A 71,040-nucleotide genomic window follows, 5' to 3' on the forward strand; every position below is an offset into this window, starting at 1 on the left:
GGAGCTGTAAGGAAGGTCTCACTCATTCTAACTTCTTAAATAAAAAGAATGGTTGAACAGAGTAGGGGCACTTGATGAATCCACATCAAGGTGCTCTAGGATAATAGGAGCATGGGTGTGTCTACCCCGTGTCCAATAGTGATAAAATTCTATTTGATTAAAAGATAGGATTCAATAACTAAGCTTTTATGCAAATAGCTTGAACCCCACTTTACCACATTATGCATATATTTGGTAGGCTCTGGTATAACTCCTAGTGAATCTTGCCAATACAATCAATGTATTGACCCTAGTGGCTGCATCGTTTGATGATGCAGGAAGCTCCGACGACGAGTAAGACGTACGTTCTGCATGTTTTGGTTACGGGCTTACATTTCAACACGCTCTCACCGTGGTGTTGATGTGCCCTTGTATCTTCCTTTTCCGCTGCTAAACAATTGTTTTATTTCTAGCTAACCCGTAAGGTTATGCGAGTTGTAAGTACCCTTTTATATTCTGGATGATACGTTGTAATATTGAGACCTTTGTTCTATGATATTACATCTTGAAACTGTGTTTGCTAGTGAGTCGATCCAGGGACTAGCACTAAAGCACAGAGATCGAACCCTTTTACGGGGGCGGTCGCTTCAGCCATCAAGAGGGGAATTTCGGTTTCCACGCAGACACTTATCCTCCCGGATCTTGTGGGATTCTCGGCAGCACGCCGCGCAGTGACCAAGCGTGTGCTTTGATGGGAATAACTGCCCCAAATCATGCGCAATCTTCCCGTTAGCCACTGAGGTAGTGGGCACGGGGATCATGGGTGCGGAGGATCCGCACCCCCTTACTGCGCCACAGGTATAAATAACAGGGGAGGGCAAGGGTAAAAAACCCTTCGCACTCCTCGCACTCTTCTTCCTCCTCTACTCTCTTGCTTCTCGCGCACTCCGCCGCCATCGGCTAGCTCCGAGCTCCCCGCCGCCGCAGTTTCTCGCCTCCGAGCTCGCTACCGTTGGTTCGCTCGCACCCATCTGGGCCTCCGCTGCATTAGCTCGCTAGCCCGAGCCTCACGCAAGCACCATCTTCACCAAAACCTCCAAACCCTAGATCTGTTCTCCTCTAATGGCGTCTTCTTCCCGCAACCCCGCCGTTGACCCTGCCGCTCAGCAAGCTGAGGACAGGGCCGGCTCTGAGCGAGCCGGCTGGGAGGGCTCGGACGTCTTTCCGGTGGACATCCAGTGGCTCTGCCGCTCCCGGCGGATCTCGGAAGATGTTGAGTGTCGGGTTCCCGGCGACGAGATCGTGCCAACTCCAGAGCTCGGTGAGCACGTTGTTTTCCTTGCGCATTTTGAATGCGGTTTCGCCCTTCCAGCTAGCGATTTTCTTAGGAATTTACTAGATTTCTTTGGCCTCCAGCCGCACCACCTTCCGGTGAATGCCATCCTCACTCTCTCAGCATTCGTCACTTGCTGCGAGGGCTATCTCGGCCTCTGGCCCTCCATTGACCTGTGGTCCCGGTACTTCATGTTCCGGCCACAGGTTCTTCCCGACAAGGAGAATCCCGGCGCCGCAAAGCCGATAACCCAATGCGGCGCCGCCACCGTCATTCCTCGCCGGGGTTCTGCCTTCCCCCGGATTCAGGGTCTTGAGTCTTGTAAAAAATGACTCAAGACCTTTTTCTATGTCAAAAACACCTCCGATACCGACAGAATCAACCTGCCGGGATTCGAAGTCGGCACTCCAGAGGAGAAAAGGAACTGGACCTACGACCCAATGGAAACCCTCCCGGAGGTCAACGAGATCCACGCCGGCATCCTTGAACTCAAGGATAGCGGGATGACGGCTGACGACTTGTTGGTCACCTTCGCGTATCGGTGTCTCTGTCTGCTCCAGCGCCGAGTACACAAGATGTGTTTTTACAGTGGCCAATTCGACCCGGACCGAGTGTCGACCTTCAAGTTCACTCATGCTGAAGTCCGGCGCCGGGTCAAAGCGATTGCCAAGACAACATGTCGGAGCAATGGACATGGGGCATGTCGGCATTTAGCCGGGATCGCCGCGCTCCTCCGGTAAATTCTTGTTCTCATTTTTCTCCTGTTCATATCCGACACATGTTTATGCCGGCATTTATCTGACATGAGCTTATCTCGGCTCAACTTCAATTCTTTATGCAGAGGTTTTCTCTTCAGCGTAGCGAGGACGGGAGTTCCCCGGACAAACATTTCGCGGCCTCTCGCAGGTCTGTTGACGCCGAGGACCCGGACTCGGAGGACTTCATGCCGATCGCCCATGCCGGCCCTCGCCATACCGAATGTAAGGATCTCCGACATCTTCTCGTAATCCTTATTACATTCGTAACCAAAATGCTTATTCCTGCTTTATCCCTGAAATAGCCGACTCGGGCGATCCTGCCGCTGAGGCGTCAGAACCAGCTGCTACTGCGGCGCCTGTTCGGGAGAAACGCGCAGTTATAAAGCGCCCCACCAAGAAAGATCTTCCGCAGAACGTGAAGCGGAAGAAAACTATGGCGCATGGACCTAAGCCGAAGCCCCTGATCACTGGGTAAGTCCAAAGTGACCTCAATCGCTAATATCGGTTTTCTTCTTTATTATCATTCCGGCGACTAACTTATATTTCTGTAGGGCGGCTTTGACGGCCACGCAATCTCGGACGTGTATTGCGTCTGAGATTCCGGCGGCTCCGTCTCCCCGCGCCGAGGCTACGACCCAAGCCATGGGTGAGACTGAGACCGCCGCTGATCCGACATCTTCCGTCCAGGGTGTCGGCCCGAACGTCGACGCGCCGAACGCCGCCTCAGCCGGGACCTCGGCTGCCGGTACTGCTGCCTCAGCCGGGACCTTGGCAACCGAGACGCCGATGGAGCCGCAGGCCACAGAGACTACGCAGCAGCCGGCAACAGGGCCCCAAGAACCCCGAGGGCCCTAAGAACCCCAACGCAACCGCAGCCGCAAGCCACTCAGCTTGCTACGGCAAAGGCCAAGAAGGCCAAGAGCTCTGCAACCCTGGCGGATCGGCGCCTCCGGGTTCGTCTGGCCCGCAGCCTTTCGGGAGGCACCAGGGAGTTTCCCTCCAAACGACGAGCGGGCACAGCTAGGGGTCGCTGGGCCAGTTCGTAACGGACTGGAACAGCACCGATAATTACGAGGTGACTTCCAGCACCCTTCAGTCGGCTCGGCAAAGCCCACTGGTGGGACCTCAAACTGCAGCGACTCCTGAGTCAGTGGCTACTCGGATGTACCAAGCAAGGGTGACCTTGTTTGAGGCCAGCCGATCTGCCGAGGTACGAAGAATTCCTTGAAAGATTTTACTTCTAACTCCAGTATAGCATTCATACTCCTAGTCCCCGAGGTTTAGGGCGAGTAAGAATTAGTCGGCCTGAAGCTTATCCCCTTAAAATTTCAAACACCCTGCAACACTTAGAAACATCAAACACTTATTTCTCCGAGATTCAGGCCGGATTTAGAATAGTCGGCCCGAAATTTTAGAAACTTCAAACAGTTATTCCCCGAGATTCAGGCCGGGTTTAGAATAGTCAGCCTGAAGCTTTAGAAACTTCAAACACTTATTCCCCGAGATTCAGGCCAGGTTTAGAATAGTCAGCCAGAAGCTTTAGAATCTTCAAACACTTATTTCTCGAAATTCAGGCCAGGTTTAGAATAGTCGGCCTGAAGCTTGTGATTGCCGACTTCTTTACTGTACCAAACTCACCTGCGAATTCCTCTGCCAGCTTCCGTCAGAGATTCTCTTTCGGTGCTTCCTCTCTGCAGTCGCCTGACACCGATACGCAGGCGCTGATTGCTTTTCTGAGATGATGATGGTTCTGCTTTACTTTGCACCGCGTGGTCAGGATAAGACCGTTGAGAGATCTCGGCAACTGTCGATATCAAGGTGCTCATCCTTATCCTGCAAACTCATAAGAGAAAATAGTCATGCCGGCATACGCCCGGAATGCCGGTTTAGTGTAAGTTTTGACTTTACGATGCCGGCATATATAACTATGCCGGCTTTGTTTCCGTCATCTCGGCGCGTCGCCATAAACCTACCCGGGGTCATCCCCCCGACAGCGATTTTGCAATTCGGCCCTTCTAGTGTGCGGGCCCGACAAACCCCCCTGCCTTACAAAATTCCCCACCCCTGTCAAATCCCTAATCTTGCCATTCCTCTCCTGATTCTGCACTCCGACCACATCCGCCAGCCCTAATCAGTTTAATCACCGTCTGGCTGCTAGCCGTTGGTGCGCTTCTTGCTCACGTGACATGTCCATCATCTCCTGCATCTTGGAGTTAGGTATGCCCGAGTGGAGTTGCTTGAGGACTGCAGCTCCACCGTCGAGGGCCAAGGCGCGCTGCTGCGAGTGCGAGGCTGCAAGCTCATGCCCCAAGCGCTGCCCGCGCGATGTCTTCTGTTGCCGCAAGGCGGACGCGCTCCCGCTCTTCATCCATGCACGGAGACGGCATGTCGGCCAGCTCAAATAGCCTCTTGATCGTTGCGCCCGGTGCAGAGGCGTGGCCAAGAAGCGCCTCTCCTCGTCCTTGTAGAGTTCGCCGACGTCGATTGAGCCGGCACATCGGTCGGCGTGCACGTTGTTGCGGTAGCCGAAGCCCGCCGGACTTTATCTCCTGTAGGCGCACGCCCCGGTGCGGGCACCTTACGGCTACGCGCGCTTCCTGCACGACGATGGAGAGGAGACCGCCGATGCATTGCGCCAACTAGTCCTGGATCGCTGCTTGGTTGTCGACGAAGGAGAAGGTGCCGCCCGTGGCCTCCGCGACTGCATGCATCACGGCCGCATCGTGGACTCGTTGTCGCTGCCGAAACCAAACGTATGGATCGATGCAGGCCGAGCACCGGCGTGAGCGAATGAGTACGGCATAAGGTTCCTCGCGTGATTAACCGCCGCGGCATTGTTCCCTACTAGCGTGTCATCCTTGCCGTCAGAGAGCAGGATGAGGCTGGCGACAACGTTCTTGTGACGGTGGGCCGTGGGCCCCGAGCACGTCTGCGGCCAGGCGGAGGCCCTCGCCAATCCTCGTACTGCCGCCCGCTATCAGGGACTCGACGGCGGCCTTGTCCTTGGCCTTCCCTGTGTCCGACATGCGCACGAGTTTGGCCAGGCGGCTCGCACGGGACGAGGAGGTCGCCACGGAGAGCCGGTCGGCTGGGCCAAGTTGGTCGATGACGAAGCACGTCAGAAGGGCCAAGTCGGTCTGCTTCAGCAATGCGAGATTGGTCATGCCCGCGCGTCAGAAGGGCTGAATTACAAAATAACCACGCTGAGCTGTCACACGTATGAATACATAGAAATACCGTACCGGTGACCGTATGTGAGATATTTTGTCAAGTTCAGTGACCGAAATTTTCGATTTTCAAAATGCAGTGACTAAATTGAGAATACGAATCAAGTACAGTGACTGCGGGTGCATTTTACTCTTGAGTGAATTAAGGAAAAATTCCTCCAAGAAGGACTTTGAAGTCTCTATAAGTTTTACACTCAAGTAAATTTCTCATTAGGCCAAAATAGGGCCAAAATAGGGACAAGTGATGGCACCTCGAGGATCAATTTGGGATTTCTGATATTAGGTTTTGTCATTGTATCTATACCAATATATTAAATTGGAGTTGGTGGTGATGGTACGGTCGCAGCCGTACGTCACTTCACCAAAATTACGAATTTGCCACCGTTGTCACCACTTTTAATCCCGAAGCGTTTTTTTATACGATTAGTTCTAACCACCCACGTAGGTCCTCGATACTTTCCGCACGACCCTCTCACGCGGGCACGCGGCCCGACCCCTGTCCCCTCTCCCTCTCGCACCTATCCCCTTGATTCATCCTCCCCGAACTCTTCTTCCTCGCACCTCCTCCACGAAGTCCGACTCCTCCCTTCATCCCATCCTCGCTCATTCTCCATGCCGCCGTCGCCACTGCTCTCCCCCGTCGTGCCGCCCTCTCTCCAGTCCTTCTCCGGTCCCTCTACTACCGATCTGGCCCGCGCGACCACTCCCGTCTCCTCATCCCCTGCCCTGTCTCCTCCTCCCGAGTCCCGAGGAGACTCGATCTGGGCATCTGGTGGCCCAGCGCCCCCTGCCCTCTTCGCTCCTCCGGTGCTCCCGATCTAGACTAAGGACGCCAAGCCCCTGCCCCCTTCCCTCTTCATCTATCTAGACGGCTGGCTGTAATCTATGGAGGAGATCGACGGTGTGTTCTGGCAGAGGCGGGACAAGCCGCGAGCGAGGTAGGTGGAGCTCGGCGGCGGCGCTGCGGTCTGAAGACGGAGGCGTGACAGTAGTGCTGCTGAAGATCGGGAGAGGCCGGGTGGCGTTCGATGACTAGGTGGAGGCTTAGGACGGCACGCTGCCAGTTGCGGAGCGCCCGGATCCCGTGGACGGCCAGATCCCTGTGACAAGGATCCGTGTGGGGAAGACAACAGTGCCGCTCCTTCGTCCGGCCTCCGTCCGGCTTGCGTCGTCAAGATCCTCCGCGGCGCCCGCTCCTCGGCGGGTCGGTCGGGCACCTCCTTAGCTGGTCGTCGGCGCGCCACGGCTGCGGATCCAATGCGTAGTGGCGGAGATGGGCATGGCGGTAGCGCAGGTGCCTTCCTCCAGCGACACCGCAGCAGCAGCAGCTCCCCAGCGGGCGTTCCGGCGATGCTACTACCGACGATTTTCTCTATTTTTTCTTTATTTTTGCTGAAATCTTGGCCTAATTGATGCTATATGCAGACCATGCTTTCTAAGTTTAATTAGGACATGGATCTGCTCTGAAAATTCCATTGATTTAATTCCCCTCCATATATGATTTTAGTTTTACCATTTTCCTGGATCTTTTTTTTGACCCGATTGGACTTGATCATATGACTAATCGATGATGTGTTGGATCTTTGATTTTCCTTAAAGATCATGGTTGAAACAGGCCCAATATATGTGGCATGGCATCGCAGAGATGCGTGATGGAGCGAAGGGAGAGCAGCATCTCGTCGGGGCTAACATAATTTTCATATGGGCTAAAAATTATAAATATGAAATTATATCGGAAAATGCGTTTTTGGTAGACTGAATTAACGTATTTTCGATCAGAAATTTCGGTAACCGCTAGAGTTGCTCTCAATACGTAGCTACGTGCAAAAGACACCACTTTTGAAAACTTAAGCTAGCATTATTTTCAATTTCTTTTATTCCGTAGCAACGCACGGGGCTTTTTGCTAGTTTTTCTTAATGAATAGGAATATGCATTATAGAATTTTTATGTAATTATTTCAAAAAATACAAAATACTCAAAACAAGATAGAAATGACTATTTGGAACAAATTTGAAACCTATGTGTAACATTCCAAAATTTCAAATTCTTACATATCCATTGCATCCATGAGCATCATGCCACAATTGCATATTTTAATTCAAATTTGAATCTCAAAAGGCTTTGAAAAGGTTTTATTCCAATTTTAAACCCTAGGGTTTCACCCATTTGGTCGTTAGATCTTTAAACCAATGGGTTTTAACTACAAAAGGGGTTTATTGCATAATTAGGCAATCCCATAATTTTTGGATAATTATTTGGAGTTGAAAAACTATTGCATTTAAATAGTTATATAGCCCTAAAGGCACTTATAGGGTAAATGTATTTTTATATATTTTATTTTGAGGGGAAATTACTCCCAAAAGTTGAATCATGATAAAACACAATTTTACAAATTTTCTGGAATTTATTTGGACCAATTTGGAGTTCAAAATCAAAAGTTATAAAAGAAAAACAGAAAAGGAAAAAGGAAAAAGAAAAGTAGGGAAAAAAAAGGGAAACGGACCGGCCCGACCGAATTGAGACCCCCCTCCCCATTCCTCACGCACCCGCGCGCAGCTCAGCGCATCAGCGCCCCGCGCCCGCGCCCGTCGATGACAGGTGGGGTCCACCTGTCAGGCCTTCGTCCAGGATGGAAAGCGCCCGCGTCACGCCGTCGAGTCCGCGCCGGACACCGCGCCGCCGAGTCCGTGCCGATTCCGTGCTTCCCGAAGCTGCCCGAGCGCGCCCCCCTATAAAGCCGAGCCTCCCCTCTTCTCTTTCCCTCTGTTTGCCCTCACTCACATGCGCCCACGCCGCCGAATTTCCTCGCCGGAGCAAGGAGCCCGCCGCCGCCGTTTTCGCTTCGGGTCGACCTCGCTGGTGAGTCTCCTCGCCCGAGCCTTGAAATTTTTGGACCCTCTCGATAGTGCGCACGTGTTGACGTGCACGGTTTCGTCTTTGGTGCACCCTAGCAGCCGGAGAAGCGCCGCCCGACCTCGCCGGAGCCCGCGCCCTCGCTGGAGAGACCCTCCGTCATCCTAGGCGTTGCCTCGGACCTCGTCTCGCCGCGCTGACCGCGTCACGGCCTTCGTCTCGTCGCGCCGCTCACGCCCGTCTCCTTCCCCGAGCCCAGCGACCCTTGGAACCCCGTCCGCCGCCCCGCCCGCACCGTGCCGCCGCCGGACGACCTCGCCGGAACCCTATGTTTTCCCGGAGGTGAGCCCGAGCCCTCACAGCCGGTACGCGCCAATTGGAAGGCGCCATGTGTCCCCGATTAAAATGAAAACTTAATCCCCGGCTTAAAATAAATGGCACTTTTGCAGAAAAGTTCCTGTAACTTCAAATACTTATACCTTTTAAACCCTTTGGCCAAATTTGACAAACTTTACCTTTTTGGAAAGCTCTCAACCTGTAGAATCTTTTGGCACTTTTTAAATTTAAATTTGAATATTTGAATCACAGTGAATTTACAGAAAGGCCTTTAATGCCATTTAATTCATAACTAATTATTTACAAATCCTTTTTAATTGAAACCAGTGCCCAATTTTTTTTATTGTCCTCTGTCCATTGGGACAGAGAAATAAATATTTTGAATTAAATTATTTGGCTGATGCCAATAAAACCTTGTTTTAGGGTTTAAACCCTAGCTTTTGCTTTTTTTGTTTTTAAACCTAATGCATTAATTTTAAATTCCAATGCTTAGGACCAGTTGATCATCCAAATAAAATAAACCAAATAATGTCACATGTTTGGCATTGCATCATGGCATATTTTTTCTTTTGATTGTATTGTGTGTTTATGTATGCATTGTTTGTATTTGATTAGTTTTCTCGGAGAGCGAACTGTGTGATTGTGAAAAGTGCTTGAATACCAACTGCTATCAAGGCAAGTTCACTTTGACTATCATCCTATTATTTTATTATGCACTAGATTTTATTAGTTGCATTGTTAGGATTATTATTATATCTATGCTAGCTATGATCTCACCTAATAGTATAGGATACCGTTGCCATGTCCTCACCACCAATTGCCATCGTGGTAGTAAAATGCTATGCTATGATAATATACGAGGGTGGTATTATTACAATGTGATGTTATTGAATTATAGTATGGTTTCCTAGTGTACGGCAAAACAAGTAATTCAATGAACCGTCCTGGGTGGGCTGCTTTGAGTATTTGAGATGTATGCGACATCAGGTCCATTTCTATGGGTCCATTTCTATGAGTCGTCTCGCCATTTCTATGGGAGCGCCTGCGTCGCAAATGTGGGATGCCACCCGGGGTAACCAGAGACTGGACTAGTTTCCTGTTTAGTAACTTCTAGTACAACCACATGGTATTATGAGCTCTGCTAGGATGGATGTAAGAAATATGAACCCGGATCCGAGGTGACATCGGTATGTAGCAGTGTAGGTGGGGGCGCGTCCCTCAGGTGGTCTGGGGGATTATGTTCTGAAAATTCCTGTAGTCGATGCCGTTGGTACTCTACCCTGAGGACAGCAAGGGATTAACACGTCGATTTCTTGTGGGGAATGTGTACAACCTCTCGAGAGTGTCAAACTAAGTACTTAGCCATGTCCCCGGTTACGGACAATTATGAGCAACTAGATATTGGGGCTGTAAGGAAGACCTCACTCATTCCAATTTCCTAATAAAATGAATGGATTGAACTGGGTAGGAGCATTGATGTGTCTACTCAATGTGCCTAGGTTAATAGGAGCATGGGTGTTTCTACCCCGTGTCTAATAGAAATAAAACTATTTGTTTAAAAATGATAGGATTGAACAATGATACTTTTGTGCAAATAGCCAAACCCCTCCTAGCCAAATTATGCATGTATTTGGTAGGTCCTTTATAACTCTGGTGAGCTTGCAAATACAATCAAATGTATTAACCACGTAGTGGCTGCAATTAGCAATCCAGGTGGATCCGACGATGAGTGAGGTTCGTCGTTATGTTGTGGGTCATGTGCTTACATTCCAACATGCTCTCACCTTGGAGTAGTTGTGGCCCTTATATTCTACCCTTTTTCGAAGCAGTATTTTGGAACAAAGTTTTTATGATGTTGAAACAGTATTTGTTTATGCTGGCCCAAGAGGTCATGCGAGCTTGTAAGTACTATTTAAATCCTGGATGATGCGATGTAATAAAGTACTTTTGACCTTTGTTTCTGTATATTTCATCATGAAACTGTGTGTGCTAGTGAGTCGATCCAGGGACTAGCACAGTAAGCACAGAGATCGAACCCTGTAAGGGGCGGGGGGTCGCTTCACTATGGTGGAACCTACAACAAAAAAAAATTGGGCTCCTATTTCCCACTGTTAACTTGAAATATGAAATCTCTACAATTCAGTTTAGTTTACTACTGCAACCCAAAAGTTTAGAAAGACTGAACCCGAATCTTATGTCCTCCGGTTTGCCGCCCGCGTCTCGAGCTGCCTCGGGAGGATAGGACAACACCATCACTACTCGTCTGTAGAAAATAGAACCAAACGGAAAATCTTTCTGTCATATTTTTTGCATAAAAGTATAACTCACATGTGTAATTTTCACATTACTGTATGTAAGTTCACAACAAATTGTACTTCGAGCACAAAAGCAACGTGTATTTCTTGGAAGCTCCTGGTCAACAAGATTTGTTTATATAAGTACCATACCACAAAGTAATGGACAAATTGATATGGACATGATGACCAGGGATACGACCTTCGGCACCCTCAATTCTATAGTATTCGATAACATTTATAATCAGGTGAAGTCAAGTACTATTTGTTTTCAATGTCATATGCATGAAGAGGCAGAGCTACTATCTTGTATCATTTTATTACGTAGGTATTTGGTCGAGCTTTTCAAGTCCAAGTTCAAGATGAGATACAATGGAGGCCAACGGAAGGAGCAACAAGAATCAAACATCCATGCAGCTGAGAGAGAAGGATTTCAAGTCTACTTTCCAATAAATCAAACGGCACATGATTCGGAGCTTGCTAGAGAAAGATATCACAAATTAAAGTTGAATCCGATTCGGGTCCGAGCTGTCAGGAGAACCGAATTTGTTTTATACACCCAGGCCGCATCCGGAGTCCAAATCAAGCAAACAAGTACTTGTTGGAAAGGTAATTACAAGACCTTTCCAGCGGGGCCCCATAAGGAAATTCGACGGCTGCTGACCATGGCGGACAAAACAAGCTGACGGATCTGTTTTTCTGTTTCCTAAAGAGCTGTAGTTTGTTAGGAAAGTTAGAGATAGAGTTGAATTTCGGCCTCCTTACTCAAGGTGGACAAAAATATCTCTCCCTCCTCCTTTATATACCCCATGAGCCTCCCTATGGAGACTTTGATTTTGATTAGATAAAGTTTAGCCATCTTCGCTACTTCCGTGTAATCTCGTGTGTCGGTTAGACCACCTGTTTTACCGTCGTGAAGACTCCAACTTATCGTCTCGTTGAGACATTGGTTTGATATAGTATACTCGCAATTTTTGATTGCATCTACTACTTATCTTGTTCTTGCTTGTTCTTCGATTGCTTGCAGGAACAAAAACCTTCGTGGTCAGGTTGATCGTGCCCTGCGTGATCAATAACCCTCTGGAGTTGGTGTATCGATTGCTAAGGCGCTGCCTCTTAGGCCGTAGTCAGATCGTCAACGTCACCTCCTACCCAAATCGAGAGTTATCAATCTCATCGAAAGATCGGGCCATCCACACCCACATCACAGATACAATGAATGATGGAGGGAACCACAGACCATAAGAAATGGTAAAAAAATATAGAATAATTAAAACCAACATTTTCTCATACTGCATTCTCATACTGACAACCACATTGCCTTACTTATGGATTAGAATTCACAAACCCATCCAAAAAGCATGTGGCATTGGGTTGCATCTGCAGTAGACATTCTGCTAAAAAGGAAGGTTGTTTCACTACAACAGTCGAGTGATTGATTGTTTGGAAGAGTGTGGGGTTGTTTGAAACTGGATCACATCCTTCCCAGAAAGTAAAAGTAACGCCTTGCCTCTGTTGATCGTCATTTCATACTACTTTTGGATGACATCTTCAATCTGCCCCATCATGTCTGAAGCACAGTTGCCGCACCAAGGAAGTTCTTGCACAGAGGTCCCCAACTTTCCCGTAGGAAATAGTATGACCATTTTGAATTTGTACGATCATCTTTGAGAAGGACCGAAAGGTTTCATGTATTTCCTTACCACATTTAGATAGCATGCATAATTTGGAACAAATAAATAAACAAGAGCACAGGGACAGGTCCACAATCGACACTGGTACCCGTAATTAAAAGTTATAGTGATATGGTAAAAAAAATGGAATTTATGTTCACGCTTTTATGGTTACCATTTAATCCATTCATCACAAATGCTGAGTGACAAACATGTGTTCTATGCATTGATGAAGAGACAAATAGTCAATCTGGTAGGGTATGAGAGATAAGCATGAATGTACAAACCTGAAAGGCTGTGATATGATGCTTTCAAGGCACACTATATCTCCTAAAAAATGGTAAGGCAATTGCCACCCAAAAAAATTACGAAAATAATTCTGTTTTAACTCCAAACACTAAAATCAATGTTCTTACCATCTTGAACTATCGGTTTCAACCAGACCTCAATATATTTTTATTATGATCCATGAACAGAAGACATAACACATATGCAAGTTTACTTGTGCAGATTCAGTGATGTGAAATGTTGTGCCATCTCAAGCAATGGCACATAACCTTGATGGTATCTTTCTTGGGTAAACAAGCCATGTCTGGAAGCCCTTTTCAACTTAGCTTTCTCTCTACTTAAGGATAGCATTATCATTCAAGTTTACACCCCAGGTTATTCTATAAGTTACCAGATTGCTGGGAATTCAAAAGTTCTCATCGTAAAAGAGTAATAGTGTAAAAATGGTATGCTCATCCTATAGTTTTAGCCTGAAATGAACAGATTGGTACAAATGGAGAATCCATAATCAGCAGATTAAAACATACTAGAATGGGAAAATATTCATTATATATAGGCTGCGTTTTTTTTGACTTCTAGGACCGGCTTCTCCTAGAAAATGCACTCACCTAACTTCCTGGAGAAGCCGCATCTCAGATTTAACTAGGTTTCCAAAGTAGTTTAGGCCAAACTAGTTTGGTAGCCTAATCAAATTTAGGTGGCGGCTTCTCCAGGAAGCTGGAGGAGGGCAGCTTCTCCGAGAAGCCGGTCCAGGAGCCGAAAAGAACTAGCCCTATGGCAATAAGTACATTTAACAACCACTTCTTCAAAAGATCATTGAAAAATAAAGGACAAGATAAGCTTTTTTGAAGCGATTGTGTATCAACTAGAGTGACTTTCAAGACTTAAGTTGCTTTTTCAAACATCTCCACTAAGTCAATACCTAGTGATCCCTAAAACCTGAACGACATATAGCAATGGTTCATATGAAGCGGCTACAATCAACTGATAAGTTTAAACTACTCATAGTTCACCCAGAACAAACAAAACTAAATTGTGCGACGCTTTATTACTTTTTCCATCATATCAACTACCATAGCAGGACATGATCTCTTGAGATGCGCATACTCTTGGCTTGCCATCACATCCTCCATTCTATTGGAAGCACTGATAAATTCAATGCAAGCACCTTCAAGATTTTTGCAGTGGTACTGATCAGCTACATGGTAGTCACGGTCTCGACATCAAGACTCTTGCAAAGAATGCTTTCACACATCATCTTCATCCTTTTCATCCCATACCTATGTGCAGCCACGAGTAAGTGCTTAACCATTTCCCTTTTCTCACCATCATCGAGATCCTTCATGGGAGGCACTGAATCCGTGTAGACGAAATGAAGCAATGCCTTGAAAACAACAGGCTGCATATCTTCAATGGTTATGTCCTGCCTCCCTTTGTCCCCCATCGGGCCATAGAACATCTGAACATGGCGTCGAAGACAGGCGATCGCATGGCAAGCACAACCTTATGTGCAGGAAAAGCCTCCCCTTGAACCGTGAATGTCATGTCTGCTCCTCTTTTCTCCTCCAGCAATTTTGCAAGATTATCCAACATGTCAGACGGCGGAACACGGACCACAAGGATGGCATGCTCAACCATAGTTTCCTTACTAACCTCTATCACACACTCGATCACAAGGTGATTATTCCGCACGTATGCAGACTCTTCTTCACCACCGATCTTCATGAACGTGCTATAGCCCTGAATTATTTTTGCGCCATCGAATACTGTTCCAGCCTTGATGGTTGTGCCCACAACCGATTGCCCGGTAACCTGATGCATAAGCTTAAATTCGCAGCGAGCGCTCACCTCGGCATGCTTGTTCAAGAGCCCGAGGTAGAGGGAGACGTAGCCTTCGCTCTTCTCATTGATGTCTCCATTGGGGAAATAGAGGATGCGCCATTGGTATGCGCCGGCGGAAAAGACGGGGGAAATGATGCATTTGCCTTTGCCAACTTCCTTCTTGAGCAGACTGTAGCCAGTGATCTTGAATGCGAACGTGGCCGGTGGCGTCTCAAGGGTGCACCCCGACGGCAACCAGGCTATTGTATTCGATGCTTCCATTGTCGGGGTTGGGACTTGGGACGAGGACGGTTGTGGCCTTGTAGGGGTGGGTCGGAGGTTTAGATTGAGGCCCCCGCGGCGATAGCCGAGATCGGACACCTGCGATGGTGTAATGGGGAGGGCCGGAGGGGAACGGCGGCAGCAGCCGACGGCACGCCGCAAGGGGGGCTAGGGTTCGAGACGATAGGGGGAGAGGGGGGTTTGACACAGACCTAGCGTGGCTATGGCCTTGTGTTTCGTTTTGCAGAGAGCCTAGTGGGCTACGGCCTACGGGCCTACTTCGCCCCCTCCCCTCTACCCGATCGATCTGATCCGATCAAAATCAAGCAAGCCCGCACGAGCGCAAGCCCCTCCTCCCGATCCGAATCAAGCAATCCGCCGACCTCCCCTGCGCACGCCGCCATGGAGCATAAACGGCTCGCCGCCAGGTTGCCGCCGCCGTCTCCTTCGCGCTTGCGCTCTCCTCCTCGGTGGGAGCGCTCTCCTCTGAATCCAAATACGAGACGAACATCTCCGGCGGCTCCCCGTCCCGGCTGCTTTCTCTTCTCCCATCCTTCCCGATCCAGCGCCTCGCAGCCCTCCAGTTTGGGGCGCCGCCCAACCCTTGTTTTGGAGCGCCGCCCGACTCCCTCTTCGGCACCTCCCCACTCCCCCTGCTTTCTTTCCCCTCCTTCCTGATCCTATTATTACAGAAAGATGTTTCTTCGGGCCCCAGGGACTGTTTTGTATTTGCGAGCACCGGACAAGGCTAATTTGGTGTGATATTGTTTGTTTGCAGAGGTACATGTAGCTGCACGAAGAGGTGGAGCTCTTGGCCTGGCATGGGTAAACTTCCCGGCTTGAAACTTATCTCTCTATTAATTTATGCATCTGTCCGGCTAATTTAATCCCCAAGCAGCAATGCTAAGATTGAGCTGCCGAATGCAGTGGTATGGTTGTTAAAGGACTGTTTTTGTGGTAAAACTAGGTGAGCTTTCCATCAATAAAGATGCACCACATGCTAGCAATATTACTGTTAGTCTCTTATGGTATATGGTATAGGCTAACCAGCTGTCCTGTTGAGAAAAAAAAACTTCATTTATGTCACACAGCTCTTCTTTGATTATAATTGACATCTCCCATTGTCTAAGGATGTTGGAAATCCCATCTGGGTCTGTTGGTGTATGAAGATTACTCTTGCATGTTCTGTTCATAGTTGTTGCACAAAAATCAAATGGTTTTCCAGAAATTTAGAAAAGATCATGTATAGAAAGTAAAAAACCATGGAAAGAACTGATTTTGATACAAAAAAGAAAGAAACGTTGCAAGTAGTACAGTGGAACAATTTGGCATCTGAAATTTTTAGTCTTTGTACGTACAAGTTTAGATATCAACTTCATATGATACATGCAAAATGTTAAAAGTCCATTGCTTTGTGACGAACATTTGAATCAGCCCACCCTTTGCTGGAACATGTGGCTCCTCTTACCTCATTACTGATCTTGCCAGTGTCGTGATCTTGTCTTTCATTGTTTTTGTTCTTGTAGAGTAACTGGAGACCAGAGATTCTGTAAAGCGGAGGCAAATCGCCAATGTGGTCATCTGCAGGGTGTGGATGATCCACAAGGTGTCAGAGGCGCTGGCTTGTGAGTATGAATCCGCAGCAGAAGGCGCATATCGACCAGGCCACCATGGATCAGACTTGGACAAGGCACACCACATGGTACAAGACCTAAACCCTGATCCATTTCTCCTCTATATTCTCTTTTGTTAGTATGCTCCTACATTGCTGAGATGAATTTGATTATACACAAATTGTATCAATTGCATCATGAGATGGCCATGTGTGTTGCAGATATTCTGGCATGTTACCAGGCTGGAAACAGAGGTTCATGTTAATTCAGTGCTCAAATACTTTTTACATTGCATTGCTAATTGGAAATCATTCTAACATGTTAAAAGGGAAAGAGAGGTTTGTGTTAAATCAGGGAGGAAGGTAAAGAAGTACCACAGTTTGTCATCCAGAGCATTATTTTTATTAACTAGACCCGATATATTACTAGTAATTTGTTCTGGCATTCGATGCAGCAGCTTTCACATTGGTTCTTCAGATCTCGACTCGCAGATTCAGACCTCATAGATTCATTTGTTCTCCATTTCGATTGATAATTTGCTTATGTAGTGGTAATATCGATGTTTTTGCATGATAAATCTTGTTCATGAATAGAACAATTTGACATTCGCTCACCGAGAAACTGAATCAGAACCCACTACTAAGAAACTTTAAATTTTGGATCATGAAACAGGTTTGTGTTCCTTCAGTGTCTTTCTATTTCTCCCATGGACCCTTTATTTATGTCTTTTTAGAGCTAACTTTATTTGTTTTGAATTGCAGCATTTGACCAGGACCCTCAACATATTACAGGTTTTCTGGGTACAGGCCTGCAGAAGAGACAAGAACTGAGTTGCCGCCATCTAATCTTGCCAGCGATGGTGCACAAGCAAAGAAACCGAAAAGGCGGGTGATGTTTCGACCTAATTAAGCTTCTAGCTAATTATGTACTCCCTCCGATCCAAAATGAGTTTCACAGTTTTGAACTAAGCCTGGTACAACTTTGCACTAAATCAGTGACACTTATTATGGATCGGAGGGAGTAGTTCTTATGTCCAGGTCCTGTGGGTTGATATCATCCTTACATTGAGGCATTAACTGTATTTTTCGTATGCTCCTTGATGCTCTTATTAGTGCAGTCCGGTATGCTATGGGTTCAACCTTCACTGAAGAAAAATTCCAGCCTGGACAGAGGTCTATTCTCCTTGAGCCAATAAAGAATTAAGAGTGAATAATTTGGAGAGAAAAATACACAATACTCAAAACAAGAGAGAAATGATTATTTGGGAAAAATTTGAAACGTATGGTCGAATCTACGACAACAAAAATAAATTTGGCTCTTATTTCCCACTATGACTGGAAATATGAAATCCCTACAGTGCAGTCTAGTTTACTACTGGTACTCAAAAACACTGAAGCCCAAATTTTATGTCCTTGGTTTGCCACCTGCAGTTCGAGCAGCCTCGGAAGAACAGGACGCCACCATCACTACTACTTAGAAAATAAAACCAAACAGGTCAAAATCTTTCCGTTGCATATTCATTTTTATACAAAAGTATGGATCCAGGAGACCCAGAACGTGAAATATGTATACAATTCATAACTGCATCTTGACAGAAAAGTATAACATGCTCCATTTATTAATGTTCCACCAGAAAACATCCGTAAAGAGACATGAGAGATTTTGACACTGCTGCATTGTAAGTTCACAACAGCATGTACTTTAATCACAAAAGCAACAGGTATTTCTTGGAAGTACCACACCACAAAGTAAAAACTACTCCTAGACAGATACAGTGAGTGATACGGCGAACTACAGATCACAATAAATGGTAAAATATACAATCAGCAGAACCCACCTTTCCTCTTACCGCATTCTCATGCTGACTCCCATTGCCTTAATGTTGGATTGAAATTCACAAACCCATCCAAAAAGCATGTGTCCTTGGGTTGCATCCGTGGTAGACATTCTGCAAAAAAAGTAGTTTCGCTACAAACACTCTGAACAATTGATTGTTTGGAAGGTAGCGGGCTTGTTTGAAACTGGGTGACATCCTTGTCGAAAAGTAACGCCTTGCCTCTGTTGATCATCATTTCTTACTACTAACTTTTTTTTTGGGGGGGGGGGGGGGGGGGGGGGTCGCGCATTAGATGGCGTCTTCAATCTGCCTTGTCCAGTCTGAAGCACAGTCGCGCATTAGAAGTTCTTGCACAGAAGATGGTAAATATTATGAACATTTGAAAAGTTCTTACCATCTTGAGCTATCAGTTTCAACCAGATTTCATTATATTTTTATTGTGATCCAAAAAAGAGTCGAAGCTGGAGTCATGGAGTCCACGGAAGAGTTAAATAACCGCTCACATATCGCTATATCAAAAGTAATACAGAGTTGGCATAATTTATTTATGTATATCTTCCATTTTTTGCTCCAATACAGTTCCGATGTGCACTTATATTTGCATGGTTGCATCTGTGCCAATTGATATTTGTTATCTATTTTTTGTGACCTTGTGCTAAACTGGTACTCCCTCCGTTAACTAAAACCACGACAAGTATTTAGACCACGACAAGTATTCAGGAACGGAGTGAGTAGTTTTTTTGTAGGACATCAGGTGAGCTCACCTCCATGTGCGAGACTTTATTTTTGATTGGTTGGCCTAAAATAAGTCAATCTTTTTCAAACTGATACATTGTTATGTTGAACTGCTTATATATTATTTCTGAAAATTTGATACAAAAATTATGTCAGAAATGTAGATGAAATGCTGCCAAAATTTGTATCGAATCACGTTTTGTTTTGGAGCTATCACCCATCTTTGTAAAATTCAGTCATGACTGAAAGTTCGGGTAAGCAAAGTCCTTAGTGTAAAGTTCGGGTCTCATATTTTAGAGACCTAATCGGAAAGAAAAAAAACCCGAAACTACAAGATTGAACTTTCGGTCATGATTGAATGCCCACCCCTATTGTCACTCCTATCGAGCGGTGGCAAAACAAAATTAGGCATCTACGTCGCTTCCACTCTGGAAAAACCATAGTGGCATTTACAAGAAAGAGCAGGGTCGTTTACTGAGAATTATTGATGTTTGGATATCAAATCTGAATCGACCCCTTTATATACTGCCGAGTCACTTTAAGGGATGCCAGTGAGTTTGTCTCTAGACTCCGGAGGGATGAAGAGATCAAATGGGCTCCAAGAGCCAAGGTAAAACATGTGCAGGATGGGGGAAATAATACAAAATATTTTCATTTTATTGCAAATTGTAAGCACAAAAAGAAAAAAGATTTTTCAATTGGAGCAAGTGGAAGGGACTATTGTTGGGCAGGATAATTTGCAAGCAATATTTTGAAATATTACAAGAGACTATTTAGGCACCTGTCCTGAATATTTCTCTTTGGTTGAGGATCATACTCGGGATATTCCGCAATTAATTCCAGAAGAAAATGCAATCCATATTGCCGACTTCACCAAGAAGGAAGTACAGCCAATTTACATATGGCACATAATAAAGCTCCCGTACCAGATGGGTTTCCTACGTAGTTTTATCAAAAAAATTGGGAGGTTGTAAAACGATATTTAATGGCGCTTTTTGCTCAGCTTCAGACCGGAATGTTGATGTTGTTTAAAATGAACTTTGGTGTCATTACCCTCCTACCCAAGAAGGAGGATGCGATTTAGATTCAACGGTACCGACCTATTTTCTTGCTGAGTGTTAGCTTCAAAATTATTACGAAGACGAAGGTGGGCACTAACCGTGTGACTAGGATTGCGCACTCAGTGATCAGACCTACTCAGACGCCCGATGTTAATGCCTGGACAACATATCCTATAAGAGTTGTTGTTCTTCATGAAACAATCCATGAACTTCATATATATGAAGAAATTGGATGGTGTCCTCTTCAAAATTGACTTTCGAGAAAGGCAATGATAAGATGAAATGACCTTTATTGCAACAGGCCGTAATAATGAAAGGTTTTGTCCACAAATGATGAAAATGGACCACCCACTTATTTTTTACTGTTCTTACTGAAATGTTGGTTATTCTTATTGCCCATGCAAAGGAAGACGTCCAAGTTGGAGGACTTATCCGTTATCTGGTAATTGAGGGGGCTATTCTCCAATGTGATGACGATACAATTATCTCTTTGGAACACGACTTCGCAAAAGCTGTTAGCATGAAGTTAATCCTATCGATCTTCAAACACAATTATCTGGTCATAAACTAAATTTGCACAAAAGTGAGATCTTCTACTTAGGCAATGCCAAGGGGCAAGGACGTTGAACTGTAGCATAACCACATCTAGGTACCCCTATTCACCATTGAGAAATGTTACTCCCTCCGTCCAACAAAGAATGTCTCTAGTCAAAGTTGAGACATCCTTTGTTGGACGGAGGAATAAATTAAGAATTGAATTTGGTCGAGGAGGGTTGTTGGCAGGGTAATTAAGTTGCTGAGATGGACTTGTCCTTACTTAGATAAACTGGGGCAAGCGAAGTACTATTTTGGTCGTTCAGGTTGTCTAAAAAAACTGCTCTCTTCGTGACGGAGGGAGTAGAAAAAGAAACGAAGGGAAGGGTGGAACCCACTATTTTGGACCATTTGGGCTGTTTTTTTTTAGAATATTCGGGCTGTTTTCTCTTTGAAAAAACTTAGGAGAGGTATTCTGAGCTGTTGGGCCGAAATGTTTCGTGCTTTCCAGACCGGCTATTTCGTGCCTGGGCCGGCCCACGTGCCTAGAATGGAAAAAAAAACACCTACTGTGTGCCTCGTGCCTAGCCCGAAAATCCGTGTGGGGACGTGCTTTGGGGCGGCCCAAAAAAGCCCGGCCCTTTGCCTAGCATTACCGCTTTGCCAGTCAGGTGTCCTAAAATGGCCTAACAAATAAAAATGCCTCCCTAAAATTGGAAGGAAATTGGAATTTACTCCGTGAAAATAAAAATGAAAGTATCCTAAAAAAGCCCTAGCACGTCCTCGAATCGAAACCAGCAGCCTCGGCCCGCCGAACCCCCCTGCCCCTCCCCACGCCGCCGCCGCCTTGTAACTAGGCAGAGTAGCTGTTTTTCGTTTCGCCGACTCCGCAGGAGCTCCCTCCGATGGATCCGCAGCAGCCGGAACCCGTCAGCTATCTCTGCGGAGGTAATCCTCTCTGTCTATGTATCTATATATTCTGGCTGCTCGCGATTTGTTCTTGCCGAGTTGTTAAGCCTTTGCCTAGGGTTGATTACGGGGCGAGGAGGGGATCCCTAATGAAGGACGTGTTAGGGATTTTTAGACCATTATGGAACCAGTTTCAGGTTTTTATTTGCAGCTAAATCGGGATTTGGTTGTCAGTTCGCCTGTGGCGGATTTTCCCGTTTTCCTCTGCTATACGTCGTTTGCGGATACTTTGTATTGTGTAGAAGAATTGATCGGATCATCAGGCGATGTTTGAATTGCGGAAACTTCTGTTATTATGGCTGTATTAACCAGCGTCTGCCTTGAAGAACCAAAGTTGCTGGGAGCGTCTGCCTTAGATTTCACAGTTGGGTGGTTCGTGAGTAAAAGAGCGTCTTCCTTTGATTTCACGTTTTCCTGACTCTGACTTGTTCTTGCCTCTGACAATAACGAAATTGTTTAACTTCGGTTTCAGCTGTTCTGCTTGTAGTTTATGCAGTATAAAGAATTGGATTCCTTGTCCATATGTTAATGTGAAATTTCTATGTGTTTCACCAGATTGTGGAGCTGAGAACACGCTGAAGTCAGGAGATGTGATACAGTGTCGTGAGTGTGGCTATCGCATCCTGTACAAGAAGCGCACACGCCGAAGTATGGCCATGTTCTATTCATTCTCTTATAAATTGCTTATTTCTTTTTTCCCATTGTGTTGTGGTTTCATTTTGTTGATTGTTCATGTTCGCACTGGTTATATTCCAATCTAGTTGGAGGCATGTATAATGAAATACATCATATACGCGAGGGTCGATAGGATCAAAGGAATGTGATTTAGATATGATTTTGCCTGCGCAAGCACGTTATTTTAATTTTAATTTGAAGGACTGTATGTTCAGTTATTGTAAGATTATATTTTAGATGTGGTTACCACTAGTTATCTGGACATCTCAGAAGATCTATAAATCTTGTTTAAGGTCTTCTGAACCGAAATTATTGTTTCTATGAGAAGTTCAGGGTCACAGTGGAATTTTGGAAGTAGAATTTGTTTACCAGTTATCAGTTATCACAGATGCCAGCCCTTGTGACTCGGACGGACTGTGTTTCTGGGGTCCCAGCTGCTGTTAGATTCTTCTTAGTATGCACCATTTGTACAAATAAGTTGTTTTTTTAACAGGAAGCAATTAACTAATTAAGATGTTGTAAGAAAACGATAGTACTTCTAATTCATCATCTATTCATCTGCTTGTATACATGATCAGACCTGGTATCCATATGTCATACAGTTACTCCAGTGTTTCTGCTGAAAATGTCTGTAAAATTAAAAAATGTACTTTGGCCCGTGCAAATATTTATGTTAATGTTGAATTGCAAGCATTATATTTGTTGCATGAGTGATTAGGGGCTGGGGCTGTTGACTTCATCGTGTTCTTACTCTGTCATTGTTATTACACTTGCTGAAACTGCAATTGACTAGTCACCCTGCTCTGTGTACATGTATGATATGTTCTCTGCTCTATTGCCTGTGATTCTAAGACTAGGAATGTAAATCAGTGTAGTTCTACAATATCCATGAAACATATATGACCTTACTAGTTTTTGCTCATCTGATAGACTTCTTATGGTTCGTAGCACTGATGTATTATAGGTAAGCATATCAGCATGGCATGCATTTTTCTCTGTAGAGATCTAGAGAACAGCTGCTTAATGCTATGGAATATATATGATTTACATGACTTAGAAGTATGTCCCATATATTTATGGTCAGTGAAGTGCATATAAATTTTGCGTATGGTTCAGATTTCGTGTGAATTAGTTTGTTGCGTATTTAAGCTAGAATGAAGATCCATATGACAATTATAGGTTCAAAAGAGACCATGCGATCCCCTGAATCTTGGATAAAGTCTGCGTAACACCATTAAATTTTAAAATGTATCCTATCCTGAAGTTGCATGTTGTCACACTTTAAACGCTGTTTTTATGAGGTTAATAATATTTTTCACGGAAGTTTAACGGGTTCTTTAAAAGTTCCGTAGAAACCTCAAATCTAGCTGGACTGTCAAATTGATTGTGACTTAATTCATCAACAATCACTTCAGCAATCAGCACCATATTGTTTAGCTTGCAGCCAGGACAACTTATCAGACTAAATGGCCGAAATTTCTAACATTTATCATTTATGCCCTGATTTCTTGTATACATGATGATGTTAGCACCTCATCACATGCATATTAAGCAAGACACACAAGGTTTTGCAATACCTGTTGCATTATTCTTATTCATTACCTCATCATTAAACTTGTTCATTTACCAACCTACCTGTGTTGAGTATGGTGTGTAAAGTGAAGCGTCCGGTGCTTGTTTTGTGCTCATGTGAACCACCTGCTTTCACAATCGTCCTCTCAATGACAACAATTGAACCTGCTATTGCAAGCCCATATAAGTATACAAAACATAGGGAATATTTGTAACCGGTACATGTTCCCAAACAACCTGACATCACACGCTAATAGAAGGAATGTGCTGTACTGTCAATGGGGATTTGTGGGATAGGGCAAGTGGATTGTTGCATATTATTAGTATTTGTTTAATTGGAGAGGGTGGAGATTGAGAAGATACAAATTCAGTGTAGAAGCATGATCGTGGGACTTCGGTTAGGCCTAGTGATTATTGGTGAAATAACAATTTGCAAAAGTTAAATTGATCATTGGGGGTCGAATCAGGTGTCTTATTATCAGACATCCCTTTTTTTTCCCTCATGAAAATGTATCTCTGGTTTAGGTTTGCATTCTTTGGTTCCTTGGTGCAATTTGTGCCACGATTAGAACGAAGCCTTCTTCCTGTGTGGATTTGACAAACACAGTAGAACACATAGGAACCACTTAAAGTTGTAGCTAAGCCAAACTTCAAAACCATCTTTCATGATTGCTGAAGTGTACAAATATATATGGCGAATGGTTGATGATGCTACTTGACATCAGTTTTTGAGCTGTTGAGTCCAAACTAAATACCGTTTGCAGCGCATGATGTTAAGCTTGCTGTGTTGCAGTGTGCAGTTTCTGATTAAACATCTCCTTTTTGACAGTTGTTCAATATGAAGCCCGCTGAAGAGAGAAAGCTACAATGTTGGATGCATGATACTCCGTACAAGACTTGTAGTTTGATGGTTGATCGTGTCCGTCCATGAACTGGACTTTAGGTTGAAGTCGTAAAACTCCCAACTGTGTTTGAGATTTGAGATAATGCACACCTAAGGTTTTCTATTGTTTGTTTGTTCATGTGACGTGAATTTCTCGTGTCAAGCAGCATCCACATTTGAAGAACAGCAAACTGTCGTAATTTCTTTCAGCTGGTTGTGACTGTCAACTTCTGTAGTGTCTATGCCATCTGCAGTTAACTGACGAACACCCCGGGAGCCATCTTGACCTTTGCGACATTAGTGCTTGCCAAACACGAAAATATTAACTGAGCGAACAAAGGGCACTCATTACAGTTGTGAACTGGAACCATCCGAACAAAAACCAAAATCAAGAATTTCATTTGTGATCAAATCTAAAAAGAGACATTTTCATTTGTTAACTACTCGAGTTTTGTTAACTAACTGCTCATTTTCGATTTTAACCCTAGAGCCAATGCTGCCATATGCGAACTGTGTTGGGCAGTTGGAAAAGCAGCCTAAATGTGTTGGTTAGGGAGAAAACATCCTGCACGTCTATTCCAAGCTGGCGTCCCAATCACCCGTCACGTCAGCCTAATCAGGGAAGAAATTCGACAGAGTGGGGCGAGTTGTTGTTCAATGATCTGACTAACCAATACTTAGATTAGATGAGTTTTCGAAAATTGTGGATTGAAATTGCAATTTAAATTGTGGATTGGACTGTACTGAATCCTCATGTGTATGTTTTTCTTAACTTTAATTTGTGGATTGCAATTGTAATGGTATAGTTTGTTGCATTGTTACTAAAGTAATGTTTGCCCCAAACATCTTTTGATTGAATTATGGGCGAGAAGGTCATCGATTTCCGATCAACTCGCATATAAGTAGTCTTTTAGACCATTGCAAAAGCAAAAACAGTTGCTCCAACCAAACATGCTTTCTGTTTTTCCACGACAGAAAAAGCAATGCAGTTTTTCCACAGCAGAAAAAGCAAAGCAGAACCAAACACACCCAAAGTCCCCCCTTATCTCCACCCCCTAATGGGTGGGGACCAACCTGTTAGAACGGAACAAAAGTGTTAAAATAAATAAACTTTGACATAGTGTAACAACTTAGGTCAAATGCGCATATGCTACTGCGTACAAAATTTTAAACAGGCCAAACACTATCACGCATTTACAAATACCAGGTGAAAATCGGAATGCACTCTATGTTTTAGAGCACTACTGTACGTTGAAACTAGTACTCACTAATCACTATATGTTCCAAAGTACAAGACGTTCGACACGGTGTTTACCAAGACCTCTTATAAACTGTTAGTAAAAAAAATACGTAAAAATCCTGAAATATGTTCTTTGCCGTAGAAGCTCGACGATTTGCGCACATGAACCATGTTTGCGCTTGGCTCTAAACATCGCGGACCGGAACTTGGTCGACTTCTCCAACACCTCCGCCAACAGATGGAGCCGATTGGCACGGAGCTCCGCGTACTCTTGCGTCTGGACGATCTCGTCCATCCTAGCCGAGGTAGTCATGAACTCGATGCAAGCTTCCTTGAGCGCGTGGAGGTGGTACTGGTCAGCCACGCCGAGGAACCTGGCCACGTTCTGGACGTCGAGCTTCCCGCACAGCAGCCGCTCGCAGATCGCCCTCAGCCTGTCCACGCCGTACCGGTCCGCGGCGACCAGCAGGTCCCACACCATCACGCCGCCGCCGCCGCTGGCGTCTTCGTCTCCGGCTCCGGCGGGCAGGGAGTCGGTGTAGATGTAGGCCAGCAGGGCCTCGAAAACGTCGCGCGTCATGCCCTCGATCTCGATGCTCTGCGGCGGAAGAAGAGTTGATTGTGATTGCAAGCTGCCGCTGCTCTCCTTCATGGGCCCGTAGAGCATGGCCTTGAAGACAGGGGATCGCATGGCGAGGATGGCCCCGGTGCGCGCGGACGGGCTGCCCTTCGAGGGAGAAGACCACGTCGCCGCCTTCGTCTCTCGTGGCCAAGAGCTCGCCCAGCTGCTCCATCAGGTCCGACGGCGGCATGGCACCAGCAGCTGCGGAGGTTTTTGACGGCGGCTTGTCCGAGAAGACGGTGACGGTGATCTCGACCAGGAGGCGGTCGCGGGGGAGATCTAGGTACCCGAACAACGACATGTCCAGATGAGAGTCTGGTACTAAGGCTCCTAGCGTGTGATTCCGGCCGGTCCTCCCTGCAGCAGCAATATCGGTGGAGTCGAATTCCGTGGGCGTCATGCACAGCGCTTTCCTCGGGAGAAGCCTGCCGGTGTTGTCGAGGAGGCAGATCTCCAAGGCCGCCGTGGCCCTGGCGTTCTTGGTGACGAGCTGCAGGTAGAACCCCGTGCTGCTCTGCTCGGCGGCGGAGTAGCTCTGCAGGTTGCGGACGACGTGCGCGCGCCACTCGTAGCCGCCGGCTGCGAAGACCTCCGTGCTGGTCCACTTGGGGTTGGGGGGGCTGGGTTGCATGACGAATAAGGGCAAGGGGTTGAAGTTGAAGCGGTGAAATTTGATCTCCAACGTCTTCCTGGCCGTCGCCACCGCCGCCGCCATGGATGTAGATCGACCGAGGTGCGAGATTGCAGATGGAACGAAGGCGGCGGAAGGAAGGCCGAGACTTTCTATGCTGCTTGAAAGGTTTCTGGGCCGTCCATCCATGGCAGGCGCATCCGACGGCTCTGCGGGTTCGATCCAGTACCACTAGTCTTACCCACGGCGGGCATCCATCTCTACCGGTCCCTATCTCCTCGTCCCTATCCCCATCTCACCCCGCTTCCGCCTCCTCGTCCTCGGCTCCGATGGCTCGCCTGCTAGCGCAAACCCTAGCCCGCCCCACGCCGGCCACCGGGGCCTCCCCGGTCTTCCTCCTCCCGCCGATCCGGGGGATTGCCAACAAGGTCGAGTTCATCGAGATCGACCTCGCCGCCGACGACGACGCCGGCGGTGCCGCCGCCACAGCCGGCGGCGGATCCCCGGCGGCCGAGGTGGTGGGGATCCGGCGCCTCGAGGAGGCCATCCACGGCGTCATGGTCCGCCGCGCCAGCCCCGACTGGCTCCCGTTCGTGCCCAACGGGTCCTTCTGGGTGCCCCCGCTGCGGCGCCCCCACGGGGTCGCCGAGCTCGTCGGCCGGATCGCCGCGTCCGGGGTCGGCGTCTCCGGCGACGTGGCGTACGCGCCGGAGCCCTTTGTCCACATGACGGAGGAGGAGGAGCTGTCTTTATCCACCGCCCGGGGTTGGCCGTCGGCGGCCTACTTCGTTGAAGGTGAAGAAGAGATCTCGTGGCTAACATTTCCAACTCTGGATACTTGAGAAATCTGAACTTTCAGCAGTGCCCGTATGTGAAATCCGTGCAATTAAGTTCGTTGATTAATATGGTGGATCCGGTCAAGAACATTTACACACCCCGTCCATTTCCTTATTGAATTGGAGACGGACTGTCAGATTTATTTAAGCTACACCTTATCAATGGTCAAAATAATACGGAGTAATAATAATTGCACATTTTATGCTATAGCCCTAGTGAAATGTACGACAAAGCAATTGGATCATTAGGCATCTATGGTAGTGTTGTGGAATTTTGTCAGTTTATTTTCATATATTATGGGATAGTTGTTCGCCTTCCACTGTCAATGTCATTGGTTCCTACCACATACGAAAGTTTAATATTGAAGATAACCAGATAAATGAAACGGAAAAAAGGTTAACTATTAGGTTTGTTGTCCTGAGAACATTCTGATTTGGTAGAGCACAAAAGTGAGTGTACTCAACACTGGCTTTATCCTCTTTGCAACTTATTCTTATATTCCTTCACTTTGTGTCACTTCTTTCATCATTTCCATTACTGCTAATCGCCATTCTTTTATTTCTTCTTATATTCCTTCACTTTGTTTCACTTCCTTTCATCATTTCCATTACTGGTAATCGCCATTCTTTTATTTCTGTCCTAAAAATTGCATGATTAGTGCTTTTGGGACTTGTATTAACCAAACTGTCTATATGGGACTTGTGTTAACCAATCTTATGCGCTACGTCATCATATTCCTCTATTTGTATGTCATGTTTGGTATGCTGTTCTAGGCTTACTGACTTGCAACCTGTAACTCACTTTTAAAACAACAGTTCACAACAAATTGTTGGAGTTGAGGTTATGCATTTGCTCTTTTGTAGAGCTTCATTGTTTTATTTGCTAGTTAATCAAGCAATGGCGTAAAAATATTACAATTTACTACTGTAGTCTGGTATGAAACAATATTCTACAAATAGTTTCCTGATTTGGTGATTGATGTTTGCTAATTGTATATCTCTCTAGTTTCATTTGTCTATTAATAAAAGAGTGAAACACTAAACCATGATAGTTGATTTTTATTTTGCATTTTTCTTAAATCATGAATAGCTTATTTCTGTTAGCAAAGGTCCTAGATTTTTCTTTGTATATGATTGATGAAAGCCTTGCTAATTAATGCGGCGCATTGTTTCCACCATTTTCTCATTCGGTTTGTAGGATTTTCGTAGGAAATTCAAAGGATTGAGAATTCCATAGGAAACTTCACTGTAGATGCATTCGTTTTGTAGGGAAGTTGCAAAATGATTCCTTAGTATTGGTTTCCGATGTTTTTGGAGGAAAATGAACATTAGGTCCAACCTCTTTTTTCCACAGGAATGAAACAAAGACCATTCTATGTACCACAAACCTATGTTTTACACTTTTCCTATGTTTTGCTTTCCTTTAAACCGAATAAGCCCTTGATCTGGATTCTATATAAGTACTCTGCATCCAGAAAAACATTTATCCTGTTTTTGTATATCTTGAGACTTCAATCACTATCACAAAAAAAAAAATGTATGCATTTCACAAATGATAATATTATACCTTTGTATGAACAATGTATATGGTATTGTATTAGTTATATTTTCTTTGTTTCCATGTGTAGTTCCAATTATTATTGATGGTAGTAATATTCTTGCACATTTTTACTAAAGATTTAGCACATTTGCTCACCTGATTAATTATGTTCATAGGGAAATCTCCACATTCAAAGAAGAGATCAAGGAAAGATGCTGCTCAAACCGATGATGAAGAAAGCTGATTACATTGTACTCCATTGTCAGGGGTAAGGTGCTTTTTAGTCATTGTCTTGTTTAATAATTTAGGTACTGCTGTTGAACTTTGCCCATATAGGCCACTATTTGCTACTCACTCCGATCCTAAATTATTGTCTCAAATTTGCCCAAATATGGATGTATCTATTCTTAAAAAGCGTCTAGATACATGTAATATTTTGACAACAATTTAGGATCGGAGGGAGTACTTTGCTTGAAAATATTCATTTCTACTCGTGCATTTATAAGTTCTTTTGCCATCAAATCTGCTAAATGCAGCTTGTTATGATGTGATTGACTTTGAGAATCACCGTAGGTGGTGGTAAAACATTTTCCACACATGGGCCTTGATCAGTTTATTAAATTACACTCTCTAGAGGGTGGTGGGTGCTTTCACATTTGGCCAACGAATAACATCAGAAGTTATCCTAAATTAACATGTTTGTTCAATGTTTGTCACTTCTCAGCACAATTAACCCGTTAATTTTTGGTCACCAATCAGTTCTATATAACACTGCTCTAGACTCTAGTTTACCACTAAGTCAGAGAAAAACCTATAAATTTCGTCCAAGTTTTTTTTGCTTATGGGGACATCCTCACCAAGTAGTCAAGTATTAACAAATATCACAAAGAATCAACAATATAGCTCAAATATTGATGCATGGCTTAACCCCAATAAGGTTCCAAGACACAAGGTATCACGACTCAAGCGACCAAAGGTTCGCACCAAGTGATTATACGATGCTTAGCTGTTCAATATATGTGATAAAGACTCCAGTTAGAAGTTATCAAGATAGGATTGCTGATAGATTACTATTATGAACTATGAACTGCTCCCTATCATGCAACCTAAAAATCAAGCAAAACCAACAAATAAAAGCAAGAGTGAGTAAATAATACTTAGTCAAGTTCACTTTAGAGCCCTAAGAACAACAATCACAATTCGACGAGTAAATACCAACTAGACACCAAATGCTTGTAGGGATCACAAATTTTGAACCAAACAACCTTAGGAGCGTAGTCGAGTAGTTATCTTGATGGTTCTCACATTTAGACTACTCAGTTGTGCTTGAGCTTGGTCGCCGAGAATCTAAGGTGACTATTCTGTGGTGCTCCTGAGATTGTTTGGTTAATAGTTTGTAATCCATACAAGAATTTTGTGTCCAGTTAATCTTTACTCGTTAAATTGTGATTACTGCTATAAGGTTCTGGAGTGTACTTGGCCGAGCATTCCCTTTCACTCACTTTTGCTTTTGTTTGTTGGTTTGATTTTATATTAAGCTACACAAAGTAATGCCTGCATGCATTGGAGGTAATAGTTCACCAACACTTGACATTACTGCACAACTATTACTTTATTAGTCATCATATCTTCATAATTGCTAGTTGGGTCTATATCGTGTATAGAACTGCTTAGTGTCAACTTTTGGTCTCTTGAGTCTTTGTAATTTATCTCCTATTGACTTTATATGAACTGCATGGGTGGATATTTTAGTTGTAGTTTTTATTCTTTGTGATATATGTTAATTGCCTGTGATGGATATACTTATGAACAAAGGAGACACTCGAAATTTATAGTTTTCCGCAGACTTTGATGTGACTAGACAAGCAGTGGGGTAGCATTGCCAGGTTGAGGTAGATTGGGTGTTACAACTCAAACCCACGTCCTGCTTACTAATCGGTCTTGTATCCACAATCGCTGAGATTTATTTATGGCCACCATCATCCTAGACTTCCTAGCTAGAGCATTGTTATATATTGCACGGTTATAATCTCTGTTATTTGTATTGCACTGCACTTATCTGGTCAGGATCACACCTACGTACTACATAACAAAGATATGTTTTGATGAAAGGACATGTAATGAATGCACAGTAATGGCATTAGTTCTGCAGCGCTGATCTAAATTTTCATTTGACATTACATTTGCAGTGAATTTCTGCTATATGTATTTCATTAGGAAAGCGCCCCTTATTAATATCTGCAATGACCTCCCTTTATATCATAATAAACATGACCTTGCTTGCAATTGGTGCTACGTCTAATCGATGGCGTGTCCTGTTGTTAGTGTTCCATGCATCGCTGTCCTCTTACTGTATTATTTTTTACATTGTAGTGAACTGTTGGCCGATGAGAGTCGGCCTAATGTGTAGTAATATATATTTCTCTTGCAGGGTAAATTCAAACTGAACATGTTTTCAGGGTAAATTCAAACTGAACATGTTTTCAGGGTAACTATGACAGTTTGTCATGCCCTTTTATTATAAGTCTGGACCCATCTCATCTTGTCTCATCAAGCTGGAGCAACGATGGCTGCTCTACTTTCATGAAGATGTTGCGATGACCACCATTTCATACTCCAAACATGGAAACAACACAAAAAGTGAGCTTCCACACATCAACTGTCACAATTGGCAGAGCTGTGGCTGGTTATCTCTTGACTCGTGGCAAGATCATTCTCACAAGATCTTTTCAGCCCTGATGCTTAATATTGATTGGTGAATTCATCTTCAATTTTGTTATGATCCTTAGCATCTTCAAAGTCTATTTTCTCAATTGGAAAAAAACTTTCTGATACATGTTCATGGGCCCTGAGAAAATGAAATTGCATTTGATAAGCGAATTTAGTACTCGATCCGATGATTGTTGACCCTTGTTTTATAGTTTCTGTTCCTTCCTGCAATTTGCCTGTATGACTGCTGTCCTTACCTGTTTGACCAAAATCATAAGTGAGCTCACAACAATTCTTGTGTGCAGGCTCCTACAGAAAAAGGCAGCATAGAGTTGCATAGCTCTGCTGTGAACGATGTACATACCGAAGGCAAGGACCCCAGCGTCGATTAATTGCTCCATCCCTCGCACTTGAAGATGAACTGTTGCAACTGCTGCAGGAAGATTGTAACACTGTATATTTCACAATGAAGTTTTAGTGTGTATTGTATCAACCAGCCCTTGCGCCATAATTTCGTTTGTAATAATAAGAAAGGAGAGGGGAGCAGGAAGCTTGTTTCTCCAAACGGTCAGCAAGAGCCACTCTGTGGCTGGACTCTAGCAAGGATTTTGGAGGGCTTGTAGTTCCATGCCAATTGAGATGGACAGAAAAAGAAAGTGAGACAAACATCTGTCCCCCTCTTTGATCTTGTATAGCTACCATATGAAACTGTGTTAAGCTTCCCTGGATCATATTATATTTATATATTCAGATGAACACAATTTCTAGTTTGTTAAGAGTGATAACTGTGGTAGTCATGTGAACATGCATGTATTCATTTAAATTCTAGAGCGACAATTTCAAATAGTATGCTGCTTTGTTTGAAACATTGGCTTGTGGGTTTCAAACATGAATGGACGGCTAGAGTAGCTCCTTTCTTATAGTTGGCTTGTGTATTTATTTATTTATTGACCAGAATGTCGGTTTTATTAGCTTGCAAATATGGCCACAACGTTTACAAGGAATAGTGAACAATGGGGGGTCATTGATCCATGAGTTGGGAGTTGGGTGCCTCTTGTCTAGACTTTTTAGCCAAATTATGCTATCTTCACAAACTCGGTGGCCATTTGGTGACAATCTTCATATGCCGTACATGCGGTTGGACTGAGCTAAGAGCCGTGTGCACCAAACTTTGCAGGGGAACGCTAAGAATCTAAAATCATATTATGGCAAGTGTTTTAATTAGCCTTCTGTAGAGCTAATAGCTCCATGATCATAGCAACAACAATTGTAGCTGACAGATGTATATACCTATTTGTAGCTGTGCAAGATTACTTGTGACTTTCTATTTACTGTAGTATTTTTACACAAGTTCTTCATTATCATATTTCTTAAAAAAATAAAATGAATTAATTTGTACCTAGAGATAATATAATCAATAACACTGTAAAACCCTAATCTCTCAATTTACTTGACTGGTTTATATTTTCGCAACTGTACTATATCACGGCAGGTATGCTGCACATTGTGGTTTGGTTAATTATACTGCCGTGGTAACTTTTACTAGCCGTGAGCAAGTACTTCAGAACCTTAATTATGTTACTACCAGTTACTTCATGTAGCTATCCCTTTTTTTCTTGACAAAAGGGAGCAGGTTAGTACAAAACCTTAATTTTGTGATGCAGGCAGGCCAAACAGCCCCGCAGGCTCATTGATGATGTCGCGTGTGTGACCTAATGGCAGGCAGCTTTCCTTGTTTCATATGGGCAGTGTGCACAAGCATGGCCTTGCTCCCTACATGCAACACAACAATATCTCTTTCCGGAAAAGTACCAGTCTACCAGATCAGAAGAGGCAAAGAAGCAAAGCAAGGCTTGCATTGCAGGGCACTTAATACCGTCACTAACACCGCCATAATTACCAATTAAGTGCTCCCCGGGACACGCTAATACTCACCATGTGCCGTGTACTTAAAGCCAAAAAAGAGCCCATTAATTAGTTTAAGGCATCCAGTCTATACACGCAGATTTGTACCTCTACCTAGTTGGCCGTCGTCTGTATCCCTTAGACGCAGAGACCGAAAGAGCCTAAAGAAGGTTACTAGCTGCCTTCCCTCTCACCAAGTACAAAGCTCTCATGATTCAGATCACCACCGGATCACAACTTTCATCAAGATTTAGGCTCTTGTGATCTTTGATGTCTACATTCCTCCAAATCAACAAGCCAAAGACAAAGCTAAAATATATCTTGTCTGATGCTTTGCTTTCTTAAGATACAAGATTGTTCTGCCTTGGTTTCTTCTCTCTCATTTTTTGGGATCAGTTTTGCAAAACTCTTTGTGTGCATCGGAGTGTATGTCATGCGTTTGGGCACGCAGTATAAGTTGATGCCAAATTAGGTGGCACCAACCAAAGGCATGAGGGAGGGGAGGGTGGTGCTGCTAGCCCCACACCAAGAACCATGTGAGCTCCAGAACCCTGATTGACCCCTTGGCAGTTTGGAGCTTCCGTCAGTTTCCATCTTGATTTTCTATGTATCGAAAAGGCGTCTATATGATGAACAAAAGAGTCTTAAAAGTGTTAATTTCTAGATGTAGACGACAAACAAGACGAGATGAGAACATGAGCTTGAGATTCAATTTTGACATCCATTGTTAGATAAGTTTGTACTGGTAGGACTAGCTCCGAACGATGTTTGAACTGTTTACACATAGAAAAATAATTTAAGATCATATTAATCTCCTATGATTAAGCTAAAATGATTGATTGTATCTCTAGACTTATTTTCTCTCTCCAAATGAGTTGGCTGGTGCTTCGCCTGCTCCAATTTGGAAGGAGTATGATTACTGCTCGAGGCAGGCAATAATACTGAGGCTCCGTTTAGATCGAAAAATGGGAATTGGGGATTAAAATTCTAATTTCTAATCCAATACGTACGAATTAGAATAGATCAATTCCGTTTCAAATATTTGCATGACAATAGAATTGCACACTAAAGTTGATACAAAAGTCAATTCTAAATTCTGATTGATCGAAGTCCACAAAAAGTTTACAGCATATACAAATACACTCATGTATTTAGGTATGCGTTCTTAAATATTCATTCATAATAATAATAATAATAAAATACAAGTGCTATACACATGTAAAAATATAAAGTATATTTACAATACATATTATATTTAAAATTGCTCTTGATTTTGCCTTGCTTTTGTAATAATACTTTTATTTATTTTAAGATGGACTATACTATTTATTATATGTTTACATATATGTACTTTGATATATCATAATGATAAGTCTATGATTTCCTGTGTAATATCTTGAATACTATTTGTGATGTATTATATACAGTTTATTATTTATGATAAAATTACTAATTACTACATCAAACAAAATTCATATTTTAATGCATATAAAAGATATATGGTAATAACTTTAAAATATTGTTTATATCTTAATATATATTATTATAATGTAATAATTATTTATATCTATTGGAAATATTTCAATATTATAATGTAATTATTATGCATATATGCATATGAAAATAGCTGTGAGCTCAGCTCCACCCAATTCAGACCCACACGATCCAAAGTTGACATAACGGGTATTATTTGTGGAAATGTTTTTGGATGAATTTCTTATATCTATGCATGCTGTGACATATAGTTAGCGCAATACAAAACTCGCAATAATGTTACTCATTATGAAACTTATTCTTTTGTACATAAGTTATTCTCCCCGTTATTTGTCACCTCTCTCTTTTCATGTTCATTGGATTCTGATCTTTCTTTTTTTTTTCCGAGGGACGAATCCGTGCAACGTGTGGGGCTGGATCTCAGTGGATCGGCAAGGCCACTCTGCCGCTTATAATGCCCCTGTCGCGTATTTAAGTCATCTGCAACTGTAACCTCATTGGAGAAAGAGGTTTGGTCGGCATTTCCAATTCCAAATCACAGAGGTGGCGATGTGGTGCTACATTTAGTTACATAAGTTAGCAGGGTAAGGACTACAAAAGGATGAAGAGGAATATACAGGTGTATTGGTAAGAACATGCCTTGTGTTTTTTTATGCAACCGAGAGCTTCCACAATGTTATAAGAAGAGAGGGTTTTAAGAAAAATAATATTGTGTGAAACCGGTCTTATAGATCCCAAGAAACATTAAGATGGAATGCCTAGCTAGAGCCGCTCCTCTGACAAGAATCAGCTCCTCGCAAGAAATCATTTCTTATGTTGTCTACCGTGGGAAAAGGGGGTTATTTCTAGGTCGATGATCATAGTTATGTATTGAAAATCTTCTCGTCTCTCGTGTGTGCATGAACTCAGTGGCCAGATCGGATTGTTGTTAACGTCGACACAGAGATAGTTATTTTTCAGTAACATGAGAAACAAGAGAATCATTAGGGAAAACGAGAAGTGTCAAATGAAACCGGTTCCAACGTTGTGGACTTTTTACAAAGGATGAAACCTTGGATGTGGGACCCCCCTTAGCCATCTCTGACCGAACTATACATTGTCCATGCTCTTAGCTTGGCGCGTACTATCCGTAACAACTTAGCCAGGTTTAGAGAGTTAGTTTTAGCTTTTCTAGCCATTATACTGAATTAATTTCACCAGCTAAGTTTACAAACCTCGGTGAAATTTCTCTATATAGACAAATGTAACGTCATGTCGCATTAAAGGTCTAACGCATTAGACGCTAACATACATGTGGAATGCATGCACCGTTTGGTCGTCAGTTATGAAATGGCAAACGGTAACCGTTACATAGCGACAAAAATGTAACGAAATCAAGAGTTACTACATATATAGCGACAAAATTGAAAGATTGACCACGCAAATCACGTCCTCGTTGTACGGAACAAAAACCCTAATATCTATGTATTGTCGTATGCGATAGGACAAACTTATCAGTTACACGACGCTAAGAAAAAAAGCGAAAACGACAACAAAAGAATGACCGAAGAGAAAAATGGACGCACTCGCTAGAAAAAAATAACCATAGACATTTCAGAATATCCAAAAAAAATCCCACATACATATGTGCACTAAAAATAAATATAAAAATAATAATTTCACTTTAAAAACCATCAACATACTGTTAGTTTTAGACCCTGTTTGGAACTATTTTTTAAGAGAAAAATTTAAATATAAACTAAATATAAAAATACCTCGGATCCTAACAGGGCATAACACTTACGCGAATGAACGCATTTGCAAATGTGAAGCGGAACGGAAAGTGGCAGGAAGGCAACAAAACAATGTACCTTCCATCCATGTATTTTTAAACAATATCATTTATCCCAGTTTAAGATCTTACTAGCAAAAGAACCCGTGCGATGCTACGGAACAACGGAAAGTGTATCAAGCTGGACATTGATTTTTCGATTGGATTGATTTTCATACTGAGATTGATACCGAGATTTTTTGTTTGGATTCGGATTGATTTCCATACTGAGATGGATACGAAATTTTTTGAATTTCATGCTAAGGAGATTGATTTATTTTAGGACTGTTCGTATTATGTTGTGACAAATTTGGATCGTACGATAACTTTCGGTAAATCTAAACCGTAGAATTTCTGCTACTGAAATCGTGAATAAGACGGGAGGGAAAGAAAATAAGGGGTGGTGGCATATTGATTATAATTTTAACGAAGTTGACCGACGAACACCGACCAACACCGACCAACAACGCCCATCCATCACCACCGATTCCAATTTAATATAAGATTTGTGCGTTTTGAAAGTTTGTGAACCAAACTGTTAATCTGCTCAGAATGTACGAAATGTATACTGACTTTGTACCGGTGGATTCCGTAAAAAAAACTTTAGACCGGTGGTTTAGTATTTTACTCAATTCTAACAATACATTCCTTTTCACATGCACCGAGCTCAACTATTTTCGTTGGCACCCCTCGCCCTCAGTAGTTAGCCAGCTCAATACACCCCTCCCCCCCTCTGCCGCATCTGTTGCCGAGCGACTCAGCAGTCAGCCCCCTCGCTCCGTGGATCGTCTTCCTCCTCGCGCGAGCGCCGCCACCCGTCCCGCTGCCGAGCGCCGGAGCCCCCTAGCTCGTCTTCCTCCTCGCGCGAGCGCCTCCAACGCAGGTTAATCTCCCCTTCGATTCTCTCTCTATCTCTCTCCCGACCGTTTCTCCTCCCATCACCCCACCAACGGATTCCGCCCTTTAGCTCCCCGTTTCATAATCTTCCCCAGTTCGCTTGAGGCGAAAATCAAGGTAGGGCGGCCTCCCTACCTACCTTGCCCTACTGGGTCCTCCGCCCGTGGTTGGTCTGAGAGATTTGCCTGGATCTGGGACTCGTCTCTGGATCTGCACATGCCGGCAGTCGCATTGCTGCGTGATGCCGCCATCCCTTGGTACGACTGTAGCTCGCCGCAGTATAGTGAGTAGAATGCCTGATGATTTACGCTTGGGTTTGAGCTCCGTCAAGGTTCTGGCTTATACATGCATTGGAGAGAAATATTCTTTGCACGAGTAGAAAGAATTTCCTCGCAGGTTTGGTGGCGCTGGTCTGTAGGTTGAACAATGTGATTTTTTTTTACATTGCTTCTTGTTAAAACTATGCTGGCATGTACCTGCCTGCCAGAGTTCTTTGCTGGAGCTTTAAGCTAGCTTACTCTGAGATCTAATGGTGTCGGTGGTAAATTCGTTTGTTTATTCCGCTACCTACACCAGCCAAATCATTTGGAAGACTCAGTCCTGCTTTCCATGTAACATCGCTATCAATTTTATTTTATTTTTTGTTTCGGATGCTTTAGCTTCCTCCACGAATTCTGCATGTTTCAGGGGGCATGTCTGTACTCTTTAGCTTCCTTTTGGAGGGAAGTAAGCAATACTTTACCACAATAGTTTGTTACCCAAAACTTTGTGGCTGAAACCTGAAGAGGTGCTGCTAAATCAAAAGATTACCTCAGTGACCCGCTGCTTCTGTCTGTTCTAGCTGTAATTTTTCTGTGAATGAGCTTATGGACAGTGTGTCTAGTTTTACCACCTTTCGTAAAACTACCTCATGATCACAATTATTTCACTGCCTTCTCATTGCCAGCCGCTAGCATGATCTGTCCATGGTTGCAGAAATATATATCCTAGAATTCTGCGCAAGGATGGCAGTTTTAACTGTGGAGCTGGTACCCGCCGATAATATGCCCAGAAAGCGGGTATAGAAGGCTTTTTTGCTCCACAGATACTTGTGAGCGGTTACCCGCAAACTTGCGGGGCGTGCATGGGCATCACTCTTGCTCCATGGATACCCAATAATTAATTTAAAATAAATAATATATATGACATGTGGGCCTTTAGTGGTGGTATATATGAATTCTCAGGCCGTAGTTTCCAAAATTGATCAATCCCCACCCCCACCTTCAGCAACCTGTGAAGCATTGAGTTTCTAGCAGCAATATTTTCTCCATGGGCTCCATTGATACCTCGGTATACAGTGGGTTCGGGCATGGGCAGAAATTGTGCCCCGTGGATATTTCTCGTGGGCGGGCAGCCAGGTACGGGCATGGTTTTGGGGTAGTCCTACCTGCATGGTTTTGCCATCCTGTTGTGCCATTTGTTTGATGGAATATTTTGAGTTAACAACAAACTGTCTGGCGCACTTCTACAAAGAAAAGAGTTAGTGCTATGTTTTTGCTCTTTGCTGTTAACATGATACTTGCATGGTGAAAAGATGGCAACTTCCAGAAAAATGGAATCTGCTAATTAACTTTTGCTACTTCTGGCAGGATTATAATGCATTTAATGGCACTATGTTTTTGCAAGTATTTGCGTTCGTCCAGCTTTATCTTAGCTTTTTTGCCGCTAGGCTCTCTCTATTAGCTCATATATTTCCCTCTAAAGGATGGAGTGTTATACTATCAGCCTGTTGTAATCTTAAATTAGTTGAGCTCTTACAATCTTTTGGGACTTTGTAAAGGTCTATGAGAAGGTTTTTCATCTAAGGGTTTCCAAGTGCCATCTCTAGTAATCTGTATGTTCTGATTGTTCATTTTTTTTTTAGTTTTTCTTATTCTTATTTTGTACAATCCTCTGAATGGTGTAATTCTGAATCTTATGTACATGACTTGTTTGTAAGCCTATATTGACATTGGTTACATTCGTTTTGATGTTCTCTTTTCAGGTTCTGATGCATGGTGTTGGTTGTGTCTGAGAATGCTGAGGGTTATCTCCAAAGCTTGGTAGTCTCATTTTAATACACAACACAACTACTTGGCTGTACTCTAGGGTCATAGGTCTTGAATCTGCCCATTCAGAACATGGGTTCTCGGTTTCCATCCCACCAGTTAAGCAATGGACTTTATGTCTCGGGGCGACCTGAGCAACCTAAGGAGAAGTCTCCGGTTGTTTGCTCCGCAGCTATGCCATACACTGGGGGGGACATCAAGAAATCGGGAGAACTTGGGAAGATGTTTGATCTCCATGCTGAGAAGTCACGGAAATCTGGTCCTTTGGGTAATCAACCTTCAAGGAATACTTCATTTGGTGGTGCTGGTTCGAACTCTGGACCAGTTTCTAGTGCTGTTGGTCGATCCAACTACTCCGGTTCTATTTCATCAGCAGTTCCTGGCACTGGAGGTTCGGCAAGGGCAAAATCTAATTCTGGACCACTCAATAAGCATGGAGAACCAACAAAGAGATCGTCTGGCCCCCAGTCAGGAGGAGTGACCCCAATGGCTCGCCAGAATTCTGGCCATCTACCTCCTATTCTTCCTACAACTGGGTTGATTACATCAGGACCTATCTCATCTGGACCGTTGAATTCATCTGGTGCCCAACGAAAAGTATCAGGCCCTCTTGATTCTAATGTATCAATGAAGATGCGTGCCACCTCTTTTGCTCACAACCAAGCTGTTACAAATCTCAATGCGGATGCTGGCTTCTTGATTAAGGCCAGTTTGCCAAAGCCAATACTCTGGACGGCCATTCTACTCTTTGTGATGGGGTTAATAGCAGGTTGCTTCATTCTTGCCGCTGTTCATAATCCGATCCTGCTGGTAGTTGTGGTGGTGATATTTGGGTTCGTTGCTGCACTCTTGATATGGAACATTTGCTGGGGAAAAAGAGGTGTGACTAAGTTTGTCAGTTGCTATCCTGATGCTGATCTTAGAATCGCAAAAGATGGAGAGTATGTGAAGGTTACTGGGGTATGTGTAATACCAATCACCTTTTTGGACATGTTCGCTTATTCTATCTTTATATCCATCCTTTAATGTTTTACATTTAATTCCCCCTTTCCGTTTTTCTCTCATAGCTGCTTGCTTACATTACAATTTAGAAGTAATTCTCAAATTAGGTTCATCTCACTATACATGTTATCATCATACCTTTGCCAGTTGTAGGGTGTGTTTCTGAACTGCTTTCTTTACCCTAAAGTGTAGTAATACCACCAACTATTTCAATATTAAGGTAATTTATACATAGGTTTGACACGATACTTCAGATGGTTTCAAGAAATAAAAACTTCGAACATAGAGATCAGTAACGTTAGCACATAACGATATCCAATGCACATAAACTGATATGTTGTTTCCTAGTGCAAGGCCTTGAGATCGAGCATCTTGCAATAATCTAATAAACTCTCGCTAGATGATATTTTCCTTTTATAGTTAGATTATGGTTATAACTGATTTAAGAAGCAGCACTTCTTTTATATTTAGTAGTAGCAGGCCCTCATTTATCGTATTGAACTTCACAGGTTGTTACTTGCGGAAATTTCCCCCTCGAGTCCTCATTTCAAAGGGTTCCAAGATGTGTGTACACTTCAACCTGCCTGTATGAGTATAGGGGCTGGGACTCGAAAGCTGCCAACACTCAGCATCGCCGATTTACCTGGGGATTGCGGTCAGTAGAGGTGAGTTCCTTATTGCTAGAAATTTTGATCATAAAGATATGGATCACACAATGAGCTAATGTCATACAATTACAGGATACTATAAGGATTTGATTAAAAGTAGCTCTTGTCACCATAATTATGTATTTCTTACAGTTTCCTTTTCTTTGCAACAACTGCAGCGACATGCTGTTGATTTCTACATCTCTGATTTCCAATCTGGGCTGCGAGCATTGGTCAAAACAGGATACGGTGCACGGGTAGCTCCATATGTAGATGAATCTGTTGTTATTGACATAAATCCAGAAAACAAGGACATGTCCCCTGAATTTCTGAGATGGCTACGGGAAAGGAATCTCTCAAGTGATGATCGTATAATGCGCCTAAAAGAAGGGTATTTACTTGTTATGGTTTTTGCATGTGGCCTGCACGAGCATGGAGTCATCTTAGTTGCAGTCAGTCTTAGGAAAATAGTTATCCATTTCATTGACAGTGCTGTTTATGCTGCAGATACATTAAGGAGGGAAGCACTGTAAGTGTCATCGGGGTTGTTCAAAGGAACGACAATGTGCTGATGATCGTTCCGCCATCTGAACCGTTCTCCACTGGCTGCCAATGGACCAAGTGCATCCTCCCAACTAGCCTTGATGGACTAGTCTTGAGATGTGAGGATGCATCAAACGGCGATGTAATACCAGTGTAGCTCGCTAGCCTCGCTCTGGCAGCTGATTGGGAGAAAAAGGAAACAACGCCTGTCAACATTTGACTTTGGATTTGTTTCATGGGATGTTTGGATTGAAAAATGTGCAAATGCAGGGTGTGATTATGGTTAAGTACAATTTCGGTGGTCAGGGCTTGATTGTGTAGTATTTTATGTGTTTTTTCTATTTTCGGTTGAGCTTGTAACATGGATGACTTGAGTACTACCATGGAGCTGTTTGGAGTTCTAGTGGAATCAGGTTCATATGTTTTTTTGGTTTGTAGAATTCCGGCAATATCATAAACCATTCCTCCAATTCCCCTTTCTGTATCTATAATTCTATACATAATTCCATCTCTCGCTGTAGGTCTATTATCCAGAATGAGGATTTGTTGATGTGTTTATTCCAGGTTTTGTGTACTTGTTTGGCTATTGACTATGCTAGAATCCAGGTATGATTGAAGCACATGCGTACAGCAGCCGACAGTTCCCCACTTTATTCTCTGTGTCAAAGGACATTACATGTATCGTTTGGTTGCAAGAAGCTTCTCTCTATCAAAGGGCATGCTAACGTTGCAATAGTTTCAAAGGACTACTATGATTGTATATTTTCATGGAGAAAGGAATATTTTTGTGCCTTGAAGCGAAAACAAGTGGAAGAAAATAAATGTTTTAGCAAAAACTCAAAGGTCCCTAGGTTTGTTTCAGTAAACAATAATTTTTTGAAACTAAATGTTTAGATCACATGTGTAAATGTTAGTCTATCATGTTTTTTTTTCTTCAAAAAGGATGGCATTTCCCTAACCTCTACGTCAATCAATGTACACATTCGTAATATTATTAAGTCGCAAAAAACGATCGATCTCAACTATTACAAACTCAAAATGACAACAAGTCAGAAAAACAAAGGATTCTAACCTATCGCTTTTGTGTCACCTCATAATTGGTAACAATAATAGACGGCGTCATCAAACTGGACGCCGCTGCATTGCCAAAATCATCGGCAACCGTTGCTTCGTCTATCAGATTGAGGACTTTCATGTCCTTAAACCTTACTACTAGACAATGGACACCACATCAGTTCCTCATGCAAAGTTGGTACCCACGACTGCCATAGCCATCATCACCTTTTCCGGCTAAGACGCTGATCCGGCCCCAACCACGACCACAACCAAGGCCATGAAGAACCGGTTGCGACCACATGAACGAGTGCGCCGAAAACCGGTACTGCGATCTACTTGGCCATCAAAACCATAACCACTGACTGAAGTGTCAAGACCCCCATGCTCAGCCACTGCATATACACCACCACGGAGGGAGCCAGGAATTACATATAGGGGGTAGAACTAGAAGTTCCAAAAATCCCTCCATGTTTACAGAAACATTATTGAAAGAATTTTTTTTTGACAACTAATTGAGCGAAGTTGATTTCTCTTGTCCATTGTATTTATAGTTTCTACTCTCTAAAAAATTTAAGCCACTGCAATTTTGAAAAACGCCACTGCAATTTTCATCTTTTGAATAAAGAATAGACTTACAGCAAGTTCGTAGATACAACCGCCAAGAGTCATTGTAGCTTGGGAAGTACCGAGCATTTCCTTCTGAAATTTCTTGAGACATAAAAGTAGCCATTCAAAGCCAAACTTGGACCAATCATAACTCTTAATTTCATCAATTACCAACAAAAGCTCCTAAAATCTTTGTGGTGGGAAGCGTGCTAGAAGAGGGGCAAATGAAAATCGACAGAACTACCACCAAAAAGCACCTAATAAGCTCATCATCGGATAGTGCATCATCGAGTATCTTATCCCCAAAAAGACTTAATAGGAGGAAGCCTATTAAGCCTGAAAAACTGCAGGAATAAAACCTTCGAATCCTCGGACCCAAATGGAGTACCCAAGATCTGGTGGAAAATTAAAGGACTCATAGGGATACTCCTGCCCCCAACAACAATGTCATGATTCTGGACATCCACTTTCCCAGCGATCCATTTGGCGAAAAACGAGGAACTGGGAAATCATCAAAATGAAGAACATCCCTAAACCCAACACCAGCAATTAAAGATTTCTTGTGCTCAGCTGCATTAATGACCTTGATAATGCTAGAGAAGTCAGGGAGTGAAGCAATTTAGTCTTCTAATTTTGCACATGCAGGCTTCATATTGGCGAGGCAAAAGATGTAGATCTATCTTCTGGAATGCCCAAGGGCTCTGCTGAAGAAGGAACATAATACATAATATATCTTAGCCTGGTAAGATCATCTTTATTACTCTCCTTACTGAAGATATTCTGAGAGGCTGAGAGCTATACGTTCGGGCTTAAAATTAGTAAATTTATTCAAACCTCAAGTTTCTTGTCAAGGCGATCTCGTCGTCCTCCTCGATCATGATGGAGATGCGGCCACCTGGATGCAACGCTTGCCGGAAACCCTCCACACCTCTCGATTTCTTAATTTGAGGTATGAAACAAGAGTGACATTTCTCCTCAACATATGCCTATGTTAATGGCTGAAAGCAGCCGGGGAGTCCTGTGCAACGGAATTGAAGGGATGCCTTTCGCTCACAGACGTGGACTTCGGCAAGGAGACGCTATCTCCCCCTGTCTTTTCAATCTGGCCATGGAACCTCTGAATAAGCTTTTTGAGATGGCTACTGCTCGTGGTTTGCTTTCGCCTCTGCCCATCAGGACGGCCAGGCTGTGGTGCTCTTCGTCGCCCCAAAGCTCGGCGAGATGACATGCCTTTCTGAGCCGCTGGACCTTTTTGGTCAGATATCCGGCCCGCGTCAATGTGCACAAGAGCGCAATCATTCCCATCCGCTGTGCCGACGTTGATCTTCAGCCTTGGCTCTTTCCCTTTGCAATACCTCGGGTTGCCTCTTTCCCGTAGATGGCTCAGGTATGGACCGTTATCTTTTTTGCATTTATTGAGACATCCCCTCATTTGGCCCAGGTTTATGGTGAATTTTCAAACTGGCACATGTCAGTCCTGGGCCAAGAAGCGATCGAAGGGGAGGTGCTGTATAAATTTCAACAGGTTGGTGCTAAAAAGGACCAGCTTACCCGACAGATCCGGTCGTTGCGTTGCCATCCAAGCCAAACCATGGATCTTCGCCCTCCATCGGCTGCACATTGCGCCGTCTTTCTTCTGCCCTTCCTAAAGCTACACTTCTGAGAGCATCTCCAGCCGAGGCCCTCATATGACGTCCGGCACAACCTTTTTAAGGCTGCTTGGGGGAGATGTCGTTGCAAAAAAAAAAAAAATAGGGTTCCGCCGTGACCCGCCGCGGCCTCAACCCTCAATACCAAACCCCCTCAAAAAAATATAGATATACAAAATTTAGCTAAAGTCGGCGAAACTTAAATGAAGATGGCGAAATTTAACTAAACTCGATGAAATTTAATTAAACATGGGAGATTTTCATTACATAATTTAACTAAACCCTAACCTAGTCGGCGGCGGTGTAACATCTTCAGTTTAGCTACTAGTTAATAGGAGTTGTAATGTGCATCATGAGCATTGCATCACATCATGCTGAAACCTGAAAATGAGAGGAATTAAAAACCTCAGTTAAACTCTTTAAAATGCTCCAGAAAAAACAATGCATGCAAAAATGTTCTCCAGTGTTTGTGAAACTTTACAAACACTTCCAATAGGTGAGATAAGGGTCCCTGTATAGTTTCATCCCATTCCGGTGGACAGAACTCCAACTGGAAATCTTTAACCCTTCAACGGGATTAATCGACAGATCAAAGATCTGTCAACTGGAAGCCCTCAACCTTGGTTAAATATCTTGAGAACTTATTTATATCGTTCTGTCGTAGCCTGGGGCTTAGACACCGGGGATGCTAGGCACCCCCTTTTAGGTTCAGCAGTGGGCGTTGGGGATCCCTCCGGCTATCGTCGGCGAGACCAACGACGAGCATACAATGCACAAGCTTTTTACCCAGGTTCGGGCCACCCTGAGGTATAAAACCCTACGTCCTGCTTTTGAGTTTGTTGCCGGGGGAGTCCCCGGGTGCTCTCTCCCTTTTCTGCTAAGTGGCTACTTACTAATTCCGGCTAAAGACCAGAATCCTAACTCCACTAGAGTGCAATCTAGAAAGAACCGAACCCCCCAACCGTTGGCGCTGGTCCTCCTTTTATACTCAAGGAGATACCACAGGTGCCTCGGTGCATGGGGGACAAGTGTCAAGCAAAGATCCTAGGCAGCTTGCCCTTGCTGCGCTGGCTTGCATGCATGGTACTGTGAGATCGAGATAGGCAATCAGAGGGGGGGGGGGTGAATGATTGCGCGGAAGCAAATTAAAACTTATCCCGAAACTTCAAACCCTAAATCATCTTTCTGTCCGTGATAGTAAAACAGCCGTAACTTTTGATTGGATGAACCAAAAAATACGTATGAGTATGCAAAAGAAAGATATTGAAATTATCTAACCAACGCAATAAGAATTAGCTCAATCGGACGTACCAATCAAAAGATATGATCAAAATAGTAACAGCTGACAGAAAGTTACGAGGATTAATCTAAAACCAATTTCGAGGAATAACAAGAAAGATGAATTAATCGCAATCTTCTTTTGATCTCGTGATAAACCTGCAGCAAAGTATTATGAAATTGTGATGAACCTGCATCAAAGTGTTAGAAAGATCTAGCACGAAGATTTCACGAAGATCCGAGAAGAACAGAGATGACACCGCCAACGAATCTCTTTATTGCAACGGTGTCGATCGATTACAAAAGATGCAACCATGCATCCAAGAACTCTCCAAGAATTGATCTAGATCCAAAGCTCTGAGTTTCCTCACGTCCTTGCTAAAACCCTAGCTAGGATGCCCTCTATTTATAAGAGAAAATTCGCGACCCTAAACCGAGTCCGAATCCAACACGAACTCCTCTGTCCCGGTCGGTATTTTGCATGTGGGGCCCGCATAAGACCTCGGATTGAGATGACTCCAAAAGCAAAGTTGTTCTTCTCGACGACGCGCACAACGTTCATGTGGACAACTTTTCCATCTGATGCCATGTTGATGACATTACTATTTAATCTTTAAACAGCTCTCATCCAGCCACGGCTGGACCTACATATCTTCACGTCGATGCCACTCCATGTCATCAACTCTTCTTGTGATGTCTTCAAAACTCGACCATCACGTATCAAATATCTCCAATACCGTACATATCCGGTATAAACAACGTACGACAAACCGGTGCCCTCCCGGATCATCGTAGCCTTCACTTCCATTGTTACTTCGCACGAACGTCCCGCATGACCTTGATTCTCGACCTCAGCTTCTCCCAAGCTTCGTCCCTTAATCCCGTCATCCACCACGTTCCTCTAGCTCCGGCAACACCTGAAAGCGAACACACAAATAACCAGTACGAGCACAAGTCCACGACTTGACTCAGGGTAAGTTTCACACAACTCACGCCATGTTTTCACATAAGAAACTAATGGATCAGCACACCACTAGCAAAGCACTAAGTCCAAACAAGATACATGTCATCACATAAATATCCATATTATCCAAAGTATCCACATCAATGTTTCATCTAAAACACTTGCCAATGTTACACATCACCTATGATTTCACAATCTCCCCCTTGATGAAAACATTGGCAACATCTCCTTTACAACATTAGACATTAAACATTGATTTGCATACACATTCACTTAACTCTCAGATTTTCAAGGTTTTGAAAAGAAAATGAAAAACATCAAAAAGTTGGAGAAACAACAATGAAGGTAAAATATTATATGTATATGTGTTGAAATCTCTCCCCCTTTGACAATGAATTTCATCAAACAACACAAAAATATGTCCCCACTAAAAAATGTTTCTTTAAACTAGAAGGGATTTTTTTTGTTTATTTTGTCATATTTGATTTTTTCTTGTTTTTGTAATGAGCATTAGGAAATATCATGAACATGATAATTGTGCATCCAAGTCATGTAAAAAGTAGTTGTACTCAATATGTATATAAGTATGATGTAATCTACACATGACTAAAAATCAAGTATTTTTACGATTTATTGCAAGACATGATCTCCCCTTGTCAACTATATCAATACTTGAATACAAAATAGTTTGCAGCACATTACATTAAACATAGCACTTTATAAAAGCATAATATTTATTTTCATTGAATTTATATGCCAAGTCAATTCAACCTTGCCAAGCCTATATTTAAAACACCATGCCAAGCCTATGTCCAGAGTGCAATGATTAACAATCAGAAGCTTAAGGTAATGGTAAGCAATCAGAAGCTTAAGAGAAAGGTTTCAATAAACACAACAACTTCCAAGTTCATACCAAAGTGCAATGGTAAGCAGTTTCGTGAAGATGTAGTATGACATTGGCATATTTATTTAGTAAAAATTGCTTGACACCACGTGTCTTTGTATATTTGGAGCCTTGATACCATTATATTTTCATCATTGCTAGTAATTAAGTATCCAAGACCAAAATAGCTAACAAAGTTTAACCATGACAAGATTTAGTTCAAGTTATCATTCGTATTAGAAAGTCATGTGATAGACTACTTCATACGAGCATACATATAAAATGACAATGTCCTCAAAACATAAACGTGGTTGCAAAAATGTCATTTCAGGATGGAATACAATGCTCATTACTTTTTCAGATTTTTTATTTATTAAAGATAAAAGAACGAAAAAGAAACAACTGAAAAGATATTTTACATATCGTACACGAAGAACAAACTCCCCCTCAAACCACCCCGTATGGTTTGATTACTCCAAGTTCACCTCGAAGAAAAACAAAACGAGAAGAATCCAATGGTTTAGTAAAAATGTCTGCCAATTGACGTTCAGTATCTATAAAGTTGAGCACAACATTTTCTTTTTCAACATGATCTCTAAGAAAATGATATCTTATATCTATGTGCTTAGTTCTTGAATGTTGCACCGCGTTTTTAGCAATACATATAGCACTAGTTTTATCACAATAAAGTGGTACACTTTCTAAAGTAACCCCATAACCTTTCATTATAGCTATTAGCAACAGCAAGCAACAGCTACATATTCACTTTCAGCAGTAGATTGTGCAACAAAACTTTATTTCTTAGAAGACCAAAGTACTAAAGAATCACCAAATATAAGCATGTATCAGATGTACTCTTTCTATCAATTCTACAACCTCCAAAATCAGCATCCGTACATGCACGCAATATAATATTAGAGCAAGTAGAAGCCTAATGCCAAAACATAGGATGTCATGTAGATACCTGAAAATCCTTTTGACAACTTGTAGATGTGATGCGCGTGGGGAAGCTTCAAACTTATCCTTGTTGCGAAAAATAACATAATACCCAACGTGCACCAATAAGGGTATGACCTCTAAAAATATTTCCTCCCCCTGAACATATGTTCCTGCATTACGAATAAGAGGACTTTCGGCACAACAGTAGATGTACAAGCATCTCCATAAATTATACTTTCAGCCCGAGATGCACGTATGAGGGAGGAGAACCAATTTTTATCACCGTCATGTGATGAGAACAACCGGAATCCACTAGCCATATGTTCCCCTTCCTCAAGTGAAGTGCCTACAAACAAGAAACACATGCCGAGATCTCCGTACTGGGTTAGATAAAAAACTTTTAGGTATCCAGTACTGAGATACACGACGAGTAGGCAAAGCACGAGTTTCCTTATAAATTGGGACAGATTGTACGTGTCTCGTGCAAGTTGAAACGGAAGGTGAAACATTCACCCTAGGCACATAACAGGGAGTAGTAGTTTTATCATGAGCATAATGTGCCTGGAAGGAATTAGATCTAGCTTGTTTTCTTTCCTTTTTAATTACTCTAGCTAGTCTGAAACAAGAATCTACAGCATGTCCAGGTTTATTACAATAAGTGCAAGTGTACCTACTTTCAGGTTTAGCATGTGATGTATGACCTACATTTGCACTTGTTGGAGTATCATTAGACATGATGCCAGCTGATTTAAAAATCACATTGGTTGGCTTGTCAGTTGTTTCAAAAATTCCATTGCCTAGTGACTTAACTATAGTGGGTGGATTAGCATTAAAATGAGCATATGCATCAAAACCAAGTCCGGTCTTGTTCTTACTCACTTTAAACTTATCTAAGATCATATTCAGATTTTTGTGCCGACTAGAAAATTTCTGCAAAGATGCTTGTAAATAATTAACTTGGTGAGATAGAGCAATACAATTATCACAAGCACTATCCATGATTTGTTTTCCACTTTTACAATTAGCGCACAAAGAAACCTCATGGATGTGTAAAGCACTTTCAACATGAGGAACCCTAGCATTTGCATCTTTCAACTTCAATTCAAGAATATGACAATTATTACAAGAAATTGAATCTGTCAAATCAGAAGCATCCATGCTAGCATTATTAATTTGTTTACGTTTATGCACAATAGGTTTCTCATTGTTTTCTAATGCAACTCTAAACTTATCAAGAGTATCATCATGAATAGAACGCAAAGAGGTAAGCTCAGAATATATAAAATCTCCAGCGCACCCGTAGGGTGCGGTTGTGACCGTTGCTCAGCGCCGGGGTGCTATAAAACCCCACCGCTGCGCTGAGGAGCAAACACTTAGCCCCCAATCCTTCCTCCTCATCCCCATTCCTCCTTGCGCCCTTGAATCCTGCTAACCGCCGCCCACATTCCCCATGGCGCCCACAGCTCCCAAGAGAGGGAAGGGTTCCAAGAGTTCTGCGGCCGACAAGGGTGAAAAGGCTCCCAAGAAGCCTCTCTCGTAGAAGGACCAGAGGAACCGGGAGATGAGGGCCAAGTGGGCCTTCTTCAAGCCCGGCTACAACGACGCGGGGGTCGACAAGATCCGGCACGCCGTCGCCACCTCGTTCAACGAGTACGGTGAGACGCTCATCTTCCCCGCCGGCGGCGACCACCAGGACAACGACTTCCGGGTGTTCGCCCGCTTCATCCTCGCCGGGCTGGTACCTCCGTACTCCCTCTTTCTCCACGCACTCATGGCGGCATACCAGCTCCGGGTTGCGCAGCTCCACCCCACTTCTCTCTTCCTCCTTGCCGTCTTCCAATTCCTCCGTGAGGGGTTCGTCGGGGTGATGCCGTCAGTGGCGTTGTTCTGCCACTACTTCTACCCGCGCGTCGAGCAATCGGGGGTGATGTTGTCGGGGGTGGTGTTCCGCGCCCGCGACAAGATGAAGTTGGAGTTCATTGTGCGGACGGAGAAGAAGATCGAGAAGTAGTGGCGCGCGGATTGGTGTTGGGTTCGCATGGACGAGCCCGACGAGTTCATCCACGCGCCCACCGAGCCGCCGGCGAGCAACGACAGTTGGCGGGACCGCTACAACCGCGACGCGGAGCTCCTTCCCATCGTCAAGAAGATCAAGGCCCTGCGACTAGCGGGGCTCACCGATCTGGACGTGGCGCGTACCTACATCAGCCGGCGCATTGCGCCGCTGCAGCTGCGGTCTCGCCTCGCGTGGATGTACACGGGGCCCGGGGACACCACGCGCCTACAGAGCGCGGGTGTGACCCCGGAGGTGATCCGGGGGTGGGTGAAGGGAATCACCAGCGAGGACGCCCCATTCACGGAGCTCTCCCCAGGGGCTCCATCCCTTCACGCCGGCGTCGTGGGTCTGCATGACATCGTCAGCAGCTACCCGCCTTGCAACGAATGGGGGCTGATGTCCGATTCCCCTATTCGAGCCCCGCAGCCTCCACCACCTGCAGCTCGGGGGAAGCAAGTGGCCGAGGAGAGTGAGGGGGGATCGGACTCCAGCTGACCCGATGACGAGTCCTCCGGCGACGAGGCTGGCTATGTTCCTGGGGCCCAGACGGTCCTCCCTGAGACAGAGGCGGAGGATGAGGACGATGCGCCTCTAGTGCAGTGACCAAGAGCACCAACGCCAGCGGCTACCTCTGCAACGGCCGCAGGCGCCTCGGCGGCTTCCGCGGCAATCAGTTCTGCGACAACTCCACGGGGGTCCGCGGCTGCACCCAAGCGGGGGATCTTCAGGGGCTACTCGCTCTAGCTCAACCCCCCAAGGTGAGCTGACGTTCTTCCTCCCCCTTTCACTTACACGTTTGCGCTTGCCTTGATTCCTTCGCTCCTTTGCTGATGCCTTGCAGGGATAGCGCTCCGGTGGGGGAGAACCGACACTGCACCTGTCGCGCCAAGTAAGAAGCCGCGCATCCGGGCCAGCGTCAGTGCTAGTGCCAGTCAAACCGGCACGGGGGCTAGCGGGGCCGCCACCATGCCTGCCGCTGACCCGGTCCCAGAGGAGGAGGAGCTCGCAGCAGGTACAGACCCCTCCCCTGATTCCATTGTACATGCTCCTTCTGCATATTGACCCATAGCCGTGCGATTACCTTGGCTTGCAGGCGAAACCTAGCCTGCAGCGGACAGCCCGGCAGCAGAAACTGGGACAGAGGGGGATAAAGCTTCCCCCGCAAGGTACCTGTCCAGAACTCTCCTGCACCAGTCGCCGGGTACCTCAGTTTGACTTGGAGTACTCATTTTGCTCTTTGTCACAGGTCCCAATGCGCCCGCCACGGAGGCGGATGATACGGTGATCGACCTCAGCTCTGACATCGAGGATGCAGAGTTGAGGGGCAAGCCGGAGGCGGCTTCTACGCCAAGCTCCGCCGTCCCAGACACTACGGTGGCGGCGCCCACCGTCGGTTCCGGAGCGGGGCTCAGCGGCGCGTCCCCGGCCTTGCAGGCCGGAGGCACAGATCCCGCGGCCTTCCAGCAGGAGACGACTGCTGCCGGGGGCGCAGCCCCTCCACCAGACCCGCAACCCATGGGCGCGGGTGTGGAGGAAGATGTGGCAGGGGAGCAGCAGGCGGCTGCTGCTCCCTTGCAAGGGAACGATGCTCCCCCCCGGCCAGACCATGGCAGCGGGGGTCTCGTCGTCGTCCGCCGCTACCTCCAGCCCAGACCTCGGCATTCTTGCCGGGGCGACTTGGGACCCAATCACCTAGGACCCAAGCTTGTACGACCAGGGGCACCAGTTCCTCAATGCCATCAAGGAGCAGCAACTGGCGTTCATCACCTCGTTCAACAAGGTGAGGGAGCACCACGAGCTCGCGAAGGGTCAGCTGGGCGAAGTGCGGCGGGATGTCGAGAGGGAGCGGCAGGAGCTCTCCCGGCTACGGGAGGAGACCCGCTTGGCTCGGCAGGCCAGGGACGAGGCCGCAACGCCGGTCGTCTCCGAGGCAGAGCTCCATTGGCAACTGGAGGCCCAACGCGCCGAGCACCAGGAAGCACTGGACTCATTGTTCGCGGCGTGGGAGAAGGCCTACAAGGAGCACGAGGAGGTGCTTGCAACAGCCCAAGCTCGCCTCAACGAGAAGAGCGAGCTGGTCAGCAGCTATTCCTCCCAACTCCAGGCGCTGCGCATGAAGCTGGAGGAGCAGGACAAGGCCGCGGAGGACGCGGCAGCGGCGTCGGCGCGGCGAGAGAAGGAGCTCAATTCCGCCAAGGAAAGGTGCGCCCATCTCGAGTCCGAATTGTCCGCCGCCTGGGAAGAGCTTGTCAAGATGGGCGAGGACTATGTGGGCAAGGCCAAGGAGATCGCGCGGCTCGCGGAACTCCTCCGCAAGGCCAAGCATGCGGTGGTGCTGGCGCGTGGCAACCACGACAAGTTGGCGGAGCAACGGCGGAGGGAGATTGGGAAGCTGCACGAGATCGCCCGGGCCGTGCGCGAGCTGCTGCCGAGGTTCGAGCTGCAGGCTGCGAAGGTGGATGGCACGGACGTCAGCACCCTGATCCCATTCTTCTCCGACATGGTGGGGAAGCTCGGGGCGCTGGACGTGTGGATCTCCAAGTTCCGCGACGGGGAGATAGCGTCGTGCGCCAGGGAGATCGCTGAGACGATCCTCCCCCGGGTGCACTACTACCCTTCGAGGCGCTGCTGGATGCGTGGTCGGACAGCGAGGACGGCCCCTCCCACACCAAGGCAGTGGGAAGGTTCGTCGACGAGGTGGTGGATCGGATGGAGAGGAAGCCGGAGCCGGAGCCCCCAGCGGAAGACCCCGGCAACTAGCCATCGCAGTCCCCTTGCTAGTCTTTGTTTTGTTTTTTTGTTTCCTGCAAGTGGCGCTTGGCGCCGTTGAACAATTATGGTTTTATTAGTCCATGTAATCATTCGCTACTTTTAGAAATTTCGTTTTCTGGTTCTACTTGGTACTTGCTCCTGAAATTGACTCGCGGGGTGGACCCTCTTGTCCTCGTGTGTTATGCTTTGTGTTGCCGGGGACTCGCCCGCTACCCACTTAACCAGACCAAGGACCCGGGACGGACCCGCAGTGCCAACCTGGGGCCAAGGAGCAGCGGCGAGCCACTCCGCTTGTGGGTAAGCTACTCCCAAGCACGCGCCTACGGGACGGACCCGCAAGCCGCATGAGGAGCGCACTCCCCCCGCAAACGTCCTTCTAACACTCCAGCCACATGCAAGACCCGACCCACACCAACGAGCCAGCGTTGGGATCAAAAAGTTAGGTGCCTAGGATAATGCACTTAGCTATTTGTTCTCATGTTGAACGTGTCAGTTCTGCACTTGGAACGCCTGCTAGAGGGATGCGGCAAGGACGCTGTGGCAGTGCACCCATCGGCGCTGGGCACTGATGGCATGCACCACCAAAGCGTCTCCGCGGTAACCCTCACCTTGGAACTGCTTGCTGGAGGGATGCGGCAAGGGCACGGTGGCAGTGCACCCATCGGCACTGAACACTGATGGCATGCACCACCACCGTATCTCTGCGGCCTCCCTCGCCTTTGTAGCCGTCTCCTTAGCTTTGTTCTGAGTTGCTCCATGGACACCATGCCCTTTTATAGGCACGGTGGAGAATCCTGCCGTCGCGCGCGCCGAGCTACCGCCGCACCCGTGGCGACACCCTCCTGCGGTAAGAACCTTGAAGCGGTCGCCATGCACCAATGGCTACCCGCTAGATGACATGACCTGTGAGCACTCCACGAGTATCATGGTGTGTCTGATCCACATACTTATCCTGTATGTGAGATTCTTACCAAGCCCGAGATGCTGCATTTTTTTTTCCGAAATGCACGAAAAAAGGTACAACACAGGTAGCCCTCCTGCCTCCCAGCCCCCGGCACAGAAGGGTCGATACCAAACTTGGGTGTGAGCACTCTTTTATTCCAAGACGCAGCTGTTGCATGGTGCGCGTTGCGGGGAACTCGGCAACGGCACGGCCCCGTGCCGGAGTGATCCGGCAATAGGATTTTTGTTTTCGAGGCTCCGACAGCCCCTTGCTCACAGCCAAGGATGGAAAGGGACTTCTGTGCACCTAGAGCAGGAGATAGAAGAAAGAACATGCAATAACGAGACAACTTGAAATTCAGAGGAAACCACTTATCTTTATTCATAGAAATTAGCGGATTACAATCAGGTGTTGCCCGGCTACACTAGTTCGAGAGGCATGCTGCAGGAGCATCACCCGTGGGTCAGTCTCCGCCGCTTCATGGGTAGAACTTGCGCAAGTGCTCAAGATTCCAACTGTTTTGCACCGGCAAGCCTTCTTCGGTTTCCAGCCGGACAGCCCCCGGCCTGGTCACCTGCCCTACCCAGAAGGGGCCTTCCCATTTCGGAGCAAGCTTGTTCCCAGCCTTCATTCCTTGTATCCGGCGCAGGACAAGGTCTCCGACCTCAAGCTCCCAGGGACGGACTCGCCTGTCATGATAACGGCGGAGTCCCTGCTGATAGCGTGTAGCTCGCACAGTAGCCCTGCATCGAAGTTCTTCGATGAAGTTAAGATCGTCAACCCTCTGCTCGTGTTGGCTATGGTTGCCGTACGTGCGTATCTGAGGGGATCCATGCTTGAGCTCGAGGGGCAGCACCGCTTCTGCGCCGTAGACAAGGGAGAAAGGAGTTTCACCCGTTGCCCGACTAGGTGTGGTCCTGATCGACCACAGCACGGGCTGGAGTTCTTCAATCCCGTGCATCTCGTGGCCTTTGAGCTTGTCAAAGGTTCTCGTCTTGAGCCCCCACAGCATCTCTGCGTTGGCTCTCTCCGCCTTGTTCGTTGCTCCTCGGATGAGCAACAGAGGCAAAGTGGATCTTGGTGCCCATGTCCTCGCAGTAAGCTTGGAACACGGTGCTCGTGAATTGGGTGCCATTGTCGGTGATGATACCGTTAGGCACACCAAACCGGCACACAATGCCTTTGAAGAACTTGATGGCCGCCTGAGCGTCACCTTCTGCACTGGTTCCACCTCCACCCACTTGGAGAACTTGTCGATGGCCACGAGAAAATACTCGTAGCCGCCAACCGCTCTAGGCAACTTGCCGACGATGTACAGCCCCCAGACAGCGAACGGCCAAGAGGATGGAATGACTTGCAGGGCTTGCGCCGGCTGATTACTCTTCTTCGCATGGAATTGGCATGCCTTGCACGTCTTGACTAGTTGCTCGGCATCGGCTAGCGCTGTAGGCTAGGAGAAGCCGTGCCGAAAAGCATTGCCGGCCAGAGCCCGGGAGGCCACATGGTGCGAGCATGTGCCTCGGTGTATATCTTCCAGAAGTGCGCGCCCTTCGTCTTGGGGTACGCTGAGGAGCTTTACTCTGTTAGCATGCCTCCGGTACAGGTTCCCGTCCACCAGAGCGTACATCTTGGCTTGCCGGGCTACACGCTCCGTGGCAACATCGTCTTCCGGGAGGGCTTCCCCCTTTAGTTAGCGGGCGATGTCCGCCGCCCAAGGCGGGGTTTCCCCTACTCACGCATGCCGCCACATCAGCGGCATGGACCTACGCTGCTGCAGAGTTTCCTTCGGTTGCCGGGGGGGCTTCTCCGGCAGCCGGCTTGGGGGTGACTGAAGGCGCAGTCTGCCTGTGCCAGAACATCCCCGTCGGGACTTCCCAGCGCTCTGTTGCCCACTTGGACAGTTCATCAGCCACGAAGTTATCCTTGCGCTTGACGTGCTCGAATCGTAAACCCTTGAACTTGCGTTCTAGCTTGCAGACTTCATCCACGTACGCTGCCATCTGCGTGCAGTCGTAGTCCTTGTTAACCTGGTTGATCACGAGTTGGGAATCCCCGCGAACAACCAGGCGCTTGATATCGAGGGCAATTGCCGCCCGCAACCCGGCGAGCAACCCCTCATACTCAGGCGTGTTGTTGGTGGAGTTGGGGAAGTCGAGCTGGATGGCGAATTTTAGCTGGTCTCCCGTGGGCGACTCGATGACGACTCCAGCACCAGCCCCCTGCAGGCTGAATGCGCCGTCGAAGTACATGATCCAGTGGCCTTCGTCCAGCTTGCCGGGCAGGCTGGTCTCCGACTCCTCTTCTTCTATGCCTGTCGAGGTCCCCTCTGCAACGAAATCAGCTAGAGCAGCACTCCTGATACTCTTGGTGTTCGTGAAGTGTAGATCAAACTCCGACAACTTCAACCTCCACTCGGCCACTCTCCCGGTGGCTTCACGGTTGGTGAGGGCCCGCTCGAGGCAGAATCCTAACACCACTGTGACGCGGTGCATCTGGAAGTAATGGCGCAGCTTGCGTGATGCAAGCAGAATCCCCAGCAAGAGCTTCTGCACTTGCGGGTATCGCGTGCGGGCGTCACGCACCACCGTGCTAACGAAGTACACGGGGTGCTGCACGAGCCACTTGCATGGCGTCGACGCCGCCGGCTCGATGGCGGTTCCCGGGTCCGAGGCGGTTGCCGAGGCCGGCTCAGCCCCCTGCCCCGCAAGCCCAGCCCCCGGGAGATCTTCTTCTCTCTCGGCAATGAGCACCGAGCGGACCACTTGGTCAGTCGCTGCTATGTAGAGCAGCAGCGGCTCGCCCGGCTTGGGGGCGACGAGGATTAGCGGCGACCTCAGGTACTGCTTCAGGTCCTGGAACGCCGCCTCAGCCTCGGGGGTCCACTCAATTGGGCCCTTCTTCTTCATTACCTTGAAAAAAGGCAAAGCGCGTTCGTCCAGCCTTGAAATGAAACGCCCCACCGCGGCTACACAGTCGTTGAGGCGCTGAACATCCTTCACCCTGCGGGGAGCCTCCATCTCCTCGATAGCTTCTATCTTCTTTGGGTTGGCCTGAATCCCCCTGTGTGAAACCAAAATGCCCAGAAGCTGCCCCGAGTCTACACCAAAGGTGCACTTCTCAGGGTTTAATTTGAGCTTGATCCTGCGGAGGTTATCAAACGTTTTCCGCAGGTCATCAATAAGCGAGTCCCTGTGCTTTGACTTGATGACGATATCATCCATGTAGGCCTCAACGTTTCGGCCTAGCTGGGATCCCAAACACTCACGTAAGGAACGATGGAATGTTGAGCCCGCGTTCTTCAACCCGAAAGGCATGCACGTGTAACAGTAGCAGCCAACCGGGCTGATGAACGCCGTTTTCTTTTCGTCTTCGACCGTCATTTTAATTTGATGGTAGCCGGAAAAAGCATCCAAAAAACACAACAAATCACAACCGGCAGTGGAATCTACTATTTGATCAATGCGGGGGACAGGGAAAGGGTCTTTGGGACATGCACAATTAAGATCACTGAAATCTACACACATGCGAAGTTTATTTTTCCCCTTGGATACTACAACTGGGTTCGCTAACCAAGTGGGGTACAGTACTTCCTTGATAGCCCCCGCAGCTTTCAGCTTGTCCACTTCTTGATTGATGAAGTCTTTGCGTTCCCGTGCTTGCTGGCGGATCTTCTGCTTGACGGGACGGGCGTTTGGACGCACCGCAAGTTGATGCTCGATCACCTCCCTAGGGACTCCGGGAAGATCCGACAGTTCCCAAGTGAACACGTCGGCGTTCTCCCGGAGGAAAGTGATGATGTGTGAGACTCCGGGACCGAATTTATGCAATTTAGCCCCAAATGCTAACTCGCACATAAATTAAGCCCCAGTGCCTCCCTACGATGAACACTTCACAACATACGCGCAATGTGTTCACCACAGGTTGGAACAAAACTTATATCATAACATCACTCTACGACACAAGATTCAGTCAAGCTCATACAAGGAGCGAAATACCAAGTTATTATAACTCACGGACACATGTCCACAATCATCATTACACCAGCGGAAGCAAATTAGGCCCGAGTACGGACAAGTTTACAATTATTGCCTAAGAGGCTGAAACTGAAAAGGAGAGCCTGCCACAAGTTCACAGAACCCTGCTCTGGAATCTGCTGGCTAAACGTCGAAGCTGTCATTGTCGAACTCCACGAAGTAACCACTCACCTGCTCCTCTGGGAACTCTAGAGAAAACAACGTTGCAAAGCAACTGAGTACAAAGTACTCGCAAGACTTACAGGAGATCTAAACTAGATATGCAACAAGTCTCAAAGGATGGATAAATATGGTGGGGTTATGCAGCAGCAAAATATCTGGAGAGACACACTAATGACATCGTCTAAATAGAGGATGAGAAGTATCTACTAAGTGAGGTGATCTTCTAATAACTAACACCAACCAAACACAACCTCTTATCACCCCCTCAACCCCTTGTGAGGAAATGATCCAAAGGCACTCACACTTAAGCAGTTTTAAGCATATCCATGATTAAGGCTAATTACTACTCAAGTTTATGAGATTAAGTTGGTTAAGTTCTCTATGATCAAGTAATGACCAACCAAGTCGTCCATAACCGCGGACACGGCTTTCCGAAAGATTTATCCCTGCAGGGTGCACCAATTTACCCGTACACATTCGTCCAACCTTTGTTGCCACTAGAGTAGGAACACACGAAGGCGTGTGTCGGCAATTGGGCGACACGACGTTTCCAAGCCCCACAACTAATCCAGGGGACCACCCAACTGAGTCTATCCGAAACGAGAGCCCAGCTGAAGCGTCGTACGGACTCAAGAGTTGCGAGGACAGCTGGTAGCGGTTCAGAGCCCGCAGGATAACCACTCCAGACTAGTGCCTCAAGCCTTATATGAATGCAAAGTGCCAACAAGTCTCCAACACAACACCAGTGTATATGCGATATGCCAAATGGAACGCCTGAACTATGTGGCCCCTGGAAGAGCTACGAAACGAGTACTAGGCTGAGGGGGAAGCCATATGTTCACCCACGAGCGGTTAGCGCGAAGTTTCTTGGATTGGCGAAAACGAGAACTCAGTCCTTAGATCGACGCAAATGGAAAAAATCACCAATGCGTTAGCATGACCTCCCATCGTTGCCTTGTTGCAGGTAATAACAAGTCACAATTTAACGATTGCAAATTAAATACAGAAAGTAGCATGTGGATGTAGCAATTGTATAACCCCAAGTAAGGACACTAGACTAGCAATCTAAGCAAGACTTCTAATGACCAACTAGGGCAATAAATAAACATGTGACATGGTAATAGGACAAGTAACAAGACAAAAGGTATTTGAGTAGAGCTGACTAAAGCTATGCAATTCTAGAGGCATCGTGACAATAACCGAGAACGTAACTTAGTGCAAGAATGAGAGAGAGGCATTGGGTATAAACAACATGGTCAAGGATTGGCTGCTTGCCTGGATTCTCGGTCGCTGGGCACCGAGAGAGGGGGTCCGAGGAGGTGTGGGAACCCGGTTCGTCGGCGAAGTGTGACGTAGACGCTAACGATAAGATCCAAACACACAAGGTAGGTAGGAATAAGCATACATGGGGTGCAATGCGCAAACAAGGATGCATGGCATGTGATAGGATGATGCATTCAATTTAAACAAGAGTTCGAGGCATTTAGTGAAATTGATTATCCACTAGCTAGTAAGATCGATGATAACAATGGTTACACTTTGCCCAAATATGATAAATAGTGACATGGTCATAAAGTACAAGTTCCAAGGAATAATTCACATTTTTACAGAAGGTTCAAAAGCATTACCAATTTTAAACTAGGAGCTAGACAAGTTCTTATGTTTGAATTTCAAATCTGGGACAGATTTGAAATTTGAAACCTCAAAGTGAAAATCTAACTGCACAGTTAAATTCCTTGCATTTTTTATTCCAAAACATATATGGTTTGTACAATTTGGATTTAGCATGCATTTACTAGGATTTAAACAAGATAACACAATTTTCTGCAATTAAACAAAAACCAAAAGAAAACTAAACAGATCCGGTTGCGTGGACTCAGTCCACCGGGTGCAGCGGTGCACCAGGCAACTGCCAGGTGGGTCCATGGGGCCCACTTGTCAGTGGCTGGTGAAATCGCAAAAATTGGGGTTTTTATCCCGCACCGGCGAGGGATCGAACCCGCGACGAACAGACGGAGCAAGCAGCCAGTTGGGCCGGGAATCGGATCTCGATAGCTATAGGGTGCATACCCTTTTAATCCAACGTAAACCGGTAACTAGAGGGCGCGCGCGGCAGCCACGGCAACGGCTCGCCGGCGGCGACCACACAGCACAGCGGAGGAACAAGGCGTGGCCTTTCCTTGTTAGCGAGAACAGAGAGGGCAAGGTGACACGAAGGACACCGCGCAAGCCCCTCTGGAGCGCGCACGGCACGGAGCCAAAGCTCGCCGGCGGCGTCCAGGACGTGGTCTCGTCGTCCTAGCGCTACAGAGAGTTCTAGAGGAAACAGAAAAGAGCGACAGATGCGCAACGACAAGGCGGAGCTCACCGTGCACGAGATGGTCCGAGGGGAAGCTTACTGTCGCCGGAATTGAAGAAGTTCCGTCGGTGGCCGAAGACGAAGACGAGGAGCTAGGCGTCGCCGTAGTCGATCTCGGCGGAATTCGTCGCGGTCCAAGGAAGTAGTAGTCGTCGGCGAACGCGTGACGCGGTCAGCTGGAGATGAAGACGATGGAGTCGGCGGCGCGACGCGGCGGCGCCCACGGCTCGGAAAGAAAGGAGACAGCGCCGCGCAAAAAAGCGGGGAGGAGGACCCGTCTAGGGTTTCTCCTTGAGCTAGGGTTGAGAGGAGGGTGCGGCTGCGCTTAAAATAGGTGCGGGGAGCTCCCTGTCGCTGTCGACGTCGACGTGGTGCGCGGGGCTCCACCGGGCAGGAGGAAGAAAGTAGAGGAGGAAGAAGCCCCTGTGTGAGATGGCGCACTTTGGGAGTTTACGTCTTCACGGCTGGGAGGCGCAACGAGGGCGCGCGCGGGAGAAGATGGGCCGCGGGGGGTGCGGGCGCGCGTTTGCTGGGCCGAGTTGGCTGGGCCGACTCGGGCCGAAAGGGAAGGGAAGTTTTTCTTTTCTTTTTCCTTTTTCCTTTTTCTGTTTTCTCTTTTGCAAAATAGTTTTCTTGATTCAAATTTCAAATACCATTTTTGTAACATCCCAGAATTTTCCCATTTTGGAATGTTAAATAAAATAATTATTTTAAATAAAATACTGGCTTTGGAAATATTTTGGTTGTGAATTTCTGAAGGATTTCAAATTTTTAGGACTTATTTAAATTTTTCCACACCATGTTTGAATATTCAACAAAAGAGTGGATTAATATGAGTATCCAAATTATACAACATTGTTGGGAGATTTATATAAGTCCAAAGTATTTTATTTGGACCCATTTGCATCTTATCGGTTTACATGGATTATTCTTTAATCTTAGTAAATCCTATTTTCTTTTTGAAGGATTTATTAACATCCCAAGTTTCCAAATTTGGATGCAATGAGCATTTGAGAGCATCGTTGGAATATTTGAATCCAATTAGAAATGTTTTCCATCATTTATTTAAATGTTAAAGAAAGGAAATAATATGACTTTCCCAAGTATATGGTTGGAAAACATATTTAACGATTCATCTATGTTTTTCTCGATATTTATTTTGTCGTGTCCATTTTGTTTTCGAGAGGAAACTATCAAATATTCGAGAAGAGAATAACGTGACATCCTCGTGTGCAAATGTTATTTCAAAAGTATTTTTAATTATTTTATTTTGAAAGGATTCAAGTCACAAAAGCTCACACTTTGGAGGATTTGAATTTAGAAATTTTCTGAAGTTTATTTGAACTTATTTGGAGTTAGGAATCAAAAGTTATTAATAAAAACAGAAAATGAAAAAAAAAGGAAAAAAAAAGAGAACGGACCGACCCAAACTGGGCCGGCCCATCTCCACCGAGCGCCCCAGCCAGGGCTTGTCTTCCTCCTCTGCACGCAAAGGAAACCCCTCCTTCCATATTTTTTCCTTCGGATTTCTTTTCTTCCCGGGCGTCTCTCTCCGAAAGAAAACCACCCCATCAATCCACACCATCCCAGGAACCAATTCAGGCAATCAATTTGAATTTTCCTCTCATAATCGCCGTTTCCAAAAGAGGCGCCCCGAATGCCGCCCGTCGACATCCACTCCCGATCTCCCTCCTCGGCCAGTATAAAAGGATTCCACGTGTGACATTTTGAGCCTTTGCCTCTTCTCTCCCATTCCCATGTAGATGGTTTGGCCTCAAAACCTCTGTACAGCCGGCTACGTCGACGTCTTTCTCCGCCCGTTGCTTCCGCCATTGTTGCCGGTGAGCTCTCTCCGAAGGTCCGTTTTTAAATTCCTTTCACCGATGCACTCACATGACCATCTCCTACCTCCGTGACAAGGTTATGCGATCCATCTCCATCGTTGGCCGCGCCGTCCCCGACCCCATGCCGACGACGTGCCCGAAGCTCCGCCCGTCGCAATCCGGAGATGCTACGACCGCGCAAGCCGCGTCATGATGTCCACCTCGACGTCTTCCACGGCCCCATTGAACCCTACGTCAACATCATCGCCGTCCTCCTTCAACTCCGGCGAACTCCGTGTCTTTTCCGATGAGCAACTTTTCAGCCGCAGCAGTTTTGATTAGCCATGTTTCGAAGCCCATCTCTTTTGATCTGTGTATTATTTTTGGCCGAGTCTTTCTGTTGTAGTTAGAGAAATTCTTCCACTGTAAGTCAGATTAGTTTGTATACCCCGTCTACAAGAGATTCTGTAGTTAATCTTCGTTTGAAATTGCTATTCACAGCATGTTGTTTCTGGATTAGCCACCTTTCGAAATTCATGTAGGTTGTTCCATTGATCCGTTTGGTTCCAAACCTTCTGTAGATCATCAATTAGATCATGTTCTACACATTAGTATACTTTTTGCACAAGTTAGGATTCATCTACATAAGTGCATCTTCAATCAAAAGTCGTATCTATTAACACTGTCACATTAGTTAACAAACTTCCGGAGCCTTTATCTTTTGAGCCATTGCTCCGAATTAGATGATTCTTTCCGTCATGTCAGGATCAAATCTAAATCTACATCCTAGACCTATTTTAACACCTTTCCATGTTTAGAAGCCCAGATCTTTCGATCAGTGTATCATTTTTGGCCGAATCTTTCTGTTGTAGTTAGAGGACGTCCACCTCTATAGACCAGACCAGATTGTATACCCCGTCTCCATGATCTTCAGTACGGCATCTTCGTTGGAAATTGCTATTCACAGTATGCTGTGTCTGGATTAACCACCTTTCAAAATTAATATAAATTGTTCCATTGATCCGTTTGGTTCCAAACCTTCTGTAGATCATCAACTAGATCATTTTCTACACATTAGTGTACACCTTGAACAACTTAGGATTCATCTACAGAGGTGCATCTACAATCAAAAGTCGTATCTGTTAACACTGTCACATCAGTTAGATATCTTCCGGAGCCTATATCTTTTGAGCCATTACATCAAATTAGATTATTCTTTCTTTCATGTCAAGATCAAGTCCAAATCTACATCCTAGACCTCTTTTAACACCTTTCCAAGTTCATCCACACTAGTGCATCATCGTTGCAAAACAATACCTTTAGCAGTTCCCCACACTTGGCCAATTCTAAGCCGTTAGTTACAGAAACTTTGTTATAGATTAGCCTTTTTTGTAAGCATGTATCTTTTTACTCACAACTCCTATTTTGGTTAAACCATTGGCTTTTGAAATCTTGTGAAGCGATCCTCCCCCTTACTACGGTTCGATCTTTGTGCTTACTGTGCTAGTCCCTGGATCGACTCGCTAGCACACACAGTTTCAAGATGTAATATCAAGATACAAAGGTCAAAAGTATATTAGATCGCATTGATACAGAATTTAGTAGTAACTTACATATTGCATAACCTCATGGGTTATCTGAAAAGAAAATAAAATCTTGCAGCGGAGGGCAGAAGATACAGGAGTCCCATAACAACTCCACAGTCGAAACATGTTGGAATGTAAACTCGCAACTTTAACATTTCGTACCTCACTCTTCACCTAGTTCACCTGCAACATTTAAACGTTGCAGCCACTAGGGGGTCAATACATTGAATATATTGGCAAGTTCACCAAAGAGTTATAACAGGCCTAAGGAGTATATGCATTATTTGGTAAGGTAGGGGTTTGGCTATTTGCATAAAAGCATCATTGTTCAATCCTATCATTTTTAATAAAATACTTTCGATTCAATTGGACACGGGGTAGAAACACCCATGCTCCTATTAACCTAGGCACATTGAGTAGAAACATCAATGCTCCTACCCAGTTCAATCCATTCGTTTTATTAGGGAATTGGAATGAGTGAGACCTTCCTTACAGCCCCAATATCTAGTTGCTCATAATTGTCCGTAACCGGGGACACGGCTAAGTACTTAGTTTGACACTCTCGAGAGGTGGTACACTTTACCCACAAAAAATCGACGTGTTAATCCCTTGCTGTCCTTAGGGTTGAGTAGCAACGGCATCGATTACAAGAATTTTCAGAACATATTCCCCAAAACCACCTGAGGGACGCGTTCCAACCTACACTGCTACATACCGATGTCACCTCGGATCCAGGTTCATATTTCTTACGTCCATCCTGGCAGAGCCCATAATACCATGTGGTTGTACTGGAAGCTACTAAACAGGAAACTAGTCCAGTCTCTGGTTATCCCGGGTGGCATCCCACATTGTGACGCAGGTGCTCCCCGAATCGCACGGGGAGACGACCATGGACGCTCCCGAATCACACGGAGAGACGACTCAACGGGCCCCATAGAAATGGACCTAACGTCACTACATCCGAATACTCAAAGCAGCCCACCCAGTACGGTTCATTGAATTACTTGTTTTGTCATATATTAGGAAAATCATATTGTAATTCAATAGTATCACATTGTAATAATACCACCCTCGTATATTAACATAGCATAGCATTTCACTACTACGATGGCAATTGGTGGTAAGGTCATGACAAAAGGTATCCTATACTATTAGGAGAATCATAGCATAGCATATGTATAATAATAATCCTAACAATGCAACTAATAAAAACTAGTGCATAATAAAATAATGGGATGATGGTCAAAGTGAACTTGCCTTGGTTAAGATTGTTGAAGCCTTCTTCTTAAGCGACACACAATCACTACAATCGCACTCCGAGTGATCTATCGTAGAGAACGAATAACCAAATATAAATACACAATTCACACAATTCAAATAACTCCATATATAACTCCAAATGAACACCAAACACAAGTCAACATGAAAAGTAATCAATAACTGTACCAATTTAACCTATAACTAGTACTACCTTAACCCTAAACAAAGTTCTAGGTCCTAGGGCTAAGACTAGTGGTTAAGTATGGAATTTTAGTTTATAGGAACGGTTATAACTTAGATATTTTGTCTGTTTGGCAAATGGTGCTAAATGGCAGAACATGGGATGAAAAGAATGCTACTGTATAGTATTAATACTGTACTAGCTAACCCAACAAGTCTCATCCCAAAAGGATCTACAGAGAATTAGCTACTGGTTTGCAAAGCTGGCTAGTCTGATTCTGACAGATTAAAGATACTAAATTCTACTGAAAATGTACTGGTACTAATGGCTTCAAAAGACAGAGGGCCAATAGGATGAGTTAAACTAGATCTAAAAATCTTTGAAAATACACTGGTTTGACCTAAATACGAGTTGTGAGTCAAAAGATACAGGCTTACAAAATAGGCTAATCTATAACAAGGTTTCTGTAACTAAAGGCTTAGAATTGGCCAAGTGTGGGGAACTGCTGAAGGTACTATTTTGCAACGATGATGCACTAGTGTCGATGAACTTGGAAAGGTGTTAAAAGAGGTCTAGGATGTAGATTTGGACTTGATCTTGACATGAAAGAAAGAATAACCTAATTTGAAGTAATGGCTCAAAAGATATAGGCTCCGGAAGATAGCTAACTGATGTGACAGTGTTAACAGATACGACTTTTGATTGTAGATGCACCTCTGTAGATGAATCCTAAGTTGTTCAAGGTGTACACTAATGTGTAGAAAATGATCTAATTGATGATCTACAGAAGGTTTGGAACCAAACGGATCAATGGAACAATTTATATTAATTTTGAAAGGTGGTTAATCCAGACACATCATATGTGAATAGCAATTTCCAACGAAGATGCCGTACTGAAGATCATGGAGACGGGGTATACAATCTGGTCTGGTCTATAGAGGTGGACGTCCTCTAACTACAACAGAAATATTCGGCCAAAAATAATACACTGATCGAAAGATCTGGGCTTCTAAACATGGCTAATCAAAACTGCTGCGGCTGAAATGTTGCTCACCGGAAAATACACGGAGTTCGCCGGAGTTGAAGGAGGACGGCGATGATGTCGACGTAGGATTCGATGGGGCTGTGGAAAACGTCGAGGCGGACACCGTGACACGGCTTGCGCGGTCGTAGCATCTCTGGATGGCGACGGGCGGAGCTCCAGACGCGGCTTCGGCATGGGTTCGGGGACGGCGCGGCCAACGGCGTCAAGAGGTCACGAAACCTTGTCAAAAAGGTAGGTAAGGGTCACATGAGTCTACTGGTGAAAGGAATCGAAGAACGGAGGTTCGGGGTGATCTCACCGGCAACAATGGTGGCGGTGACCGGCGAAAGAAGACGTCGACGTAGCCGGCTGTTCAGAGGTTTTGAGGCCAAACTTTTTACATGGAAATGGGAGAGGAGAGGCAAAGGCTCAAAGTGACGCGCGTGGAAACTTTTTATAGTGGCTGAGGAGGGAGATCGGGCACGGATGTCGACGGGCGGCATTTGGGGCACCTCTTTTGAGAACTGCGATTGTGAGAGTAAACTTCAAATTGATTTCCTGAATGGGTTCCCGGGATGGTGAGGATTGATAGGGTGGTTTCCTTCCGGAAAGAGACACGCGGGAAGAAAAGAAATCGAAGAAAGAAAATATAGAAGGATGGATTTCCTTACGTGCATGTAGAGGAAGAAGAACACGAGCCGGTGCTGGTGCTGGTGCTCGCTCGGTGGAGATGGGCCGGCCCAGTTGGGTCGGTCCATTATCTCTTTTTTTTTCTTTTTTTTCTTTTCTTTTTTTTCATTTCTGTTTTTATTAATAACTTTTGATTCCTAACTTCAAATAAGTCCAAATAAACTCCAGTAAATTTGTAAATTCAAATCCTCCAAAGTGTAAAATTTGGGATTTGAATCCTTTCAAAATAAAATAAGTAAAAATACTTTTTCTTATATAAATGTCATTACGGCTTTATAAGTAATACATAAAATAGATTTTGAAATCTATTATGAAACCTTTGTTTCATAAATGAGTTTAAACTCCAATAAAATATTGGGTTGGCATACTTCGCACTAAAACCCTTACTTAGCTAAATACCCCATTGGGTTGAACTCCAAATAAAATCTCATAATAATTAAACGGTTCAATAAAATTCTCAAATGGCTTTATAACACGAAATCACAAACTATGTAAACATCGCAGATGTTTCTAACTATATATGTTTGGAAAGTCACGTTATCCCACTCTCAACAATGGAATAAATGTTGGAATAACATTTGCACATGAGGATGTCACGTTCTCCTCTTCTCGAATATTTGATAACTTCTTCTCGAAAACAAAATTAACATGTCAAAATAAAAATCGAGAAAACATAGGTGCATCATTAAATATGTTTCAAACCTTATAACTAGGAAAGTCATATTATTCCCTCTCGTTATCCTTTAGATAAATGTTGGAGAACATTTCTGATCGATTTAAATATTCCAACGATGCTCTCAAATGGTCATGGCATCCAAATTGGAAACTTAGTGTGTTAGTAAATCCTTCAAATAGGACATAGGATTTATTTGGATGCAAAGAATAATCCGGTGCAAATCATAAGATGCATATGGGTCCCAAATAGAATAACTTTGAACTTACATAAATGTCCCAACCATGTTGTATAATTTGGATAGTCATATTAATCCACTCTTTTGTTGAATATTCAAACATGGTGTGGAAAAATTTAAATAAGTCCTAAACATTTAAAATCCTTCAGAAATTCACAACCAAAATATTTCCAAAGCCAATATTTTTATTAAAATAACTATTTTATTTAACATTCCAGAATTGGAAAATTCTGGGATGTTACATCTTGTTAGATATATTTTAATTCATCCCATTGGCCCTCTGTCTTTTGAAGCCATTAGCACCAGTAAAATTTCAATTGGAATTAGTACCTTTAGTCTGCCAGTTTCTGACTAGCCGTCTTTGCAAGCTCATATCTTTTTATCCGTTTGTCCTATTAAGCCAATTCCTTCTGGCATACAAATAATAGATCACCCTCCTCACACCAGTCCAATTTGTTCACCTTGTTCCAGTTCATAATCAATAGTGTATTTTCAGTTGAAAATTTTATCTGCTGCAGTCTGATTACTGGTTAGCTACCTTTGAAGAGGCATATCTGTTGATCCCTAATTCTAAACCAGTTCTTTCTCTCTGTGTGGACAAGAATAAACCCAATTCTTGATTCTGGACCACTTTGTGCATCTTTTTAAATTCATCTACCATAGCCCATGACCCTTAGAAACTTGTATCTGTTAACAGCCCGTAGGTTACCAAATCCTTTCCGTTCTAACTCCGCTTTTGTCCCAACCTTGTTTCTATCTCTTAGATCTATGACTAGGACAACCTAACAGTAGTTAGGTACTATTTAATTTAAACTTTGTATTTACTTTTGGTTCTTTAATTGGAGTTATGATTTGGAGTTCTCAAATAAATATTTATTATTGCTTCTCGTTTTTCGCGATAGATTATAGGGAGTGCGGTAACTGTGAGTATTGAAAAGAAGAAGAATACAAAGACACTAATCAGGCAAGTTCACTTTGACCATCATCCCATTATTTTATTATGCATTAGATTTTATTAGTTGCATTGTTAGGATCTTTTGGCAAACTTTACTTTTTTGGAAAACTCTCAACCTGTAGAATCTTTTGGCACTGTTTAAATTTTAATTTTAATATTTGAATCACAGTCAATTTACAGAATAATGTTTAATGCCATTTAATTCATAACTAATTATTTAGA

The 71,040-nt window shown here is 44.9% G+C and overlaps 4 protein-coding genes, 1 long non-coding RNA gene and 1 pseudogene across 7 annotated transcripts; 3 read left to right on the forward strand and 3 right to left on the reverse strand.

Moving 5' to 3' along the window:
- Positions 1 to 13,717: 13,717 nt before the first annotated feature.
- Positions 13,718 to 15,198, reverse strand: LOC100839828 (annotated as a pseudogene).
- Positions 15,199 to 21,392: 6,194 nt separating this feature from the next.
- Positions 21,393 to 24,951, forward strand: LOC100844690 (DNA-directed RNA polymerases II, IV and V subunit 12). Its single transcript, XM_003573529.4, has 3 exons — positions 21,393 to 21,573; positions 22,150 to 22,242; positions 24,671 to 24,951. The coding sequence occupies exons 1-3, from the start codon at positions 21,531 to 21,533 to the stop codon at positions 24,691 to 24,693; spliced, it is 159 nt and encodes a 52-aa protein (XP_003573577.1). The 5' UTR covers positions 21,393 to 21,530; the 3' UTR covers positions 24,694 to 24,951.
- An 828-nt stretch (positions 24,952 to 25,779) lies between these two features.
- Positions 25,780 to 27,301, reverse strand: LOC112271647 (BTB/POZ and MATH domain-containing protein 1-like). Its single transcript, XM_024461381.1, has 3 exons — positions 26,684 to 27,301; positions 26,165 to 26,562; positions 25,780 to 25,798 (listed from the first exon to the last, which is right to left on the reverse strand). The coding sequence occupies exons 1-3, from the start codon at positions 27,299 to 27,301 to the stop codon at positions 25,780 to 25,782; spliced, it is 1,035 nt and encodes a 344-aa protein (XP_024317149.1).
- Positions 27,302 to 27,443: 142 nt separating this feature from the next.
- On the forward strand, positions 27,444 to 33,146 carry LOC100844999. 2 transcript variants are annotated; one of them, XR_001407323.2, is made up of 4 exons: positions 27,444 to 28,012; positions 29,770 to 29,861; positions 32,025 to 32,233; positions 32,608 to 33,146. XR_001407323.2 is itself a non-coding variant. In XM_003573530.4 (3 exons), exons 1-2 carry the CDS (start codon positions 27,547 to 27,549, stop codon positions 29,835 to 29,837), a joined length of 534 nt encoding a protein of 177 aa, XP_003573578.1. In that variant the 5' UTR covers positions 27,452 to 27,546; the 3' UTR covers positions 29,838 to 29,861; positions 32,608 to 33,146. The 2 variants fall into 2 exon arrangements, 1 of the variants encoding a protein (XP_003573578.1); XM_003573530.4 differs by lacking the exon at positions 32,025 to 32,233 and having other exon boundaries at positions 27,452 to 28,012.
- A 5,072-nt stretch (positions 33,147 to 38,218) lies between these two features.
- On the forward strand, positions 38,219 to 43,245 carry LOC100845310 (uncharacterized membrane protein At1g16860). Its single transcript, XM_010236195.3, has 5 exons — positions 38,219 to 38,394; positions 40,432 to 41,455; positions 42,007 to 42,162; positions 42,324 to 42,535; positions 42,652 to 43,245. Exons 2-5 carry the CDS (start codon positions 40,568 to 40,570, stop codon positions 42,842 to 42,844), a joined length of 1,449 nt encoding a protein of 482 aa, XP_010234497.1. The 5' UTR covers positions 38,219 to 38,394; positions 40,432 to 40,567; the 3' UTR covers positions 42,845 to 43,245.
- A 413-nt stretch (positions 43,246 to 43,658) lies between these two features.
- Positions 43,659 to 45,535, reverse strand: LOC112271587. 2 transcript variants are annotated; one of them, XR_002964824.1, is made up of 3 exons: positions 45,184 to 45,535; positions 44,380 to 45,050; positions 43,659 to 44,135 (listed from the first exon to the last, which is right to left on the reverse strand). It is a non-coding gene; the product is annotated as an uncharacterized LOC112271587 (long non-coding RNA). The 2 variants fall into 2 exon arrangements; XR_002964823.1 differs by having other exon boundaries at positions 44,380 to 45,053.
- Positions 45,536 to 71,040: the final 25,505 nt, after the last annotated feature.

This window comes from Brachypodium distachyon, chromosome 3 (genome assembly GCF_000005505.3).
Source record: "Brachypodium distachyon strain Bd21 chromosome 3, Brachypodium_distachyon_v3.0, whole genome shotgun sequence".
Classification (NCBI taxonomy): Eukaryota; Viridiplantae; Streptophyta; class Magnoliopsida; order Poales; family Poaceae; genus Brachypodium; species Brachypodium distachyon.

What these genes read in the sequence shown, in the direction of transcription:
- LOC112271647 (XM_024461381.1), bottom strand. Translation starts at nt 27,301, where the DNA reads ATGGCGGCGGCGGTGGCGACGGCCAGGAAGACGTTGGAGATCAAATTT. An exon ending in TCTCCCTCGAAGGGCAGCCC is followed by an intron (nt 26,563 to 26,683) that starts GTCCGCGCGCAC and finishes CTTCCGCCGCAG; the next exon opens with AGCATCGAGATCGAGGGCAT.
- LOC100845310 (XM_010236195.3), top strand. Translation starts at nt 40,568, where the DNA reads ATGGGTTCTCGGTTTCCATCCCACCAGTTAAGCAATGGACTTTATGTC. An exon ending in AGTATGTGAAGGTTACTGGG is followed by an intron (nt 41,456 to 42,006) that starts GTATGTGTAATA and finishes TGAACTTCACAG; the next exon opens with GTTGTTACTTGCGGAAATTT. An exon ending in ATAATGCGCCTAAAAGAAGG is followed by an intron (nt 42,536 to 42,651) that starts GTATTTACTTGT and finishes TTTATGCTGCAG; the next exon opens with ATACATTAAGGAGGGAAGCA.
- LOC100844999 (XM_003573530.4), top strand. Translation starts at nt 27,547, where the DNA reads ATGGCTCGCCTGCTAGCGCAAACCCTAGCCCGCCCCACGCCGGCCACC. An exon ending in GGCGGCCTACTTCGTTGAAG is followed by an intron (nt 28,013 to 29,769) that starts GTGAAGAAGAGA and finishes TTATGTTCATAG; the next exon opens with GGAAATCTCCACATTCAAAG.
- LOC100844690 (XM_003573529.4), top strand. Translation starts at nt 21,531, where the DNA reads ATGGATCCGCAGCAGCCGGAACCCGTCAGCTATCTCTGCGGAG. An exon ending in CGTCAGCTATCTCTGCGGAG is followed by an intron (nt 21,574 to 22,149) that starts GTAATCCTCTCT and finishes GTGTTTCACCAG; the next exon opens with ATTGTGGAGCTGAGAACACG. An exon ending in CAAGAAGCGCACACGCCGAA is followed by an intron (nt 22,243 to 24,670) that starts GTATGGCCATGT and finishes CCTTTTTGACAG; the next exon opens with TTGTTCAATATGAAGCCCGC.